The sequence below is a fragment of the Peromyscus leucopus genome, chromosome 13 (assembly GCF_004664715.2).
Source record: "Peromyscus leucopus breed LL Stock chromosome 13, UCI_PerLeu_2.1, whole genome shotgun sequence".
NCBI classification, from domain to species: domain Eukaryota; kingdom Metazoa; phylum Chordata; class Mammalia; order Rodentia; family Cricetidae; genus Peromyscus; species Peromyscus leucopus.
This window is the reverse complement of record NC_051074.1, coordinates 17,583,438-17,655,526: the sequence shown is the minus strand read 5'-3', so window position 1 is coordinate 17,655,526 and position 72,089 is coordinate 17,583,438.

The following is a 72,089-nucleotide window of genomic DNA, read 5'->3' as shown; positions in this document are numbered from 1 at the left end:
CAAAGACATGCAGTAAGTATAGGAAAACATTTCTCTATTTGCTTTACCTTGCTTTCATTCATTGTTGAACATGAAATCACAGGGTACATGCAAGTCAAAATTCCCCTATGCTCTAGAGAAAGCTACAAACCCTGAGACAGGATTCCATTCCTCTTCCGTTCTTCGCTACCCATCCCTTTCTTCTTCAGGTAGAAAGTCCTTCCTAAAAGTGGTCCAGGAGTAGTTTCACCTCTAGATTTGATAAAGGATAGAATACAAGTAACAGTTTTGTCGAGAGTATGTGGCTAACCTTCAGGAAAATTATCTTGGAGGAGCTGTTTTTGAAAAATCGCAAGTACAATTGTCTAAAATACCTACTCCATGGTCTAAACTACAGACATTTGAGCTTGATTAAAGTCTATGGTTGCAAATTTATTAAAATTACATTTCCATTTGGATGAATATTATGATACATTCCAAATAGAGGATCATGATAGAGTTAGAGGCTCTTGTTATTATTATTTGGTTCAGCTTTCTTTCAGAGGACAAGTTACACTCGGGTCAATTATGTGGAAAGTTGCAAAAATCAGTAAATTATTGTCTATTTCATATTTTTTACCTCATTCAAGTTTAAGTAGTAGGCTTTCAAAAATTAAATTACTAGAAAAACCATTTAAATATTAATGTGTTAGTAGTTTCTAATAGCTAAGTAGACCAAAATTACAGCTGTCTATTAAAATTCATGTTTTGACATGTCTCACTTTTATATGTATGTTTTATTTTCACAAGTATTAATGTTATAGGGAAGCATGAATATAATTTACAAAAATAGCAACTACTATAAAGACAAATCAACCATGAGCCAAATATCAAAATATAATACCTTTGTATACAAATATTTATAGGCATGATAATAATATAGATTACAGCCAGGGCATAAAACATTAAAATTATATAGTAGGTAAATGCACTTTTATATTGTTGTATTATATCTATTTTCATATTGTTAAATATTCTATCACATAGTCATTCTGTAAATTATTTAATTGGCACTCTTGTGTTGGTATAGATCTGTTTTCTAATTATTTATTATGAATGATGTTTCCTATCTAGAGGTGGAATTACTGAGTCAAATGCTGTGGTCACTGACGTTTCTTAATAATTAACCAGCAACCCAGGATGTGAGAGTCATTCAAATTTCAGAACTACACAGTCTCTGATTTGAAACACGGGAACTCTTGCCCCTCTTTTCTGGCTCCGTTTAAAAGACTTTCTATGAACAATGAAGTAATGAAGTTGACATTAAGAAACTTGTTTAAAAGGATGTTTATTTAACCTTGGTCAAAATGACAATATATTCCTTCGAAAGAAAAAAATTGTTTTATTTCATTGGGATAGCCACATTTTAGCTGCTGCATTTTGTTGCACTATTTTGCAACATTTATGTTATGCATTTTCTCAAGTATTATCTAACTTAGTAATGACAAATCACAAAATTTAACAAGTACCTAATTATACAGTCAGATTCTTCTTTTTGAGTTAAATATCCTGATATTCTACAAACTAAATCCAGAAGCATAAATCCATCTTAGATAGATTTTTATTAGGTTTTAGATTTCTTCATCTGTAAATTATGGCAGAAGTAGATCCAGGGGAGTTTTCCATCATTTTCCTTCAGTTAAAATATCCAAACGTTCAAGAATTTCATGTCACGGCCGGGCGGTGATGGCGCACGCCTTTCATCCCAGCACTTGGGAGGCAGAGCCAGGCGGATCTCTGTGAGTTTGAGGCCAGTCTGGTCTACAAAGTGAGTTCCAGGAAAGGCGCAAAGCTACACAGAGAAACCCTGTCTCGATAAACCAAAAAAAAAAAAAAAAAAAAAAAAAAAAAGAATTTCATGTCTCTAGGTACAAAACTGAGACACAGAATTTAGGATTCTGTGACTACAAACATCTTCAAGTCTTTACCAGTGTCACAATGCAAATATTTTCGTTCCCTATCCTTTATCAGGGAACACAGCCTTTTCCAGTAACTTTGTAGAAGTTGCACTCCTGATTGGCCAAGACCATGCAACTCTTATTATTTACCCCCAGTTCTAGAAGTAACTGCTTTGCTTTTTGAATCTGTTATTTAATATATGTTCATCGGGTAAATACCTAGTAGCAGATGTATTTTTGTTGCTACACTTGGCTATACTTCATTGCTTGGAATAATTGTGATTCTAGGTGTTGAAAACTGGTCTTTGTTGGGTTGTTGTGTTCTGTTTCCTGGTTTCTGGGGCCCTCTCTGGATCTTAGGAAAGTGTGGTGCCTGTGGTTTGCCTGGTAGGGAATGCTTGTACAGGTTGGTGGGTGGTGGAGAAGGATAGAGATTGGCGAGGAGAAAAGACTGAGAAGTCTTCAGCAAAAAGCTAAGTGGGTCCTGTTGACACCTTGTAACGGGGTCCACAGGCCGTTGGAGTTGTGGCCGGAAGAGGGGCTCCTGCAAAGAAGTTGTGGTATGCCAAAACATAATCTAGAGGGACAGGGACAGGGACAAAGGGCTGGTGGGGGTGGCTTGGGTCTGAAGCAGGAGTTGAAGTTTCCAGTGGATTTATTCACTGAAGTAGGGCACCCGAAAGCAGGCTGTTACAGGGCTGCGGGTGAGAACAGAGACATCAGAGGACTGGAAGGATAGTGTGATTCAACCCAAATGAGGCTCCGAAGGCTGTGGCCATTGGGAGGTCCCAGTGGAAAGTGTTTCCAAGGATCCAGGGCTGACGTGAAGTCACAGGAATGGGCTAGAATTACAGATGGGCGAGAGGGTCCACTGGAAAGGCAGAAGCGGACTGCATTCCAAGCTTTGACAGAGTCCCCCGGGAGTGGAGGAAGGCTGGATGAGAAGAGAAGCCACAGCGGGCAGGCTGCTACAGAGATGGGGAGATGACTGCGACAATTGTAATGAGGGACAGGAACGAGAGTGGACATTGCCGAGGTGAGTCCCTGTCCCATGTGGCCACTTAGTTCCCAGGTGGAGAATGTTGCTATGAGTAAGTGGCTGACATAAATGGACGGGGGGGGGGGGGAGGGAGTAAACCTGGGCCCACCTGAAGGTTCGGTTCTCCAGAGTTCCCCAGAAATGGAGGTAAAATGGGAGGTCAGGCCCCTGCAAACAGTCTGCTGTCGTGATGGAGGTGAGGCCATAGGCGTTATCATGGCAAACAGGAGGGGGAACTGAGATCTGTGTTACAGAAATTTGTTACTCAAGTTCTGTAACGGAGCCTGGTCACATCTTGGACCATGTGTTGGTTTTTTGCGGTGAGGAAAAGACACAAACACAGCAAACTCACTAAGAAGATTTTTTCAAAGAGATAGAGAGAGAGTGAGAAACAAAAGAAGATGTGCTCATGCCTGTGAAAAAACACGAAAAAAAAAGGGGGGCAGGGTACCGGCAGCCTTGTAAGGTCTAGCCTGTTCACGCGACTACTCCACGCATGTGCATAGATTACATGTTCACGCAGCACTGGAATAACACGACCACATAGCTCACTGGTTTACGCAGGACATATGACCAAGAAATGACTGTCCCACCAGAGCATGCAGGATCACTGGGGCATGACTATCACCATGCACCCCCCCCCCCGCCCACACACACTGTATTTGTTTTGACATTATTATGTTGCTGTACAGTTTTAGTCATTAAATTATTAAAAGGCATTTTCCTGCTAGAATTTTAATGCAAGATTTTTTTTGTCTGATAATTAACTATAACTTGAAAAGGACCCAATGGAATAAAAGCCCTTTGAGCAGGGTTCACCAGTTAAGAGCACATACTGCTCTTGAATTCTGGCACCCACTGTGCTGAAAGCCACCTGTATGTCCATTTCTAGAGGGATCCAATGCTTCTGCCCTCATCCACGAGCACCTCCACTTATGTGCACACACCAGCATAATAACACATAATAAAAAAATAAAATCTCAAAAAATACATTTTGCAAACATCTATTGGTGTTATCATTTTCAGCAACTGGGTACACAAAAGTGATGCAATGTCTACTTTCAGGTCAGTCTTTGTGAGGAAAAGATATTGTCTGAAAATAACTTAAACATCAAGAGTACGGAAAAAAGCGTTGGTAAACTAGTGTAGGTTCATGGAAGAGGTCATGTTTCCATTAATGTTTGGAATATTCCTGTAATAAGATACGTTTTGAATGGAGGAAGACATCTGGGTAATGTTACTGAGGTGGAGGACAGCAGATGTTCAGATAGGAAGACATTATGAGGGATCACATTAAAGCAGAAGGAAATAAGGCTGATAGATTAACAGGAGTACTGGCAGATTGGCAGTGTGGGGATCATGGGGAACTGCAGAAGTGACTTTCAGAGTTCGCTTACACTGTAGATGTTAAGGATTCTATAGGATTGGTGACTACTAGAAATAAAATGGAAAACAAGTGATTGTCTGGGATCAGAGGAGAGCCTCCTCTTATATAACTGAGCGCATTATGATGCTACTTGAAGATGAGTAAGAAAAGGCATAGGTAGGGAGAAGAAAACACTCTGTTCTATATTTAATAATATTTACTTTACTTATTTACAACAGAAATTGATTCTATTATTACAGAATTAGTTAACAAGTATGGAACGGAACAATGTGGCATTATTTATACACATTTAATGAGACATAATTTGGGCTTTTAAACATGTATATTCTGCTGTTTTTATCTCGCCTGAATTCTTACATTGCATAAAATGGTCAAGGAATCCCACTGAAGTATTAACTTTGGTGGGGGAGGGTGGACCCTGGGGCAACCTGAGTATCCAGAGCTGGGATCACTACAGAGTTGTATATATGTTAAAATTGCAAGCAACAGATAGGCAGTGCTTTTGTGTTATATGAGTCTAATATTGCATCCTGGCATGCTTTTTTCTTATCATAAAACCAGCCAGATGTGACTGAATTGTCTAATCCATGACTTTTGCTCATGTGGAGTCACTGTGCTCCAAAAATCTCATTATTGCAGAGTTTCCCTGCCATTTGATGTTAGGCATAGCATGGACATAATTTGTCTGGAAGCTTCAATGACTACTATAGCGGGTCCTGGCCTAACACTCATACCCTTTTTTACAACCCAATCAGTCACATACAACAATCCGCCTCTTTCTTCCCTGAGCTCCACTTCAGTTGTTTGGTGTCTGGTTCTCATAAAATTATTCTGACATTCACAAAGCAAATGTCCTCTGAGTTTTGACATCAGGGTGAGGTGACCCACCAGATGTGGTATTCTTGTGTGGGTTGAAGGAAACAGACAATGTTTACATTAACCTTTTCAAGCCCTTTCCCATGCAAGGTTAGTAACATGGTTGTTAAATAAAGGTGCTTAGTCATCCAGAATCCTAAAAGCACTTGACACCATGTCAAGTAATCTACTCTAGCCATGCGATCTGGCAGTCCAGGCCAAGGTGCTGAAGCAGGCCTGCAAGGAAAACCCAGTGCTGTGTGAATGCTGATTTCTGTAGGAACATTACTCCATTTCCTTTTCCTTTTGTTAATATGCTTTTACCAAACCTCATTATGAGAAGATTGACCACTAATAGGAAAGTGCTGAAAATTTCATCCTGATTTTATGAAGTTCTGGACTGCAAGTAGATTTCTCAATTATTTTATTTATTTCCTGGATTATGGTCTAGAAGACAGGCGATTGCAGATGGAGTCTACTGGCAATGTCCCTTCAAATTGGTGACACCTCACTTAGAAAACCCTGTATTTACTCTTTTAACTGCATTCTACTTTGCTATTTTATTTAAAGCCATTAAAATCTGGCAATTTTAGTAGCTTACTCCAATGTAAGAAATGTAAGAAATGATAAAGCTTTATTTGTACTTTTTTTGGTAAACTGAAAAGAAACCAAATATAAACAGCTGATTTTTTTATTTTTTTGGTTAAGCGCCTGCCTTCTTTTAAAATACCATATGGTTTTCTTAAAACTGGCCATTTTCCTCTTTTCTCTTCTAATTTATGAAAGAAGAACATTGCAGCTATTAGTAGATTTAAATGTTCCAATAGCTTCAAGGCAACATAAACATCATTTTACAAATGTGGGATCTGTCAGGATGCTCAAGTAATGGTTAAAAACCGCCTGACAATTTTCTTTTGTAAGCATTTGCTGACGGATAAAATGTAATAATTCCTATTAATAAGTGATTTAACATATCTCAACATGTGTCCAAGCCTGCAACTATTATGTCAATACAGAGCTAATCAGTTTCACACGCTGTGGGCAGGGACTAGCAGTGCATACAAATGCAAAAGATGAGAAACTGGGTCTTCTCTCTTCTATTGTGGTCTTTCTTCAGTGGTGACAGAGTTTGAGGCATCCTGAGGAGAATTCTCCTGCATTTGTATCTGTCTGAAATGTCTGTTCTCAAGTCCCTCATATCACTCCAGTATGCCTGAGTGATTTTTATTCCACTGTAATCTTTCCAGTGGATCTTGATACCTCTGCAGTGTTTTACTTTGATTAGAGTGTCTACTCTACTATTCTTGACAGAAGGAGGATGTGAGCAAACAATTGGATGGAATAGAGGCAGAGAAAAAAAGTGGGAAAAAAAGCTGTCTCCAAGTTTCCATGAATAAATGACTTATGACTTTGACAAGGATTAGGAAAATAGCTGTGCTCTATACACGTGTGTATATATATGTTTTGTATGTGTTTCAATAGCTAGACATATGTTTCATTCCAGAATGTAATGATGGCACTAAGAGTGGATGAAGAAACTTACAAGTGTAAGTTCTATATAACTCAACTCTAGAAACTGAAATCTTTGGGGGAGATTAATGACAGTGATCAAGGACAACTCTTCAGTCAATATTTATACTGTGCCCCTTGCTTTATAGATGGTTTTTCGCAAGCCCTGCAGATACTACCCTACCCCACTATAAAGTATGGCATCGTTTACAGTACAGATTATAAAAGTTTATCTATAGATGGTCTTTTGGTCTCCAACCTTTTTCCTCCCTCACCTAATTTTTGCAACAACCAAACAAAAGTCTGTTGACATAGGCAAGCACCAAGGGCATCAGGAGAAATATGTAGTATGAGATTTCTGATCCACAGCAACATGATAGCTGTACTCTCTGACTGTACTTCATACAGAACTTAAAGGAATATACAGCAAGCATCCTTAGAAAATCATCCCAAAGCTCTCTGTCGAACAGTCACTTGACTTGGTTGAGTAGGCATTCTAAGGCAGATTTTAATAATGAGGAAGAAGATTAAAAATAGGGGAAAATACTTGTTCCCATTCATTACGCATTCTATTGGACTGTAGAAGGACTTAACATTAGGGGTTTGAAAAGATCATTTGAGTATTGTCCTCTGGTTACTGAATAATATTTTTTTAATTCCTTAAGAATATAATCATTTTCTTTCTAGTACACGTATTTTTTTGCAAGATGTTGCCAGCATAAGTTAGATGTAACAGAAAGAAGAGAAGCATTATAATTCTGATCCCACTATATGGAAAATTTGTAATTTCAACTTAAGCTTATCTCATTCCAAAGTACAGTTCTTAAAAGGCAGGCCATAATGTTCAACTTACACACAAATGATAACTTATATCTATGTTGATAAAGGATACCAGGTGAGATCAGAATGGCCTCACATGTTATGATCAAGCATAGCCCTGAAAATCAGAAAAACCTCATGTATACAAAAAAAACACTTTAAAATCTTTTCAGTTTGGGATTTGTTCAACTATGAAAGGGAATGACCTAGACCTTTACCTGCAAGCACATGGACAAGGTCAGATCACAGTGTGGTCGTACCTCCTTTGTTTCTGTAGGCCAGATGTCTCTGTTTGTACAAAAGTAATATTTTCCTCAATTGAAATCAAAAATTTCATTTAAGGCATAATGGCCCAACCTATATCTCTCATTAATCTTTAGGTGAGTAATGGTCAGGGCAGAGGAAGCAGTTTACTAATTTTGTTGTCCTATAAAACACCTGGAAAATCTCAGTGTTTTTCATATTAAATGTACAGAAATATCTGTCACCCATAGGCAAATTGGCAGAAGGTAGGTATATGGATAAAATAACCAAGGCGATACGGAGGGACTGCATAGCAGTGTAGGGATTAGTGTCTCCTGTTTCCCGGCAGCAGGCACAGTTTCTTGTACAACATTCTCTTGGTTAAACGTGCAGCCTTCTTTTTCTTTTTCTTTCTTGTTCTACATTCTCCTGACTAAACGTACAGCTTTTTCTACTCAAGACAAACTTAAAATAAATACCTTTTGAACTTGGGGATTACATTTTCTTCAGTAGTGATTGTTGGACATGCTGATTTATAGTTCATCCTGGAAGTGTTCTCACGTTCCCCATGGATAGGTTTCACTACATGCTTCTACTTTTTCACCAAAATGTAACTCCTTTTTACATTGCAATTTCTTTTTTTTTTATTTTTATTTTTTATGAGTAAGAAATTTTCTGTTCATTTTACATACCAACCACAGGTCCCCTGCTCCTCCCTCTTCCTGTCCCCCAGACTTCCCCCCAACCTACCCCCCAATTCCCACCTCCAAGTCAAGGTCTCCCATGGGGAGTCAGCCGAGCCTGGTACAGTTGAGGCAGATCCAAGCACATCCCCCCTGCATCAAGGCTGCACAAGATGTCACACCTTAGGCACTGGGCTCCAAAAAGTCAGTTAAGCATCAGGGATCCCAATCCCCCTGTCTGGGGGACTCCCAAACAGTTCAAGGTAAACAACTGTCTTGCTTATCCAGAGGACCTAGTCCAGTCCCATGGGGGATCCACAGCTATTGGTCCATAGTTCATGGGTTTCAACTAGTGTGACAAGGGACATTGTGATCTCAATGTCCCTTGCTTATAGAATCCCTTTTTTTCTCATCAGTTGGACTATTGGAGCTCCCCCTGGCTGTGAATCTCTGCATCTGCTTCTATCAGTAACTGGATGAGGGCTTATGGTAACAGTTAGGGTATTTACTAATCTGATTACTAGAGTAGACCAGTTCAGGCACCCTCTCGACTATTGCTAGTAGTCTAAGGTGGGGTCATCCTTGTGGGTTCCTGGGAACTTCCCAGTGCCCTGTTTCTTCCTACTCCCATGATGTCTTCATTTATCATGGTATCTCTTTCCTTGCTCTACCACTCTGCCCCTGTTCCAGCTCAAACCTCCCATTTCCTTATGTTCTCATGCCCCATTCTTTGCCCTTCATTACCCCCCCCCACTCCCAGTTTGCTCATGCATTTCTCCTTTGCTGGGCTATCTATGTGTTCCTCTTAGGATCCTCCTTGTTAGCTAGCTTCTCTGGAGCTGTGGGTTGTAGTCTGGTTATCCTTTGCTTTACATCCAGCATCCACTTATGAGTGAGTACATACCATGTTTGTCTTACTGAGTTTGAGTTACCTCACTCAGGATGATATTTTCTAGTTCCATCCATTTGCCTGAAAATTTCATGGTATCATTGTTTGTTTGTTTGTTTTTTAACGGCTGTGTAGTACTCTATTTTGTATATGTGCCACATTTTCTTTATCCATTCTTTGGTTGAGGGGTATCTAGGTTGTTTCCAGGTTCTGGCTGTTATGAATATTGCTGCTATGAACATATTTGAGCATGCATCCTTGTGGTAAGATTGAGAATTCCTTGGGTATATGCCCAAGAGTGGTATAGCTGGGTCTTGTAACTGGATGTCAACATATAGAAGATTGCAAATAGATTCATAGATCTGTTACCATGCACAAAACTCAAGTCCAAGTGGATCAAAGACCTCAACATAAATCCAGTTACACTGAACTTGATAGAGGAGAAAGTAGAAAGTAGTCTTAAATGCATTGGCACAGGAGACCACTTCCTAAATATAACACCAGTAGCACAGATACTGAGAGCAACAATTAATAAATGGGACCTCCTGAAACTGAGGAGCTTTTGTAGGGCAAAGGACATGGTCAATAAGACAAAATGACATCCTACAGAATGAGAAAAGATCTTTACCAACTCCATATCTGACAGAGGTATGATCTCCAAAATACACAAAGAATTAAAAAACTAGACATCAAAATACCTGAACAATCCAATTAAAAAAAAAATGGGCTACAAAGCTAAACAGAGAATTCTCCACAGAAGAATCTCAAATGGCTGAAAGACATTTAAGGAATTGCTCAACATCATTAGTCATCAGGGAAATGCAAATCAAAACGACTCTGAAATATCATTTTACACCCGTCAGAATGGCTATGATAAAAAACACTGAAGACAGTTTATGTTGGAGAGGATGTGGAGCAAGGGGAACACTCCTCCACTGTTGGCGGGAATGCAAACTTATACAACCACTTTGGAAATCAGTATGGCAGTTTCTCAGAAAATTGGGAATCAAACTACATTGCAATTTCTAATCCCACTACTAACTTAACTAACTAGGAATTAAAAGCATAGTTTTAATATGAAAAAAAATTACCTCAAGAAAATGGGCTAAAGTTTCACAATTCTTCTTTAGTATAAATGGCAAACAGTCATTTGTAAGTTATGACACCTCTTAATATTTTGCACACTATCACAGGAGAATATGTCCTCAATAAATGTTACATTATATTCAAACTAGAGATGTGAACCCCAAGTGAATAAATTATAACAAATGGACAAGGTAGCTTAGATTTCAGTGGTAAATCTTCCTAAAATGGCATAGCACAGTTTGTGAGTATGGTCTGGAACACTTACTAATATAAATTTCGTTAAAATTTCCCCAAAGTTATTTGGAAAAAAATTAGTTACAATCTGATTCTCTAGATGTGCATGAATAAACACTTTAGCTTTAAAATGTGTATCTGTAAATGTGTCTACAGGTTAGAATATTTACATTAAATGGGCAATTTTCACTTATAAGACAATAAGAGGACATTTGAGGGAGTTTTATAATATATTTTTTAAAATGAAGATTGTTTTTAAGTTCACTTGAGAAGTAGGCATAATAACCTGCCTAAAGAGGGTGAAAGTATCAATTATTAATTTAAAGGTAAAGATGTGTGTTTATATCTATTACCCATCTCTCCATCTATCTACCTGTCTATCTATCTGTCTGTCTGTCTGTCTATCATCTGTCTATCTATCTACTACCTATTGACTATCTGTGTATCATATATCTATTTATGTATCAATCTATCTATATATTTATATATCTGTCATCTATCTATCATCTATCTTGTTATCCTTCCAAGTATCTATCTATCTATCTATCTATCTATCTATCTATCTATCTATCTATCATTTATTCATCCACCTATCATCTATCATTATGCTGCTCATCTGTAATTTATCTATCATCTTCATGCTTATTTTTATCCTTTTTTGTTTTCAGAAAGGTTTCTGCTGTGTGTCCATGCTAACCTTTGTCATTCTTCTGCCAAAGTGTCCCAAATTCTGTGTTGCAGGCATGGGCAACCATGTTTTAGAAAACTCAGGCTAAATATCCCTGTTCTGATAAAGAAAGAAATTGAGAGAAACTCCAAGGAGCTTCTTGTCTCTTAGTTTTAGTGTTTGGACAAATAGCAGTTCTGTGTTTTTCTTCACATGCATTTCTTTCTCACAGGTGTTGTTTGTTTTAGGCTACAGATGTACAAAATGAGCTCTACTTGGGGACTGATAGTGTGGTAGCAGCATGTAAGTGATGATTTTCTATTTGGCTTCTTTGTACAGATTCTGGGAGTAAGTGGTAAAACTAGAAGCTCTGTACTCTGTTCAAAACTATCTTTTGAAACTTGGCATTTGCAACTCCACACTCTCTTTTAGTGATGTAGCCTTCTTTCCCCAACTTCTTTATTATTCACATTTACCGAGTTTTTTAAATATTATTTTGTTTACAGATGCAAATTAGGGCTTTCCTGTTATATGTTACCATGTATATTATTTATTGAAGCACTTAAAACATATACAAATTTTTTAAATATGCTAAGGTAATAATATGAAAGACACTAACAACTGAGTATTTAAAATGATTAAATATATAAGCAAAAGTATTACTTCAAAACAGGACAGATTGAACAACAATGAAGGAGTATACTATAACTGAATACGAACTGTGACAGAGTTTCTTGTTCAAGAGCTCATTATAGCCTTATATTATATAGCATATAATACATGACTCAAATACTTGTTGTGTAACATTCTTAGTACTTCCCACATTTATTAACACAATTTATGCAGCACATAGAATTAGACATTTGATTGATACATTATTATTCACATACAGTGCTTCACTTTTGGAAATTTTTTTGTTTGTTTAAAAATTTCTGAAGTAATTTTATGCTATCAAGTTTCTTCAAAAACATTTTCTCAAGCTGGATAAACCTAGAATGAGTAAATCTGTCTTTCAATCCAGAATGAAGTTCCCTTTATGGCAGACACTACATTTTTATCTTTTATAAAACCTTAAAGAAATGAATTGTTTGATTTTCTTTTGCTACTCTGGGTATTTATTTGTCTTGTACAAATTACACAATGTTCTGAAGGGCGTTTATATTATAGTTGTAATATGCTGCTTAGCTGTATTGTCATCTGTACTTTTATCCTGGGATTTTACTATAATGTTTAAAAATACATCATATTCAAATTACTAATTGATTGACATTAAATCTGAGGCACAGTACCTTGCACTGAATGCAAACGGGATTATTTAGGCTCAACAATGCTGCTCTTGTTGAAGCAACAGTGCTTGATCAGCCCGTGAAAACATTAGTTATGCTAGACTCAAAGAATTGAGCCTGTTTTGGTGATTAGGGACTTTAATTAGTAGGATTTATTCAGCTCTAGTTTATAGATATCTTACTTTCAAGGAGCTACACTGTTGCTTAATATCAATTGTTTTAAAAATCTGCTTTGTACATCATTAATACCTGCAATATCAAGGAGAAGGAAAACTAAATTCTGTGGTATCATGTGTTTGTATCTTCTTTCTTACATTTATAGAGGTGTGTGTGTGTGTGTGTGTGTGTGTGTGTGTGTGTGTGTGTGTGTGTTTTAGCGAACTTCAGCCATCCTCAGACTTGTGATACTTCTGTCTCTGATGAAGAGGGTAGGTAATAAAAAAAGAATTAGTCCACTAATGAAGGACTCACTTTTCAGGCTTTTTCCCCATTCCCAATTGCTTCCCAAGCTTGACAACTTGTAAATGGTCCATATTCATTTATTTGGCAACTTCTAAATTTGTAGAAAGATCAACTTAGTTTGTCATTGTCAATTTTTTATTCCAGGCCTCTGTTCTTCTTGTCTTCAACACTCTAGTCTCCTGTGTAAAACTTCTTTAACAACCATTACACAGAATCCTTGTAGCAGTTCCTAGAAGAAATGCATGGTTGATGACATGAGTTGTCTTAACTGCTTTTTGAACTCAAATAAAATTTTGTCTAATGACATCTTTGTAGTATAAAATAAATATAAAACAAACAGAATACATGTCATTTACATAAAGAAAATCATATAAATCAAGAAGTACATGTTAAATGATATAAAGCATAACCACATTTATCAATAATATTCTAATATGAAATAAGAAATATTGGCGATGCAAAGCTATATGTGATACAGAGCCTCACTTTTATAAAAATAAAATAATTTCCAGTCCTCTAATATTAAATTAATGTTAATTCAACAAGTTTTAAGTACATTTAACATAATGTAGCTCCATTCTAAACAAAAAAGAATTGTCTGCCCTAGGTTCGGAGAAACAAACTAATTTTAAAGAGTTGGTAGTGTCTGTAGTGGTAATGTGCAGTAGACAATGTCCCAGCTGAGTGACCTTCGTCCTCCACATTAATCTCTCTGAGGTTTTCCTTTCATCTGCAAAATGATAGTGTGAAGTCAATGGCTTTGAAGTCACTTCCCACATTGGTGGTGTGCATTCCATTTGTGGATTTTTCCTTTATAGAGTCTGACTGAAGCTGTTCTCAGGAGACAGGTAATGCTACACAGATTGGAACTGGGAACATGCTCTCCTCACCTCCACATTGCTTTATGCAAGGCCCCGAGGAGAGCTAACTGACAGTTGAGATTATTTTTCTAATACTTCAGCCAATGTACTTTCATATCTGGAATATTGAGAGTTAACTGTAATTTATCAAAGACAAATTATTTTACTACCTACACTGAATCCAGGCTCACATATAAATTGCACTGAAACCCAGTTTGGTTAAAGTGTCCTCAGAGAAGCATCATAGAAAAGTTATTAAAAGTCAATATCCTGATCCAAAAGGGAAAGCAGGCTTTTGGGATGTTTTCTTTCAACCTACAAACACTCTTTGAAAACAAAAAATTTTCATTAAATAGCCAAAAACTCTCCTCAAAACTATAAATCTATACTCTTAAAAGACATTGAATCTAATATATAATATAATTTAATATAATACATTCCAATAAGCTTAAATATAGATTGTTAAGTATATTTACATTGGCTCTATAATCTTAGGCAAGCAACATAATGCACACAAATAATTGGGTCCTTGGGAATCAAAATGAGTATTTCCAAGTTGGAATTTTAAAGTTCATTTATATTTAATATTTTTGTGAATGCTCCAAAAATATAATAACACATTTTTATTCAAGGCTGGTACAAACTTGGATAATGTTGCCTATACATGGAAGCTCAAGAAAATAATTTTAATAAAAGACCTAGAGGCACTGGAAGTATAGCAAGGAGAGGGTACTGCCAAGACATAAGTGGTAAAAAAAAAAATGTAGAAAATGACCCAATGCAGCTATGCAGAGTGGTGAGATAGACCACAGAAAACAACAGAGGTCAAGGTGAATTTCTGAGTGATAGTATAGGTCAAATGCAACATGGACCAATAATAATAGTGTCCTTTATGCTTTTGAACCACAAAGAGGCATTGTGGCACAAGGAGATGAAGGATACAGCACCTACTCACTGGCCTTGGTTTTGTTACAGAGCAATGCTTGCTAACATACAGCTGTGTAGCATACTGATTATTGCCACAGCAGAGTGAGTTTCTGTTCGTGTGTATTCTTTCTAACTTAGTACACTGCCAAGGAATAGAAAAAGATATGATGGCTGCCCATAGGAACAATATTTAAATCATAGAAAGTAAAGGGAAATTCTATACTTTCTATGTGAATCTTATTCTCATTAAACACAACTCTGCCTGCACAAATCTCAGGCAAGGGGAAAAGCATTTTTAACACATGAAAATCAAAGCAAGAAAGTTGCTGTTTGATTTTTAGTTCATATAGCACATAGTAACAATTGAGTTTATATTTTAAGTAAATAGATTAAATTAATCAAAGAAGAAAATTTTAATCCATTTCACAGATGAGAAAGCATGAGGTACAATAAAATTAATCAACTTTTCTAACCTCTCTCAGGGTATGTGCTATGTGTCAAGAATTTAAATGTAAGTATGCTGAAGGTCAAAGACCATGATTTTCTTTTTGGTATTGAATTTGCTCATCGATTCTGTAACTGAGCCACTGGCCATTAATCCTGTAGAGCAATCTTATGTTTCTTTATTTGCTTGTAGGGGATTTCTTTGGTTTTAGTTTATAAAGCCTTCATTAAGATCTTTTCACTGTTCTAATTATACAGTAGAAATCATATCTAGAAGGATTTTCAAGTCCTTCTAAGCAAATGCTACATGTGTATATATGGAAATGATGAGCTGGCCTGAAGATACTGAGGACAATGGTCAACTGAGTGGCCAAAGTCAGGGTGCCTACTGCGAGCATGTCTTCATTATGAACAACACAAAGAGAGAACTTGAATTAGATGACTCTTGTGACATGTTTACTAGACCCAGACCCATAGAACAAGTCTGTGACAAAAACATAGAAAACAAGTACTCAAAATTTAGGAGTAGAGACTGGTAAGACTGAAGAGTAAGAAGATAAAGCTTATATGAAAATTGCAATATCAAACAATATCACAAACTACACATACATTACATATGGCTTGTTTGTAAATGGTAACCTCCATGGCTGGTGATCACTGAGTTCACTGAGAAGCAAGAGTGAAATTCTGCCTCCAAAATCTTACATATATTAATGCCTGTAAGAGGAAAAATGCACAAAGCACTAGACACTGGTGGTGCATGCCCTTAATCCAGCACTTGGGGGTCAGAGGCTTGAGGATCACTGAGTTTGAAGCCAGGCTGGTCTACAGAGTCAGTTCTGGGACAGCCAGGGCTACACACACACACACACACACACACACACACACACACACACACACACACAAAAAAAAAAACCCTTCAAAAATTAACAAACAAAAAGAAAGAAAGAAAGAAAAAAGAAAAATGCATAGAACTTGTAAATTGATTTTCTTTTTTTCTGACAAATGATCAAGTATTTATCTGTACTCATCAAGGTAGACATAATAATATTGATTTCAAAAGATATGTAGATAACTGAATGAGATTTCTCACTTACTTTGGCAAATAGCACACACAACAAATATCTTTTCAAGAGTCACAATGGCAGACATGCTCTGTATTGAGCAACGTTCTGTGACTTACTTAGTTTAGAGTTAGGGTTGTGAAGGAGTGGCAACAATATACATATGCCTACTTTCTGGGATTCAAACTGCATACAATGTATGCATTGCTGAGTAATTTAGGCTTTGATATTGACAGTTTGTAATGCTCATTGTCATTCCAGAACACCTTCAGGGTCTTCATTATCTTCACTGGTTCAAACAATATGAGAACACTCACAGTTACTCAAAATTTTGTCTGAGGTATAATATTGAATATAATTATAATTTATAAAATAGAGGCCACAAACTAAAAGTGAAAATTAGACTGAACAAAAGTGACTTCTTAATTTCTGTTTGGCACCACTTTGCCTTCAAGAAAAATGAGAGAAAATGTCAACCATTCACACATTTCAAGTATTTTTCAGGAGTCAATGAACAAATCCTGACCTTTTATACAGAAAAAAGTTAAAGGAAAAAATCATTGAAAAATAATATCTTGAGCTATGAACCAGTGGATTCATGTCTCCGTTTCTGATTCCTAATTTAGAGATATTTATATATTACTGATATATGGTTCGGGTGAGCCTGTTGAATGGCTCATACTATGTTTTCTGATAATTTTGGTTTTGAGCCCATTTAATTCAATGCAGTTAAAAAATCTGAAGATGGAGCCAAAGCGTAGTCAGGCTAGGTCCCAGAGGTGTGACAAGCATACCCATCAGTGGCAAATCCATTGAGAAGGAAGTCAGCTGGAAAATCGGAGTATGGTATCTTGTTAACAAGATTGACAGATAGAGGGGTAGCATTTCCCTTTTTTTTTCTCTTTTTCCCTTTGTCTATTGAATTCCAATATTCTTGCTTTGCTGTATGAGCTTGTGATGTGATTAAATCAACCTATACATAAACTATAAGTAAATGTGATGATATTATATCATAGCTTTTAGAGAGCTGCCGTGTTAAACATGTATAGGATGGAAACAAAAAAGTAGAGCAGATAATGCAGTCTCGAAGGCCTTACATGGAGACTGAAAATTTAGCATAGGAGACAAAAGTTACTGGCAAAGAGAAAGGCTAGAAACCTCCAGGTTGAGATGTGATAAAGTGGACTGAAGCCACTCGCATAAGCACACAGGCTTTCCAGAGATGACCAGTGATCATTATAAAAACTACATATAATAGCATGTGTGAGAAAGACTAGGCTATGCTAGTGACCCCAAAAGCTTGTGAAATGGGACATCCTTTTTACATCTTGATCACTGAGCTTTAACACCCCCAAACACACACACACACACCACACCACACCACACCACACCACACACACACTAGTCTCCTTCCTCTCAGGGAAATATATCTTGCCTGTGAGCTGTGTCTGCTTTCACTGTCTTTCAGACATCTATATTCTAGGTTACAAGAACTGGAACTCTTCTAGGGCACTCAACAAGCCACAATACTCACCAATATTAGGATGATTAGAAATGGGAAATTACATGAGGATATAGTGAGCCAAAATAAGAAAATGTTGAAACCGCCGGGCGGCGGTGGTGCACGCCTTTCATCCCAGCACTTGGGAGGCAGAGCCAAGTGGATCTCTGTGAGTTCAAGGCCAGCCTGGACTACCAAGGGAGTTCCAGGAAAGGCACAAAGCTATACAGAGAAACCCTGTCTCGAAAAACCAAAAAAAAAAAAAAAGAAAATGTTGAAACCATGTGTCAGCAGGGAGGAACAACATCAGACTTTGATCAAAGTTTGTAGTAAACAGCCCTAAGACTGAGGAGAGAATGAAGAGACTAAAGAACAAGCAATAATTCAATGCTGTTGAAGCAGATTACAAAAGAATCTGAAGGTAAACTAGTATGTCCATGTCCTGAGCAAAGCCAGGAGGGTTATTTCTGATGGGAACTTTGACCTCTTAAGACAGTTGGAGGCTGGTGAAAATAAAAAAAAAAAAAAAAAAAAAAAAAAAAAAAAAAAAAAAAAAAAAAAAAAAAAAAAAAACACCTAGATTAAGAATTTTTTCAAACTGGGCGGTGGTGGCGCACACCTTTCATCCCAGCACTCGGGAGGCAGAGCCAGGCGGATCTCTGTGAGTTCGAGGCCAGCCTGGACTACCAAGTGAGTTCCAGGAATAATCTTTTCAAATTGTGAACCCTCTGCAGCATACATTCATGGGTATAAATGAGATATTATGCCTATTACCATCCTTACAATTACTCTGGGGTCTCAGTCATGAAGTTTTATTTATGTCTTCTGCTATAACAATGTTAACTAAATGATTGTACAGATTTTAAGTCTGTAGTCTCAACATTGGAAGCAGTTTAGCAATAAATGCAAGTGTAGGTTTGTGTGTGTGTATTTATGTGTATGTGTGCTTTTGTTTTTGGTGTGTGTATATATTTATCAACATTTAACATTTGATCCTAGAGGTTCAGATTTCATAGGTATTGAATGTGGCCTAGTTATGTGAGTGTTTTTAAATATTATTGATTCATATTAGTGGATATCTTAGTTGTATTATTCCAATTGAAAGTTGATCACACAAACTAACAGAATGACTATACTCTGTAGAGTAAAACAGTTTGATATAAATTCAGCGATGTTTCAGATTAGTACTCTTAGAGTCTAAACTGTATTGAAATCAGGGTGTTGATAGGATTTGTTTCATAGGATGGCTAAAACTATGCAAAGAGAAGAATGATGTACAGCAGAACAGTTTTCTGATACAACATGCATCATGATTATTTACTGAATGATGGACTAGTAATCTAAATATTTTAAATTAAGGATCAATTTTGAATATATTTTTATTTGACGCATAATAATTGTACACATTTGTAGTGAGACATAAAGTTTAATATTGGTATAAATTGTGTAATGTACATGAAAGGTAAATATAAGAGTCTTCTCAAACATATGTTATCCATAACATAGTAAAAAGTGTTAAAAATGTTTTAAAGGCTTTCTATAATGCATAGTATACTACTGTTACCCTTAACAGTCATCTAACTGTGCGATAGCAACCAAAATGACTTATTCCTATGCATCTGTGTTTTAAACCCATCAATGAATATTTCCCTAACAGGCACGCTGTTGCTCTTTCTAGGTTATGGTAGATACTATCCTACTCTCAAGGCCTATCAGATCTTCTTTTTAAAGTTCCACATGAGTGAGATTACACAATTCTGGTCATTTTGTGTCTGGCTTATTTTAGTTAAGATGAAAATCTCTAATCCACCCATGTTGTTACAAATGTTAGAACTTTATCCTTTTGAGGGGCTTGAATAGTTTTGGTAAGGGAAATATACTGTAATTTATCCATTATTCAGGCTTTTATTTCGGTTTATTTCATTTTTGAGACAGGGTTTCTGGATTGGCGTGGAACTCACTGGCACAAGCTGACCTTGGATTTGCAACAATCCCCCTGTCCCCTAAATGCTTGGATTATGTGTGTGTGGACCACCATGCCAGTATCCATTTTTCAGCTGACAGCCCATTAATTTCATTTCTTGGCTATTGAGAGTAGTGCTGAAATAAACACAAGAGTGCAGGTGTCTCCTTGGCAGGCAGGTTCATTTTATTTGGAAATATTGTCAGTGGTAAGAGTGCTGAATCATATGATAACTCCATTTTTATTTTTTTTAATTTATGATGATGTTGATGGTGGTGATGTACTTTCAAATTCATGACTTCTACTTCTTTAAGTGTTTGATTATTTTTAAAAAGAAAGATAGGGATGTAGTTTCCTTTTTTGCACACAAATAAATAATTTTCTCAACACCTTTTATTGGAAAGCATATCCCTTCTTCACATATACATACACATCATATACATGAAAGACCCTAGCCCTTCAGGCTTACACACTCAAGCCTCAGGAAAGAGAAACTTCAAGCCCCAGGAAATGAGAAACTAAAAATTTAGTTCCAAGGACAAGCTGACTCAGCCATTGTTCAACCACCCCTACCACAATGTAACAATGTAAAGAGATCTCTGTTAAGAGATGTGCTCAACTGTGACTGGGATAGTTGCAGGTGTTCCAGGATGGACCACTGTGACCTTTGTGTAAACTCCACTTGAGGTTTCAGGAAGAATGTGCATGTGTATGTGACTGTACTCACTCTGTGATCAGACCATGATCTTGTGAAACAAAATTGTGTGGGAACTGTAACCTTATGGCTTTTGTGGGTTTTTCCTTTAAAAGCCCCCATGGGGCTACAGTAAGATGTGGCTCTTGCTCTTAGGAGCAGAGTTTGCCCGTCTGTACAGTCACTTCAAAAAACCTTGTGTTGTTGCATCAACTGGACTGGAGTCTGGGTTCTTGGGGCTCCCACTTGAGACCCTAGACTTTGGGGTCCAACATACATATACATCTAATCATACACACACACACACACACACACACACACACACACACACACATACACACACACATATGTAATGTTATATCTATATATATTCTTGAGACAGGGTCATACTATGTAGCTCTGCCTGTCCTATAACTTGCTTTGAACACCAGGCTGGCCTAGAACTCACAGAGATCTGCTTTCCTCTACCTCACAAGTACTGGGATTAAAGGTGTGCATCATTATGCCTGACCTTTGATCTCAGGTTATTTTTAAGACACTAGTTTCTAATTAGTAAATAGAAAATAGTGGAAAATGGAAACCATATAACAGCCAACCTTTTGAGCAAAAGCAAAATAGTGTATTATTCATCTATAACAAAATTAAAATACTAAAAGGTATTTTCAGCATGATATATTTTTATAACAAATTCTGTAAGAATTAGTAATTGCTCCAAGTGCTCTTGGGTCTATTGCACCTGTGAATCCACTGACACAACTGAATGAGAAACTAGAACTGGGTCTGCAGGGAGGGTTTGCATCTGATTATCCACATTGGGACCCCTTCTCTGTAACTTCTGGCCCTTCTTAATCTGACCCTTCCTGACAAACACATGCCACAATCAAGTTAAACTTGCTTTCCTTCTCAAATTTCCATTCATCCATTTGAGGGGAAGATCTGATAGGAAGGGTTGGTATAGTTTTGCAAATGTTTTATGCAAAATCAAGGGGTAGAGAATGAGTGGATACAATTTGATGTGTGGAGGACTAAGCAGATGCTGTAACAGGCTGCTCAGTCTTCCTTTAGAGACTGGGCCTCAATTTCAGTTTCCTGAGACTGAACAAGCTGTGTCTCAGGGAGCCACAAACAAAGGGCTAGTACCCCTGACCACAGGGACAAAGGAGATAGGACGCACCAAGCCTGGGCCACTGAGCCAGCCTCCACAGTCAGTGCTTACTAAACCAGCCAGCCTCCACAGCAGCTCAAAGACAAAGCCTGGGACTTGTCCGGGCTTGCTCTAAAATGGAAAAACTGTAGCCCTGACCAGCCCCTGACTAACCGTGACCAATTAGTATGCACTAATATGACTGCTGCTTGCTTAAGTCAATCACATCTAAAATGAACTAACTGCTCTAGGACCTCCCTTGACTGTGCTTAAAAGGAGCCTTTAGGCTCCTCTCAGAGTCTTCACCATTTTGCTTTTGTGTGTGATGGTGGGCCCCAGCATGCTGGAATAAAAATGCTCTTGCTGATTGCATTCTTGGATGATGTTTTTTTGGGGGACTTCTCCAGGACCTTAATATCGTGAAATTTGGAAATTGTGAAAAATCAAAATTTCTGCCTAATTTTGTTGTTTTGGCCATTTAGAAACTCAAATATTTTAAAATGTATATCGGGATTTCTACTACATACTATTTACAGATATTTCTTTTGCCTTAAGCACATTATATATAATATATGTATGTATACATATTTTATTTTATAAGAAAAATATGAAATTTATAATGTATATTTTGGCTGATGTTCTTTACCAAGAAATGTATCCTGTCTCATGGAGGGCACCAGGAACTTTATTTTAAGCTACTGGAGACCAATCGAGGCAAATCGATACCCAGGTGCTTACACCCAGTACAAGATCATTTTCACTCACCCTAAAACAAGTCTCAAGCAAAATCATCCTAAAACAAATAAGCAAACCCGACAAAAGCAAAAACAAAACAAACAAGCAAACAAAAATCTGACCAAAACAAAGATCAATAATTACATCATTAACAACAATAATGACAAAACTTTACTAGTGAAAACTGCCATTTCCAATCTACCAAATATGCCAACAAAAGATGGAGTATATGACTGTAGCAAGTCTCACAGGAGTATTATTCCTTAACTAATCCAATGTAGTCTATGATTTACTCCCTAATACCTCAAAATGTTAACCACTAACTAATATAAAGACTCTCAATACTTAATATTGAACCTTTTGTTTAAAACAACCATTTAGAGGATGCTTAAATTAAAAAAAAAAAGAAAGAGTGACAGAGATCTCTCTTCATTATACAGGGAACACTGAAGGCTTAGGCAGTGTGAACTTAAGGGAAAAAAACAACAAAAACAGAAACAACAGCAACTACAAAATAAAATATAAGATTAAAACGTATGTAATTCCTATTAAAATAACTGGTAACTTGTGCTGGCATTATGAGGAGAAGAAACCTCAACTGAGTAATTATCTCCATAAGATCAGGCTGTAGGCAATGCTGTAGGGCCAGAAGGGCTCAGCCTATTTTGGGTGGTGTCAATCCTGGATCAATAGTCTTGTGTGCTGTGAAAAAGCAGGCTGAGAAAACCATGAGGAGCAAACCAGTAAGCAGCATTCATCCATGGCCTCTGCATCAGCTCCTGCATCAAACTCTTCTTCATGGCTTGCTCATCAGCTTCCACATCAGCCTCCCAAATCCTGCTCTGTTTGAGTGCCTTCCCTAAATAATTTTGATGATGAATTGTTATATGGGAGTTTGATTGAAATAAGCCTTTTCCTTCCTGAGTTGCTTCCTTCTGACCACTCTGTTTCCTGACAGCAATAGAAACCTTAAATAAGAAATAACTTAAACACTCCATCAAAAGACAGATGATTAGCACACACTACAAAGAAAACCAATGTCTAAGCACAGAGGAATACCGTCCACTCCCAGGGGAATTAAATTAACTTTAGATTTTCACATAGAGTGAGAAACAATTTAAAGATATACAAAACAAAATTGGGAAAATATTGTAGTAATGCTGGAAACATTAGCAAGGAGTTCACAGACATCAAGAATTGAAAATGACTGTTGATATGTAGTTGCATATAGGAGAATGGCTCTGCCATTTGGAACAAAAACAAATAATAGTCTAAGTATTCACTATTGGGCTCGTAACTCACAGGTAGAATACAGGCATAGCATTCACAAGGCTGTTGGTTCAATGTTTGGCCAAGAAAAAAAAAAAGGAGTTGCATTTATGTAGAAAAAGAGGAGACAGAAAATGAAAATAGAAATAAATTTAAAGATGAAAAACAGAAGATAAATAAACTTGCCTGTAAATGTAAATAGAGTAATTGGAAAGGCTGTTAAGATCCACAAAATAAATATTTAATGAGAAAATCTCATTAGGAAAAATTCGTGTTGTTTAAATTCTAATTGGTCTTAATATTAAAAACCTTGAGCCAGACAGAGGGGTAAACACTGAAAGATCAGAGAGGCAGAGCAGCCAGCCACTAGTTCTGACCTCTGCAAACATCCTCAGCCAAAAAGAAATGGAGCTCCTTCCTCTCTCCACCCCATCTTATGACTTCCTCTCTCTACCCAGCCTTATCACTTCCTGTCTCTGTACAGGCTTACAGACCTCTATGGTTAACTAATGGCTAGTTCTTCTCACTGATTTTTAGGCAAGATGTATTTGTTAGAGCACAAATAAAATATCACCACATTTCCCCTTGTTTGTCTAAAATAAAAAGAAGAAGGTTTTAACTAATATAAGAAAACTTATTATATATATATAATAAGTACAATAACTATATACAATAAATACAGGCAATAAATACATCAACAGTGCCCAGTCCATTTGCATTTGACAAAATCAGAGAAAATACTCCATTATCTATTTTATCTTGGTGAATCCAAAATATTGTACCTAATTCAATTCCTATCATAATTTGCATTATCAAAATTATCTTTTAATGTCTCTCAACCCTAAACACTTTACGCCTCTATAGTGAGTTTCTTTTCTGAATCTGTTAACAAGGAAAACTATAATTATAACTATCTAGTTTTCACCTTCAACAGAGACACACAAAGGAAATAATATTAACTGAGTGAGCAGGAAGTCTAAGCAAGTGACTTTCAAAAAATGTGAGAAATGACAGAAACAGCTGGCTGCCTGGACAGTTACCCAAGGCTCTTCCGTAACGTTGGGGCATCCATCTTCCACCTACAGGCCTGAAATATCTGACAGACTTTTCTATGAAGCAGGATTTTCCAAAGGGCTGTCCTATTTAGTTTTGGCAAAGTTTAGCAGTCTTTCTTTTCTGACCTGACCTGCTTGTCTCATTTGGACAGCATACTGTCAGCAGTCGAGACAAGGGCATTTTCTTGCTAGTGGCTAACTTCTGCCACAAAGAAAGTAAACTCCATATGGAGTTTCTTTGATGATTATCATCATCTTTGAAGTAAATTGGTGCTATGGGAGGCAGGCATGTCTCATTGTCATAAAAAGGAGAAGAACCTATGTTATTCAAACATCTTAAATGCCATATTCTGTAGATCTCTGAAGTGTTTGAACATGACATGTCTATCTAAAATATATATATGTTTGCCCTTGAAAATATACCTAATATGACTAGAAGTTTGATTGTAATAGGTGACTAATCACTAACCAGTATTTGTTTATTATCCTAAATAGTTGGTAATAATAACTTTCAAGGAATAGAAATTTGCATTACATTGTTAAATGAGTTGCATAAGTACAATAGCTTGAACAAGAGTAGAAATGTAAATAAAGTATGTTCTAATAAAAATAACCTCAAATTTGTATTAACATACATAAATCCATATCAGTGTAAAATATTTAAGACTATTAGTTGCTCTTTTGTTTAAAAGTAGATTCAATAATCTACCTATTTATCCTATTTCTATATCCCCCTTTTTTCAGAGTATATTCAATAATCTACTCTTTTATCCTATCATATCTCTATCTGCTTTTCTCTTTTCTAAACAAGAACCTTGCATCCAATCTCATTTGTGTAGCTTTTTTCCTGACCACTACCAATAACAACTTGTAAGCACTCCCTTCAAACAATGACAAATATCCATAACCCAATGAAAGACAAAAACTATCCACCCCACCTCTTGGGAATGTGGGCATCATCTTGGGAAAGTGGCCATCATATTCTTAAAATTACTTCCTGCTGTCTAGTGATGATGGTATCTTTAGGGGATCCTGAGAATTTGGATTAATTGTCAAGTCCTGAGAGAGGTAGCTATATCTTTTGCTGTCCAGTCTCTGCATAATGGGAAAGTGCAGAGCTTGTCTTATGTCCTGGCTAGAGTAGTCTGTGAGGCTGCATCATATCAGCCAGCTATCTTGAAATGCTCCTGAGCAGTTTGTAATCCAAAGCTGATTTTTGGGTGGAATTTGTCAGCTTAATGGCTTTATCATTGTCCAAATGGAATCATCATTGTAGGGCCCAATGGTCCTTTTGGAGACTTCAAAGGTTGCTGTTAGGCATGTTTATGATTCATTGCAGAAAACTTAAACATTTAAAATGTCATATGTAACAGATCTCAAAGAGGTTAAAGGATCAATATTTGTTATGTACATCCAGAGTACAAAATCTTAATTCTTAGTTAACTGATAGAGACTCAAACCTGAAATAATATACAGGAAGCTAGATGAAACCTTTTTTCTAGAATTAGTTAGTACTCTAATGACAATTAATATCATGACACAAATTTCATATATTTATTAATTTTATAAATTTTGAGACAACATTAATACTCTAAGAAAAGCTATCAAAGATTCAAAATAAAACCAAATTAATATGAGATTAGTGACAATAAATTAGTCCCTTAATTTTGGGTTTTCCTCTGTCACATATTAGGTGGTTCTTCTGACTTGAGACAGAGATTTTGAATTTTACTTTAACAAACATTTTTGGGTTTAGAGAAGGAGAGAGCCACACTCTAACTCTAATCCATCTTTAATTTTTAAATATAGTGGACTATAAAAAGACCATTTGCGTTATATGTCTATAGAGAAAGCAGAAACAAACATTTGGGACGATTTATGAATTTTATCCTGTTGGGAATGTGATATACCAACAGGCCAATTTACTCTTTTTCTTGAAACATTTTTTTTCTGGATGATTCATCCATTTTTTTAGATGCCTCATTTGTCCAGTGGTTTTCAGATTCCTTATCTGGATACCTTCATTCTACTGAAACACAAAAACAAAACCCTGCCCCAACCCTAACTTTGGGGATCTTCTCTTTTTGGCAAGTTATGCCTGATCACATGAGCAGCATGTGTTAGTCATATCAGTTAATTTAGATTGAATGGTTACTTTGTTTGATGAACTATTACCTCTTGTTCAAATTAAACCTTTATCAGTTTTGATGCCATCCATATCTTTTCTTCTCCTGTGGAAACAAAAACAAAAGCCCTTCCCCAATGTAACACATATCCTGGTTTCCAGTCTGAGGTTAACACATCCTTAAAGTTACAGGCTGATTTATTTCCATAGTTATTTTATATTATTCAATGTCTCTCCACAGTTGTTTTTCCTTTCTCATTAGCATTTAGAAAGTGCAAAGTAAAGAAAGCATTATGCAATCTTTTTCTGTTTTTTTTTATTACCCCTTTCTGTTTATTTAGCATATCCTTTAGAGTTTGATTTAATCTTTCTATAACCACTTGCCCTGTAGGATTGTATGGTATGCCAGTAATATGCTTTATATTGTAATAAGCAAAAAAAAATGTTGCATTTTACTAGAGGCATATGTTGGAGCATTGCTAGTTTTAATTTGTACAGGTATACCCATGATGGCTGTAACTTCTAGCAAATGTGTAATTACTGAATCAGTCTTTTCAGAATTCAAAGCTGTTGCCCATTGAAATCCTGAATAGGTATCAATGGTGTGGTGTATATATTTTAATTTTCCAAATTCTACAAAATGGAGCAAATCCATCTGCCAGTCTTCATTCCTTTAAGTACCTTTTGGTACTTCTTGCAGGTAGTGGAGTTTGGTTGTATAAAGAACCAGTTAGAAATTTATTTCCTTATAATCTCCTTGACTAGTTACCAAGTTATAGAAATATCCTTTTTCAAACTCTTGCTATTGGAATGATGTTTTTATGAAGTTATAAGTCAGGCCCAAAGCACATTTCCTATCAATAGTTGATCAATTTCATCATTACCTTGTACTAGAGGGCATGGCAGATCCATATGGTATCAAATGTGTGTTATATATAAGGGATGATTCCTATTTTTGATTATTTCTTGTAAATAATAAATAATGAAGTTAATTCTGACTCATCAGGAATAAATTCAGCAATTTCAATGTGTAAAACAACTCTTTCTGCATACTGAGAGGCAGTAACTATGTTAAGAGGTTCTGTAAAATCCATTAATAACATCAGAATAGTATAGACTTTGACTCTTGGACAGAATTATATGGACTTTGTGCCATTTTACTTAAATTTCCTGATATATAACCTGCCTTTACTGATTTGTTTGCATCAGTATAAAATGTAGGGCCTCCAGATATTAGTGTTCCCCAAACAATGTGAGGAAGGATACAGTTAGTTCCCTTTATAAATTGAATTCTCTTGATTTTGGGATATTTGTTGTTAACTTCTTCCAAAAAATCGTTGTAAGCTCTTTGCCAAGAGCTGTTCACTTTCTGCCCATAAATTGTCAATTTCATCATTAGTAAAAGGTAGTACAATTTCAGTCTGGTGTATTCCTGCTAACTGATGAAGTCTCAATTTTCTTTTTAGAATCAACTCAGAGATCTTTTTCACATAAGTTTTTATTTTTTTACTCTGTTTATGTGGTAAAAAGATCCATTCTAACTAAGATAATACCTTCCATCTCCATTTATATTCCTGTAGGAGAATGTTTATAGGGTAAAATAACCAAAGTGCAATCAAGCTTTGGATCCAAATGAACCACATATACACACTGTATTTTATTTTCCACCAAAGCCAGTTCACTCTCAACTCCAGTTGATCATTCTCTTGGACTATTTAAGTCCTTATCACCATCTAAGGGTTTGAACAAATTATTTAGTTCATTATTTTGTTTATCCCAATAGTGAGTCATAGATAGGAAATGTCTCCTAGCAATCTTTGAAAGTCACTAAGAATCTGCAATTGATCTCTCCTAATTTGCACCTTTTGGGGTCTAAATTTTGTAGACCTATTTTATATCCTAAATAATTAGTAGAATCTCCTCTTTGTACTTTTCAGGAGAAATTTATAATCCCCAATGAGGAAAAATTTTCCTAACCTCTTCAAACATTCTTTCTAAAATATCTATATTTGATGTCATTCATGTAATAATTAACTATAGATTGTGTAAATTGCTTACATACTTTTATCAATGTCTGTCTTACAAAATATTGGCACAGGGTGGTGCTATTTAACATTCCCTGTGGGAGAACCTTCCATTGATATCTCTTAACAGACTGAGAATTATAAGTAGGCACCATGAAAGCAAAATTTTCAGTCTTTTTCTTGTAAAGGTATAATGAAGAAACAGTCTTTTAAATCAATAACTCTAAGAGGCCATCCTTTAGATAATAGAGAAGGCAAAGGAATTTCAGACTGTAGAGAACCCATTGGTTGAATTACCTTCTTAACAGCTCTTAGATCTGTTACCATTCTCCATTTTCCAGATTTCTTTTTAGTAAGAAATACAGGAGAATTTCAAGGACTAGTTGATTCTTCAATATGCTGAACATTTAACCACTCCTGTACAAACTATTCTAAGGCCTTCAGTTTCTCTGATGTTAAAAGCCATTGCTGAAGCCGGGCGGTGGTGGCGCACGCCTTTAATCCCAGCACTCGGGAGGCAGAGCCAGGCGGATCTCTGTGAGTTCGAGGCCAGCCTGGGCTACCAAGTGAGCTCCAGGAAAGGCACAAAGCTACGCAGAGAAACCCTGTCTCGAAAAACCAAAAAAAAAAAAAAAAAAAAAAAAAAGCCATTGCTGAAACCATACAGGCTTGTCTGTTAATCATTTTAAAGGTAGGGCTGTTGGTGCCTTTGAAAGATCAGCAGCTGTTGTACCTTGTTCTTGTACAACCTGAATGGTTGGTGACTATTCTTTATAATATTTTCCCCAGAAACTTACGCTAGTTTATGGTTTGTTTCTGTTATTGGAGGAATGTTAATCTGGGTATTCCATTGCTGTAACAAATCACATCCTTATAAATTTATTGCAACGTTAGCTACATATGGCTTTAATTTTCCTCTCTGTCCTTCTGGACCTATACATTTGACCCATCTCATGCTCTGTTTTACTGGAGACAAAGTTGCAATCCCTAAAAGCTGAACATTTACCTCCTTAAGAGGCCAAATTGGATGCTAAGATTTTGTTGCAATTATTCTTACATCTGCATCTATGTTGACAAGACCTTCAATGACAATGTCATTGATTCATATTTTTAATTCTGATCTTTGTACATTTATAGAAGTTTGCCAAACTATTTGCTTTATTGTTTCTCCTGAAATTTTTGTTCTCTCTTCTCTAGCTTTTCTATCATCCAGAGCAGTATGGTTTCTTACAATAGGAATTAGGTTCTTTAATTGCTCTGGGAAGGAGTTTCTTTCATGATGAAAGGAAAGGACTAAACTGAATTTGGCATGGGGGCCTATGAGAGGCTCCTCAAGATGTTTCCCAAAAGCAAAGGGTTACCTTGAATGTCTCTTGTTGATCTACATTCATTAGTCCAATGCCTACCCTTGCCACACATTATGGGTAATCCATTAGGGAGAGGAGTTCTATTTGGATTATGCTTAGGAAAAAATATTGTTTCTATGAGTACCTTGTTTACAAACACCTTTTAGGTGACCTTGTTTACTGCAGTTGAAACACTTTCCTATCCAAGCATCATTATGGTCATGAGATTCAATATTGATTGTATCTCAGATCCATTTCTCCAAAGCTGCTGATCTTGCCTTTAGCTGCCTAATTATCATTTTGCCAGAGATTCAATTATTATTTGTCTAGCTTCTGAATTTGGTATCATTCTATTTACTGCTGAAGTCAATATTTGTAAGAAATCAGTGAAAGATTCTTTTGGTCCCTGTATAACTTTAGTACATGACTCAACTTTCTTTCCCACTTCTTCAATTCTGTTCCAAGCATTCAAAGATGCTGCATGGCATAACACCAGAGTGTTATCATATAGAGGTTGCCTTTGTACATTAGCATAATCACCCTTTCCAAGAAGCTGGTCTTGGGAGATTTCCATACCTCTAGCCCTATTTTGTTGTTCAATGGTCTTAGACTCATCTTTCTACTAGGTTCCCCATTGTAATTGAGGACCAGGTTCCAAAACTGCTGTAACAAACTTTCTCCAGTCTTCAGGGACAATTCTATTACAAGTTGACCATAAGTTTAACATCTGCTTCACAAAAGGTGTGTGCATGCCATATGAGACTATCACTTCCTTTAGTCTCCTTAAATCTAACAATTTCATAGGAGTCTACTCAGCTCTTGCATAGCTTTGGGAATATCAATCATTTGGTATTTGTTCCTGTAAAGTTACTGGATAAATTAAAGTTGGCTGTCTGAAAACTTTAGGCTGCTCCTTTCTAACCTTAAAGTGCAGTGCTGAGATTGGTTCCCCTTTAAATTCCTCTTCTGAGTCTGAATATTGCTATAATATATTTTTATAACCTTTTCTAACACTTTTATCTTAGAACTCATATTAACCAACTTTTTAAATGATAAAACAAAAATGATCAAATAGTATTTACAATTGACATTCCATAAATCCCATCTAAATTAATTATCCTTTCATTTAATGTTCCATTTTCAAACATTTTAGCATATTATCAGAGACCTAACACCTTCTATTGTAATAATGTTTCCCATTTTTTTTTAATGTGGGGAAAAAAAACTCTCTTTTAATTAATTCCTCCCTTTAAGAATTCCCAATTTTCTCATCAATTAGTTCTTACCTCTACAAAATCCTCAGCCAAAGAGAGAGAGTGCTTCTCTTTCCTCCCCATCTTATCACTTCCTCTCTCCACCCAGCCATATCACTTCCTGCCTGTCTGTCCAGACCCCCAGACCTCTATGGTTCACTAGTACCTAGCCCCTCCTGATTGTCAGTCAAGATTTGTTTGTTAGGGCACAAATAAAATATCTCCACAATATTGTGTATTAATCTAGATTCTCTCACCTTTCCTAAGAACAGGCACCCAGAAAACAAACTGAATTGTTTAGTAACTTAAGTGTGCAATTAAAGAGCGTACACTTTGGGTTAAGTAACTGAATATATATGATCTAATTCTTCATCGCACCTCATTATTACTTGAAAACTTTCTAAAAAGTATGACTTTGTGGGCTGCATGTGTGCTCACTCTGTGTGTATGTATCTGTGTATATGCTTGTGTGCATATGTGTGCGCTTGTGTGTGTGTGTGTGTGTGTGTGTGTGTGTGTGTGTGTAACATAATGTGAATGTTGGGTGTCTTCCTCAGTTGCTTTGTACCTTCTGTTTTTTTTTTATTTTATTTTTGAGATTATCATGTAATTATTTTTTTCCTTCCCTTTCCCCCCTTCAAACATTCCAATTAGAGAGCTGTTAATTACCGTCATGTCATGCACTTTAAGCTTTGAAGCTATGTCGCTCACTGAATCTGGTGCTGGTCAATTTGATTCCATTTCCTTGCTAATAACTTTCTTAACCAACCCAGAGACCCAGAGGTCTTTGGTCCCCAGTGCTGGGATTACAGGTGTGCAACAGTGCCTTGCTTTTAAGGTCCTGAGTTTGGAAGTCGAGTCCTCATACTGCACAGGAAACTCTTTACCCATTAAGCCATCTCCTAAACCTTGAAGATTGTTTCTCCCTTCAAAATTGGCCACAATTTGTGATTGCATCCTGATGAAAATTTAAACCACATGATTGGGAATTCTTTACTGACCAGCACATGGCATATGCTTATTAAAATCAGAACACTGAGATTAGCTCAAGGAGGGGATTAGGTTGAAACAGACCTAATAACCTTTATTTTAACCACATTTCAACACAGTATTTTACATCACATAAGTGAGGAAAGTAAGGCCTATTTAACTTGACTTCTTGCTGTTTTGTTGTTGATGAGACCTGGCTTTGCTATGGAGCCCAGGGTGGCCTAAAGCTGTCATTCCTTCTGCCTCTGACTGCTGAATGCTTGGATTACAGTTATGCACTAGCACTCCTGGAGTTACCTGTGAACTTTTAAAATAAGTTTTTCTTTACTATATGCATCTGCCACTAAAACGCCCTTTAAGCATATTCCAGAAATAGGTATGTTCAGATAAACCTGAGCTCCGGCATGCTTTAGTTCTTGGTTATAATGGCGACACAAGGCAACAGTCCTGGGATGGGTAATGCAAATGTACACAAGAAAGTCATCACAATTGTAAACTTGGAGTACTTAGGAAAAGACCACAGTGCTTCCACTCAGGGTTTAGCTTGAAAGCCATAAAACATTATGTTTTGTTTTCTAGCAAATTATCCACTAGAAAAGTAGATTAGCTTTCAAGCAAGGAGTGGAAACCTGATTCATTTTTAACCTCAGCATCTTGATTTGGCAGCATCTTGAATGGAAATAAAGGATTAGAATAAAATTAATGGGTCGAGGTCATAAAAATTAACAAAAAAAAAGCAGCTTTAATTTGATAATGGGAGGGAAAAAAAGGCTGGCTAGTTAGCATGAATCATACTATTGTTATCTGAATGTGAAAAGCTCATAGTAGTGATTGGAACATCATTAGTGGCTCTCTTGGCCTTTTGTTTGTTTTTCATCTCTTGGATTCTCGCTGCTCATTAAGATGCAGTTTGTATTCATTGCTTGTATTTTGGTTTATAGATATATAATTGTTCAAAAAGAGACATGTGCTGAAAGTGAGCATAATTCATGTCTTTCACTAACTAGTCAAGGCAAAATCTTTCGCTTTTTTTTTAAATTTTGTGATTAAATTATACAAAGATATTCCTTTTACTCTAATTGCCTCAGTGTAGCCTATGTTTTTTTTCACTTATGGAATATAGGAGTATGATAACATAAGCAATTTTAATGTTTTTAATCATTTCTATTTGGCAGCAATTTATAATAATAATTTGAATAAACTTTAAATCATTTTATTTGTATTGATAATCAAAATTATTTTCACAGTAATAATGTGAATGGAGAATTTATTGTTTTCCAAGTTGTGTGAAAAGTCTTAGGAAATGAATTCAGAAATCATTTGTATTGTGCTTAAATATGATCTTTATGCTAATGATTGGTAAGTTGGTAACTGTAATTTATTATAACTTGGCTAACCCTCCATGAAGATTAATATGTGTGGACATATATTGAAATAGCTTAACTCATAGCTTTAAATTTTTAGTGAATTTTCACTCATAGGAGCTTTTGTATGAGTTGTTTGTTCATGCTTCACTAATAGTTTTATAATTGCTTAAGTCTGAGCATACTTATTCAATTTACCAAACAGTATTTGCAGGTCACAATAACAACTGAAGTTCTAACTTGATTTTGTGGATCTTGATGCGCCCTAATTTGTCCACTTTTATCCTGGAAGCCTCCAATAGGACGGTGAATGGCAGTTCAACTGTTTTTATTTTCCAGATAATTCTGCACCTTGCAGGCATTTCTGTTTCCCTCTGTGTTTCTGGGAAGGAGAGTTTTGGACAGTACATCAAGAGATGTGATCATTTGCTATGTTGTCTAGAGATGGTCTTAGGTGCTGTTTCACTGTATTCCCTTTCCTGGACCTGGTAGGTATTCTCTTGGTCCCTTAGTACACTGGTGTTTTGGTAGTGTTGTTGTTTTCAGTGGATTTGAATTATTCTTCTGAGATTGAATTATTCTTCTGTGATATTTTTAGCTCTAGGGCATCTACTGTTCAGTTCTGTCACTTTTGATGAATCTTTTGTTCCTCTTGGAAGAACTATCTTTACGAGGCCTGAGTAGATCGATGCTAGCTCTCTAAAGAGAAATGCACATTTGACTCAAGACAAACATGCTTTTATCTTTTCATTGAATAATTTTGAAATTGTGAGAAGGCTGAAGTGAAGCTGCTTGGTTCTGAAAGTAGCCTTCACACATCATCTTGTTGTTCTCTACCTGCTAGAAGTGATTTGAAGCAGCCAAAATCTACTCTTGCTTTAATAGGCAGGAACCTACCCCAGAACGTTTAATCCAATAGAAAGAAACGTCCTGCTTAGCCTGCCCAGTGTTTCCTTTGAACACTTAAAATGGGAGTTAGAAACTGACCTCCTGTGTGCGGCCATTTGTTCTAAGACAATGCTACAAACGGTATACATTTTAATTTTTAAAAATTAAATTATGTTAAATTAATTAGTTATTTAATTTTGAGATGGATAGCCAAGACTGTCTCGGAACTTCTATGTAAATTAGACTGGACTCAACTTCATGGAGGTCTGCTTCTGCCTCCAAGTGCCAAATTTTAAGGTGTACATGACCACACCATGCTTATTTTTTATTTTTGTGTATGGGTACTTTGCCTGCATGTGTGAGTCTCTGTCTCATGTCTACAGTGCCTGTGGAGGCCAAAATAGAGTGTTGGATCCCATGGATGGGAGTTACACATGGTCTTGAGCCACTGGGCATCAACCTTGGGTCCTCTGGAAGAACAATACTTTTAACTGGTGAGACATTTCTCCAGCCTCTTTCAGTTTCTTTTTTCTTTTTCTTGATGAAGGATGAGATCTACTCTTATCTGTGGATTTAAGGACAAGTATTTAGAATGGAGTGAGAAATTACACTGGTTTAGAAAAGTAGTAAAAGTAGATTCTCCCCTAGGGTCCATGACTTCACTGGTCATACATAGGTAGTCGGCTGTGTTTTGGTACCAATCATGAGTTCCCTCTTATTGAGCAGGTCTTAAATCCAATTATATGGCTGTTAGCTACACCGAGACATAAGTGCCATTATTGCACCCTTGGGGATATCTCACTGTGCTAGTCATTGTTGGATCATAGGACTTAGAGCTGTGTAGGCCTATTGATGAGTTTGTTTCCCTTGGCAGCTTGCATAGGACCTTCAGATGCTATGAGAGGTAGTCCTCAGGGAGGAGGCTTCCAGGTAACTTCCAGCTTGATTCCTCCAAATGTTTTGTCTGCAATATGTGTTGTCTTCAGCAATAGATTCTTACCTTCAAGTTCTGAAAGAAAGCCAAAGTAAAAAACAATAGCCCTATAATTTGGAGCTGTTTCTTTGACTTTACTGATTAATAATTTGAAAGATATTCCCCATGCCTAACACTGGGATTTTTCTTAGATAGTCTGTGACATTTGGAGGTGAGAAAATGTAACTTTTTACATATGTTTTGTATGTGTTTTTAAAACACATACTTAAAGTCATGTTTCCCTGTGGCTTTATAAAATATCCTTGGTATTATTTTTGCCCTTCTTCCTCCTTCTTCTGTATTACCCTTCCTCTCCCACAACAGTAATGGTGTCTTCATTTTCTCCTTAATAGCACGTAGGTCCTATTCTGTGCTTCTTTGGAGATGCCTTTTACTGCCCTGCAGTTACTTTAGGGTATATACTCACATCTATAGATTTGAAGCTATGATCTACAAATATAAAAGATAATGAGGCATTTGTTTTCCTGAGTCTGGGTTACCTCACTTAATATAACATTTTCTAATTCTACCTATTTACCTGTAAATTCATGATTTCAATTTTCTCTGCTGCTGAATATAATTCCCTAATGTTCATATAGCACATGTTTTTATCCATTCATCAGTTGATGAATTTATTTAGGTTGTTTCTTTTCCATATCTGTTATGAATTGAGCAGCTTTAAGCATGGCTGAGCAGCCCTCTGTTGAGTAGGATGTTGAGTCTCTTGTACATATGTCAATATGTGGTATAGCCAGATTTTACGGAAGATCTACTCTTAACCTTTTGGAATTATCCATACTGACTTCCAGTGTGGCTGCATCAGTTTGCGATCACAATGTGAATGAAGGTTCCCTTTCCCCATATACATGCCAGTATTTGTGGTCAGCTAATTTATCAAACTTGGGAATTCTAACTGAAGTAAACCGAAATAACAAAGCAGTTTTATTTTGCATCTCTGTAACTGATAAGGATGGTTTTGTTGTTATTGTTGTATTTTTTTTCATTTATTTTTGTTGTTGTTGTTCTTTTCTTTTGAGACATTGTTTATTTGTGTACCACTGGCAGTCCTGGAACTCACTCTGTAGACCATACTGGCCTTGAACAGATCACAGAGATCTGCCTGCCTCTGCCCTCTGAGTGCTAGGATTAAAGGCATATATCACCATTATTTGGTAAAAACTTTTAATGATACTTACTATCTACCTTTGAACATAAGTAAAGTATAGAACTAAAGGTTGGAAAATTATTTTCTTTAATAAATAATGTGAAAACAAAATAAAAAATATTGAAATCCTATTTCTTAGCCATTTTTACTTGTTCTTCTGAAAACTTTCCCTTTGGAATTGTAGCCTATTTTTTATAGGTCTTTTGTTTTCTTGACTGTGTTTTATTTGTTTGTTTGTTTGTTCTTTGTATATTCTGGGTATTAATTCTGTGCTAGCTGTATATCTGGCAAAGATTATTTTCACTCTATGGTCTTAATATCCATTTAATTGTTTGTTTCTTTGACTACAAGAAAGTTTTTTTTTACTTTTGTGATGTCTCAATTATTAACTATTGATACTGAGCAAATAGAGCTTATTTAGGAAGTCATTTCTTACATCTATATCTTATAGGGCACTGCTTATATTTTCTTTTAGTAGCTTCAGAATTTCAGAGTTCTCATCACAATTTAAACATTAGTACAAGGCATTTTGATCACCCTTATCCCCTGCTACTCCCTCCAATTCCACTTAAAATGAGGAAGTGGGAAATTATTCCAGGACTCTGGCAGAAGCTTTGTACTGATTTTGGGATGAGGGTAAAAATATGGAACTAGAGGTTGTAGGAATTTTTTCTTTAAAAACTAATGTGATAAATAATCAATGTTTAAAAATTAGTTTGTATATGTGAGTTCACATCGAGTTGTTCAGATAATCAATGACAATATTTAATAATATTTTGTTTGAAATTTTCATAGATTTATACAGTGTATTTTGATCATATACATCCTCTACTAATTTAATTTCTCCACCATCCTCTAGTATCCCTATCAATTAAAATTTACTGTGACTCAAGAAGATATTACACAAGTTGCAAGTTTCTGGTGTTTTGTGTAGTAAAACATGTGTATTGGCCTATTCATGATTTTTTTTAAAAAAGAGAGAGAAACTAGGTTCACATATTGATTTGTCATTTTTTTAAAAGTCATTCAAATGGGAATAATTTGTTAAAAAATATATATTTTTTTCTACCTTCACCAATGAAGCATATGAAATTAATCACAGATTTATAAATACAAATATCTTTCAAACAAAATCTAGTAGGTGAGAAAAAAAATGTGAAATATATAACATGCATATTGTTTGTGCATATAACTTTAAAATAAACTGTGGAATAATATATATTATATATTGAATAGCATAATAATATCTATTATATATTGAATTATGAAAATACATGATTTTTAATTATATAGAAATTATCAAATTAGCTACATTTCCAAAGATATTCAAGGTTACAATAAATTGAAAAGAAAATAAAACCAAACTGCATTATTTTGAATTCTGTCATCTCAATATCCAGGGAGACTTAATACCTCATTAAAAAGTTATTGATTTTGGTCAGCTGAGTACTGAGTTATATTTTATACAAGTTTTTAGTTAAATGCAGAGTTAGACTAAGCAGGCTCCTTTACGCACATGGTATCAAACAACTTGGTAAATTACTGGGTGATTTCCAGTAACCTAAACTTTTAAAATGATAGTTTTAAGGCTATTCATTTTGGTTAAAGTCAAATTGAGTAGTAGGTTTCTAAATTACTTTGGAATTCTATTGAAAAAAGTTAATGATGCAGAAATCAGAATGGCTTGATACTTGATCAGAATGACTGACATTTTAGGCATTCATCTGGTTTTATTTCTTTAGTTATTTGGAATCATTATTTAGTTTTCCTGTGAAAGCTGACTCACAAGTGACATTTACAATCATACTGACATTTGATTACTCTCATTATAGGTGGCCCCAGAAGATTAAAAATTTTTATATTGCAATTGTAAATATTAGTAAAAAATTTATGTTTAAAAATCATAAAATATAAGGCAGGGCATATGGTTTATATAAAGCACTTGTTGAGCAACTTGAGGACATGTTTCCTTCCCTAGTATCCATGAGAAATCTAGGTTTGTGTGGTAGCCCACTGTGATCCTGGTGATCTGGAGATGGAGACGGGGCATCTCTGGCTAAGGTGGCTCTACTAGCTGAATCATAAGCTCAGATTTAACAGGAGCTCTCGCCTCAGTCAATAACATGAATAGTGTTAAAGGAAGACATATGGCATCAGTCTCCACACCCACATGCAAACATCACACACCACGGCTCACACATGAGCCCACACACATGCATACACATATGTACTGACTTCACTGATGCACATATACATGTGAAAATAAACAAATAGAAAACCCTAAACAAGCCAATCCACCAACCAACAAAATCTCCAAGCAAACACAATAAATAAAAGGTATCTTAGTGTGACTTTGGAGGTACACTCAGAAATGAAATAAATTGGAAATAAAAGTGTTGAAAAGGTTGATTTTAATGGAATCTGGAGTAACTTGCTTGAGGCCATGTTTACATTGAGGAGGGTAGATAACCACGATGGGATATTTTAATATCATTTATGGAAAGTATTTAGAAATCTGCTAGAGTTTCAAAAACATAATGGCCAGGTTATGGACCGGGTACAAAGAAGAGTGAAGACGCCTTTGGTGCTGTTGGTAGACTTATCTACTGATAGCAGACTCAGTACAACAGGGCATGAAGCAGGGTTTTCCTGCACAGAAGGAAATTTCCTGGAGGAGCAAAAGAACTTTTAGTAACTGGAGAGATAAATTTGAATGTGGATGCAGCCATAATGTCAACAAGGAAGTATTTGGGGGGCATGTAATCAGACACAGTCAGGTTTCCCTCAAATAATGCACCAATTACAAAGCTTCTGGAGGTGAAAGAGAGGTAAATTAAGAACTATTTTAAGTAAAGAGAGGTTTGTGCTATCTCAGTTTTCTACCATCTAATGTGGAGTTTGGGTCTCAGCAGATGGACTCCTTTTGAGTTTGACATCTTCAGGCCTCCTCTCCAGAAATGTGAATCAGAGGCTCCATGTCTTCTGAAAAAATGAGTATCCATTCTCTGTTCAGCTCCATTTGTGACTGGATTCTACACATTATCCACTGTCCATCAAAAGAAGGGCAGAACATTATTAGCATTGCTAGGTGTCTATAACACCACTGATTTACAAAAGTCTTAATATCCAGTGTTTAATGTTAAAAGTTATTAGAAATGACATCACCCAAAGATAATAAAAGCAACAAGTTTATAAAATGTCTAAGTTAATAAAAATAATTTGAAGTAAATATGAGTAATAACTAAAAAAAAGTGTCAACACAGGGGCATAGGTAAAAGTTACTGAATTTGAACAAGGACATCAATTAATGAGGTTTTAAAGGAAAATCCACATGAAACAATGAAAAAAAAACCTACAACCATATTTGACAGAGAGTTATATAACAAACTGTACACTAGCAAAAAATATATTTATGAAATAAATCATACATATTGATAGCAAATATTCAGCTGGAAGAGTGTACACACACACACACACACACACACACACACACCGGTACACAAACGTGTGTGTGTGTGTGTGTGTGTGTGTGTGTTTGAAAATACTAGAAATAGCGATATATATATATATAAAACATATATATATATGAGAAAATGTTTCATATACATAAAAATTGAAGTTATAGAGGGAAAGAAGTGAATGCCTAAGACAGACCAGCAATTATACAAATTAATTATTGAAAAATTTCAAAAGTTGACAATAGGTAATAAACCTGAGTAAGATAAATACACATCACATTACACTTAGGTACATCATAATAAAGCAGTCAAATCCACATAAGAGAAAACATTATAAGTATCCAAATGGGATGAACATAGTCAATTCAAAGAAAAAGCAGTAATACTGATAAGCACATTGATGGAATTTAACAAATGAAAATGTTCAGGACCTGGAAAGACAGTTTAGTTGCTTTCCCACCTTTAATGTGGATCACTCACACTACAGCTAATAATTGTCTGTCATTCCATTTCCAGGGGATCAGGCACACTCTTCTGACCTTGATGGGCACTGCACACATGGTACATAGACATGTTATGTAGGCAATTCACTCATACATATAAAGTGAAAGCAATAAATCTTTAAAAAATGTGGTTGAATTAAATATATTACCATGCAGAGAAAATCATATAGAATTTATCACCAGTAAACCTATACTATAAATGAAGGGAAAGTTTTTATTTAAAAGAAAAATGGTCTCAGGATACCTAAGTGTAGAAAAAAATATAAAGTGAAACTATATGTTGGCCAAAAACTATGATAATAATAGCATCAAAAAATGCCCTACACATATATTTGTTTAAAAGCTCCAAAAACTATAGCAAAGAATGGAATGGCATAGATGGAGTAAGGATCTATTTCCAAGTATTTTAAAGGAATTGCTAAGAGTTCATATTGGGTTGTAACAGATAATATAATTCATATTAACATGAAAACAATGAGAAATAATTTATAACTAACAAATTAATACTGGAAAATTAAATGGTAAACCAATAAAAACAATAATCAAAACTTAAATCAGGGTGGTCAAAGAACACAGGAATCAGAATTTTATGGGGCTCTAAATGAAAAATTTCTACAGCATATTCATGATGTAAAATTGTTGTAGAATATTATTTTAAGATCTGTTACCTTTCTTTATACTGTGGAACATTTGTTTAATGATGTAAAGATGTGTTGCATTCTTTTATGTTGCATTTGTTTAACTCTATGAAACTGTGTCACTTTGCCTATCTAAAACACTTGATGGTCTAATAAAATGCTGAATGGCCAATAGCGAGGCAGGAGAAAGGCTAAGCAGGGCTGGCAGGCAGAGAGAATAAATAGAAGGAGAAATCTGAGTGGAAAAGAAGAAAGAGCGAGAGAACAAGGAGAGGAGGATGCCACTGGTCTGTCACCCAGTCAGCCAGCCAGCCATGGAGTAAGTAAGATATACAGAAATAAGAAAAGGAAAAAGCCCAGAAGCAAAAGTTAATCCTGTGAGACACATAAGCTAGACTCAGGAAGACAAATAACACGTGAGTTTCTCTCACATATGGAATCTAGATTTAATTACATATAGATGATATAAAAGTAAATGGGTATACATTTGGGGTAAGGAAGGGTAATTTAAAGTTAAGAAAGGCTGGCAAGAAATAAGCCAAGCTAAGCCTGGGCATTTATAATTAAGAATAAGCTTCCTGTGTGATTTCTTTGGGAGCTGGGTGACAGGCCCCGCAAAAGAGCAAAAACAACCAACAACTCAAAATGATGGTCTTCAGTGATAGGGTATATTATGAACATCTCTGACTCACTCATATTTTACTCTTAACAGTAATATCATAATAAAACTACGGAGCAAATGAAATCAAAAAGATGGATTGAAATGTCCCTATAAAAACTTAAAGTAAAAAGAAATTTTCATGACTTTATAAGTCTTAAAGAAAAAAAAAATTATTTTATAATTTAATTTAATTTTACATATCAGCTACGGATTCCCTTGTTCTTCCCCCTCTGTCCCCCAACCCCCTGACATTACCCCAGCCCACCCCCTCATTCCCATCTCCTCTAGGGCAAAGACTCCCCTGAGGATTGACTTCAACCTGGTAGATTTAGTTCAGGCAGGTCCAGTCCCCTCCTTCCAGGCTGAGCCAAGTGTCCCTGCATAAGCCCCAGCTTTCAAACAGCCAACTCATGCACTGAGTACAGGACCCGGTCCCACTGCCTGGATGCTAGAAAATTTGGGGCCAAAAGTATGGCTAGAAATTGAGACTGGCATTTTGCTAACATAAGAGAATATATCAAGGACAAAATAAGGCCAGAGAATGGTGGCACTCACATCTTTAATCCTAACCTTCTGGAGGCAGAGACCCATCCAGATCTCTGTGAGTTCAAAGCCACACTGGAAACAGCCAGGCATGGTGACTCAAGCCTTTAATCCCAGGAAGTAATGGTGGAAAGGTATATAAAGCGTGAAAACCAGGAATTAGAAGCTGGTTAAGCTTTTAGGCTTTTACCAGAAGTTCAGCTGAGATTCATTCTGGATAAGGACTCAGAGGCTTCCAGTCTGAGGAAAGAGGATCAGCTGAGGACTTGGCAAGGTGAGGTGGCTGTGGCGTGTTCTGCTTCTCTAATCTTCCAACATTCACCTCGATACCTGGCTTCAGGTTTGTTTTTATTAATAAGACCTTATAAGATTCATGGTATAATACACCCCAAACACAGTATCACTATTAGGAGGCATGGCCTTCTTGGAGTAGGTGTGGTCTTGCTAGAGGAAGTATGTCACTGTAGAGATGGGCTTTGAGGTCTCATATATACTCAAGCTGTGCCCAGTGAGACAACTACTTCCTTTTGCCTGTGTGTTGAGACATGAGAACTCTCAGCTCCTTCTCTAGAACCATGTCTGTTACATGCTGCCTTACTTCCCAGCATGGCCATAATGGACTAAACCTCTGAACTGTAAGTTTTTAATGCTTTTTTTGAAAATAATGGTTCCATGGTAATGGTGTCTCTTCACAGCAATAGAAACCCTAAGACAGAGGTCTTTCTAAGTCAATATATAGTACATATTGCTAACAATCTCTCTCTCTCTCTCTCTCTCTCTCTCTCTCTCTCTCTCTCTCTCTCTCTCTCACACACACACACACACACACACACACCATTTGCAAGATTTCTGGAGTTGATAATGGACATTTGTTATCACATTTGATTCTTTTGTTCTCATTGACTAACCTGATTTAAGCTTTGATTATTGTTTTTATATAACCACCATTCACATTATTTCAGGAATAGATAATAGTTAAAGACATAAGAACACAGAGAATATGAGCTGCACAATGAAGAAACTTGATAGAATTGTCATACCATGTATACTACACTCAATAGTGGAAAAAGTCACATTATTTTATTTGGAGCAACTATGAAAGGACAGGGCATAGTTTTTATAAAACAAAATGTTATCGGCTAAAGAAGAAAATGTCCCATGCTAATCTGCTATGATTCTAACACAATTCCTATGAACTTAGAAATATTATTTATGCAAGGAAAATAAACAAAATGTCACTGCACTGTTCTATTCCATTAGTGAATGTTACAGCTCATGCAAGGAAAGAACTGCAACCCTTATAATGAACATCTCCTGGACAGCTGTTCGCCATGTAGATCAATGTCATTATTTTCATTTTAAAAATATTATTTTCACACATATGCAAAAGGACAAAAGATGTTTTCTCTTCACTTTGACAAAGATTTTTTTCCCAGGTATTTATATTGTTGCTCTCTCCCATAAGTTGTGCATATGTAATTTATATTAACTCAAACAGAAATTTTCCTTGATGTTGACACTAGGATTAATGTTCTTAGCAGGCAGTTAGCCCAAGTTACGATTAATAATGTCAGGGTCACAGGGGCTACAGTTCATTGGCTAGTGAGTTGTAACATGTTTTGCCTACAATTAGCCTCTAAGCTTGCTCAGCTGGGTATTTTACGAGATGCATATGACTAAAATAGGAAATAAAATGTGCAATGTGGATGGATCTGCAGAACAATTAGAAAAAGTGCTTAAAGAGCATGCCCTTTGAATCAATAACATCATCTTTGTTTAATAAGCTCATCCCTTTGATTTATCAGGAAAGACTCAGATTCATCCCTCATTAAGAGGGGACTGTGCTGGACGCCTTGTTTACTTAGAAAAACTAAATTGGACAAAAAAAAATGTTGCTGAGTTGCATTTGTATGTGGCCCTAATAATTTGGAGTGAACAAAGTATGTTTGCAGTCTTGAAAGAAGTAGGAATTTTCTCATATGAAGTGAAAGCACATACAAAACAAAGCCAACACAATTCTAAGAAAAAAATACATAATTACTTGTTTTTAATATAATTACCCAAGAAGCATATTATTAATGTGTGAATGAGAAGAAATAGAACTAAGCATCTATATTATTACCATGGAACTTTCCAGGAAATTTCCAATCAATGATTGGAGATGGGCAACTTTGAATAGACTGGCAAAAAGGAAGAGTGGGGTGTGTTAGTCTGAATGAAGGTGCGTCTGATGTCGAAGGCTAATAATTAGCTATAATTTGCAGTTTGTGGATGACTCCAAGAATTAATTTCACAGATTTGTCTCTGGAAATGCATAGATTTAGTGAAGTACTCATTTTGAGTTCTCTGGATTCTAGTTTATCTGTATATCTGGCTAATGCACAGGACTGTGTGTAAGGCTTGACATTTTAGTTTTTAATTAATTACTCTGCTAAATATCTTGCCTGGATGTAATATAGAAGTGAAAGTACGTGCTTCTTTGACTAAAATGTCATTATTTTCACAAACTATACCAAAGGCCAGCTTAATGGGTTACAGTTCCATAAATAATTAGACTAAATTTTAAAATGTCAAAATAAATGAACAGGCATGCCCTTTAATATGTTTTCTTTATTTAAAACACTACTAATTTCCATACAGACCAATTTGCTAAATTGGAAATATTTAACTGTTCTCATTAGCATTCGTGGAAACCATCTTGTTTCATTTATCCATGTGCTATTTCCAATTGTTAAAGTTGCTTTTTTTTAAAGGCAAACAGCTTGGCAGATCTTCCCTTCTGCTGAAGAGAAATGTGTATTTTCTGATAATTTCTCACTGTAATAACTATTGTTGGCATACAGTATCATATAAACAGTTTTATCCAATGCTTGCTTAATGAACCAGCTTTCTCACTGACCTGGACATTTCTCTTTTTATCACCAGCGGTGTGCATGTGTCCAACCACTTCCTGCATAGGGGTTGTGACAATGCATGCTTCTCTAACATCTAGTCTTCAGAAAACTAGTGTTTCTTTTTTCTTTTCTTTTCTTTTTTCAGTCTTGCTAGGACCAACTTCTCTGCCTTTATTCTTTTCCATTTGTCTTTCAAGTCACCTTACCTGATGTATAGCCCTCTAGCGTCTGGCCAATGATTCTGCCAAAGTCAACAATGCCTTCTGTCCATTAAGCCTTGCTTCCCAGCGACATAGGACTGTGCACTTAGGGTTCATGTAAATTTGTAGCCATGCTGCCTTTGGCTGATAGTGGCAGAGAGCTCTCAGTGTAGCCTGGGACAGCAAGCTCCCCGCCAACTTGATCCTTTCATCTAGATCCATGGGCTATCTAGGATATGATTTGCTCATAGGGATGGCAAAGTTTCATCAGGCTACTAAGTGCAAATATGTGAAGTTGCTTAATGATCGCAAGAAACATTCTTGAAAGAAAGGTGAAAAATTGGTCCAAACAGCCTAAATACTAAAATACAGTTGATTACAAAACTTTTCTCAGCTCTACAATTTTTTTGAACATGTTGATTGCTGAATCTCAATTCAAAGATTTTCCTCTGGTTGTTTTTTTTTTTTTTAGGTCCTGGTTCCCACAGTTCAGCCTTTTATGAAGTTGAGTATGAACACCCTTAGTACATACACTTTTCCCCTTTTCCTGACTGATACCATCTATTGTTACATGGAAATCCTGGAGGGAGGTTCAGGCGATTTAAGAAACAAACTTCATACATATGGGATGACTGAAATGTACCCAGTTTACAAGGCCAATTTCCAAAGTTATAGAAGCAGCCACAACTAACAGACTCTCTCACCTGTCCAGCTGTCTGCAAGTCTGTTGGAGTCACTGACATTGGGGTGGGCTTTCAGCGACCTAGCTTTCTTCAGTTGTCCATGCTCCTGTACATTTACCTGCCACCCACGTTGCTGTGAGTAATGCTAATACAGTCCTTCAATCGTCAAGTCTGACAGTGGTGGTGTTATTACTATAGTCTGTCATAAGATCTAGGACTGGGATGAGCAACATTCATTACCATCTCCCCAGGAATAGTGTCACATAATACCCACTTATATAACTTCTATTGTTACATTTGTTTGGGAAATCTCTAGATTTTTAAATAGCTCACTTGATTCAGACTCAGCTTCTGAGTCAATGTTAAACTTCCCAACGAAATGGACACAGAGAACTCCAAACAGTGTACCCACAATTACATTATTGGTCCTCTAGTTATCAAGACTGCTATTTCTATTTCAGTTAAATATCATAATGACATCATTTTGTACCTAGATATTCAAGCTTGAATTATGAAAAACAAACAGAAACTTCCCTCTCTAAGCCCTCCACATTTAATCAGCTGGTAAATCCTGTTGAGTCCACCAAATCCCTCTCCTAATATTTCCACAGCTCTTGCTCTAATTTATTTGACAATTTTTATTATAGCAATTGTCATCAAGATAGTTTGCTAAGCCATGTTAAATGCCCAGAAAGAACTTACTCTCACATAGGATGTAAATATTAAGATATTGATAAAGTACTAAATAGTGTCCAGAGGATGGAGTGATCACTCTGAAAGGAATAAATTAATAGACAGTATAATATTCTAACTAGAACTTGAGTTATATGAGTAGGATTTACATATGTAAAGAAAAGGAGAGAGAGGGAATAGAATATTCGACAAAGCAGCAATGAATGAGTAGAAAAATGAGAGTGCTTAAAAATTAAATGCCAGAAAGTTGTGAGCGTAGATAATACATGGTCCTCTCATGGCTTGAGCCCAGTTCTTGAAGTGAGACAGGCGGACATTTCTGGCTCCATCTTTCTAAGTGGGTGGGCATAGTTTATATTGTGTCAGTGCTAAGAGACCATTCTGGGGACTCTGCCTTCCAACCTATATTAACAGTCTAAGGAGTGGCTAGTCATGAGGCCTGGGGCTCTATGGTGGGAGAAGAGGGGAGACAGTAACCTCATTTTGAATATTTTTATGGATTTCTAATGCCAGCAATAGGCAGTGAATTTTCTTTTGTGTGGTTCTGTTTGGTTGGTTGGTATTGTAGCCAGCAGCTAGTTCCTGTTTTTCCAAAACCAGTTTATTCTCACTCACACAGGCTGAGTCCCTTTGTATCTGTCATACCACAAAGAGCAGTGGAGGTTGCAGCATCCACTCTTACCCCAGCCAAACATAATCACAGTTGAAGGCATGCATAGGCATCTTTAAACTAATATAAAATGGGAGGGTGGGGAACACCAGGTAGGATACCCCACGCTGGTTTAAAAACCCCAACCCCCTTACGGCTGCTGTTCTCCCCAGGCCTGGAGGCTCCTCGAAAGAGTGCTGATGATTATGATAATGTGTGTGAAGTGCAGAATTACATATTTAAATTGTGATTTTGATCATGTTAGACTTCTATTCATTTTGTTTTATCAGTCATCTCTTCTAAATTTTAACATCACTGGTGGTTTGAAGGGTTATTTAGCATATCCCTAATGACTTGTCTATTCTGCTAAGGGTAGTAAGTTCTAGTATTCTTCTTACTGAGTTTCTGTCAAATTTTGGTCAAATTTTCTGGAAATAGACACTAAGGTGAGGAATTTTGTTATTGGTACTATCTCTCATGATGTATGTTTATAACAAATATGGCTTGGGAAAGAGACAATAATCCTAGATATGCTTTCAGTGTGTTAGCCGTCTTCATGAGAGGAAATCCAGACTGAGAGATGGACATTCTCAAGGCAGTGGTGGTGCTGGCCTTCCTGCTTAGAGTCTACAACCAGTTAAACCTGTTTAGTTTTTTTTTTTTTTATCAGTTTTCGTTTTGAAATTATAATATAAACACATCATTCCTTTCTTCTCTATCCTCTCCCCAAACCTTCCCTTATACCTCTTTTTCTCTCTTTCAAACTCATGGCTTCCTCCACATCCCAATAATTGTTGTTGTTACATACTTATATGTATATATATATATATATATATATATATATATATATATCACTGATTGTCTGGTTAAAAATATAATGCGATATAGTTAAAAGACTGACAGGGTGTATATCATACCGAAAATGATGGAAGCATCCTTCCGAGATAAGGGATTTTATCCAGTTAAAAGAAAGGATATAGATGAATCCAAGGTTAGAATTTACACTAGTTTCCACATTCAGCTGTCAGGTAGCATTTCACAAACATACTTAACAGATTTATTGAGAAGAAACACAAATCCAGGAGATGGAAATATTTTCAATTCACAATGCTGTGTCAGCTTCAAGGGTGAAGTATTACAAAACTATTCTGAGGAAATTGTCCCTGCCTTGAAACTGCATAACATGCAAAAATGAAATAAAATCTTCACATTATAAGCGAGATAGGGTGGTACATAAACACATCATATTCCTAAACACCCAAGATACATTACTCTTCACATATTAGATCATTGTCAAAAGAATATTTTTTTCTTCTCACTGATAATGATGGATTAAGTTGTGTCCATATAATAAATTAGCTTCTAAAATATTCTGCCTCTCCACAAGACATAGGGAAATAGACAACCACACAAAATGACTAAAGTATAGCTTTTGAGACTGACATTTAATTTTTTCTGCCTTTGACAAACTATAAAATTTACATGCTACTGTACATAAAACTAAATGTCAAATAAAATTTAAAAATGGAATTTAAAATATTTGAACATTGTTATATTTCACTATTGTCTTATTTAGGGTCTCTAGTGCATTAGACAGCAAATTTTTAAAGGAAAACATTTAATTGGTGTGGCCTAGAGTTCAGAGGTTTAGTCCATTGTCATTGTGGTGAGACCTGGCAGAGTGCAGCAGACATGGTGCTGGAGAAGGAGCTGAGAGTCTTATATCTTGATCAAAAGGCAACAGGAAGTGAACTGAGGGTCATACTGAGCATAGCTTGAGCAAAGGAGACCACAAAGTCCACCCCCACCATGACATACTTCTTCCAACAAGGCCACACCTTCTAATGGTGCTACACCCTATGAGCTTATGGGAGCCAGTTACATTCAAACTACCACAAATACTGTGCAATAAAACTGAGACATGATTACTGTCTCATACATGTTTCAATATTATAAAGCTTTTCTCAGTGTGTCTTCAGTATGTAGAGCACAGGAAATCTAGAGTGGGAGATCCAACTGACATAAACCTATCCCAACTTATAATGTAATTTAGATACCAACTAAGACCTTATGAAGCATAGCTGTAATTTTATGTGCTGTGGTGATGATAATGAGCACAGCTTCTGCCCTGACAAGGGTAATGTGCAACAGTTTTCTACATGTTCATTTCCAAGCTTCACCACTTTGATGAATTAATTTGTCCTTAATACTTCAATGCTATTATCTTTAAGAGTTTTAAAGCATTAATGCCTGTTATATACTAATAAGGCATTTGTAATCATATCTGTATATGAACCAGGTAATATTTGTAATTCTACTGCAATTTGATTATTGTAGAAAGCTCCCTGAAGAGGCCTCTGGAGTTTTATCAATGCATATATCAAAGACAATTAGATACAATTTATTATATAAAACTAAAGGTTTTATGTTTAATTAGAGGAAGATAACTAGTTTCAGTATGGTGGAAAAATTTACTTATTTTTAAGAATTTAATTATTACTAGGAGAAAATCAAAAATTGCTACTAAAACCTTTAATATTTAATTTCCCCCCAAACTTTTAGAAAATACACCATTAATACACAATTAATAAAGCAGGTGAGATAAAAATGGAGGAAGGAATATAGAATAAAGTGTCAATATTTTTAAGCAATATGTTTAGGTGCCCAGGACAATGATCAAATGCTGGACTGCATCCAGTTGGTTCTCGCAGGGTTTGTCTGAGGTCTAAGACTGACAACGTTGACAAATTAGCATGTGATGAAGTCTGTTTAATATAAAAAAAATCATATGCATCATCTAGGTCCTCAATTACAAAATATATTCCGGAAAAATAATTACAAATGAAATTATTGCTCCATCATAGCAACAAAGGCTATACACAGTCTAGAAGTAATCCTTGTCAGAAGGTACCAAGTAATTAATTCTTTAAGCAATAAAAATGCATTCATGAATGTAATGTAAAGACAAAACTAAGTAGAAAACTTGTCTACCTTGTTCATACAAGGGAAATTTCAATATTACCAGAAGGGTGATAATTATTGAGGGACATAAATCAAATTAAACTCTGATCAAAACTCTAGTGGATGTGTAGTAGAACTTGATGATCTGATGCTAAATCTGTGTATAAAGAAAATATAAGACAACAATTAGCTGGGCGGTGGTGGCGCACGCCTTTAATCCCAGCACTCGGGAGGCAGAGGCAGGTGGATCTCTGTGAGTTCGAGGCCAGCCTGGGCTACCAAGTGAGTTCCAGGAAAAGGCGCAAAGCTACACAGAGAAACCCTGTCTAGAAAGACAAAAAAAAAAAAAAAATACCTCCAAAAGAATCAACAAGTGAGAAACATTCTACATCCAGTAAAAATAGTATAAAGATATAGGATTGATTAGCTTGATCTGTTTGGGAGGCATCCAGACAGTGGGAATGGGTCCTCTCCCCTCAGTGCATGAACTGGCAGTTTGGAACCTGGGGCTTATACAGGGACACTTGGCTCAGCCTGGGAGGAGGGGACTGGACCTGCCTGGACTGAATCTACCAGGTTGAACTCAATCCTCAGGGGAGTCTTTGCCCTGGGGGGAAAGTGGATGGGGTGGGGTGCGGTGGGGTGGGAGGGGGGAGAACAAGGGAATCCGTGGCTGATATGTAAAATTAAATTTAATAAATAAATTTAAAAAATGAAAAAAAAGATATAGGGTTCAAAGACACACAGCATTGGCTCAGCATGAATATTGGACAATGGAACAGAAACTATGGTCTATATCCAAAATTCTGTACACAGATTTATGATATGATATTTCAGATCAGGAAAGAAAAGTGTTATATATAGAAGAGATGATATTCACATTACTTGTATTAAAAATAAATCAATTTCTGTTACATACAATTTATAAAATAATTTGAAATAAATGATAAAACTAATACATAAGTATAAAGTACAAACTATTCAGGAAAATACCTGAAATATATATGGGTAAAATTATTAATAAAAGAAGGTTCAGTTCAAATAAGACCCCCAAAAAGGAAACTAATGAGTGAATATATAAAAATTAGCAGGTATTTATTAGAAAACATTCAAGATGCTGTTCAAGTACCTATGGCCAATTTAAAGAACATAGCAACACCAAAATATCTAAGGGAAAATTATTACTTTGATAGTAAATGGCTAAGTAGTATAATGGGGTGATTCAAAGAAGAGGAAATAGAAATACATAATGAATTTTGCAAGGATGTTCAATATTACCAATAATTTTTTACTTATAAACTATACAAATGAAATGTTTATATTTTCACTAATTAAAGTAACAGAATTGCCAGAATGTTCCCACCCCCCTTAGTGGTAGAACACACTTCTTTGTACATTGCTAGGCACACATTATACCATTGAGCTGTATCTGCAGTTCCAAAGCAAAGTTTAATAATATGAAGATCTGGCAATGATATGCTAAAGTGAATGAATACCTCACCACCAAAAACACCTAAGTTTCTGTGATGTAGAAACTCTACCTTTGTCTCTTTTACAGAAAGACCAATATTCACAAGAAGTTTGCTTTTATTTTCATAGGATATTTCACTGCAAAAACTTATTGATTAAGTAAGGGTTTTATCTATTATGATCACAATGAACAAATCTAGAATTCTTATGAAGATCTTTACATATTAGCATGGACAGATTCCCAATGCTCATGCTTTTAGTAGACTAGATGATAATGAGTATAACATAGACAACATGCAGATGCTTATGAAAAATGCAACCTGCAAAATATATATGTAACAATACAAACCTATAGAATATTTTCTATAGAGAAATATGTGTGTTTGTGTTCAATCAACAGATGTATATTGGTGGGAAAGTTTGGATTCTAAAATATTTGTATTATTTCAGGGATTATATAAATAAATAAATAAATATATATATATATATTAGTTTTGTCAAATTACATTTGATTTAAATAAATACAAAAATAACAATACAGCTGAGTGGTAGTTCCTATAATTCAGTTAGTGGTAGTATTTAATCAAATAATAAGTATATGGTAATGGTTTTTAAAATATAGTTTTAATTGAAATAAAAATACATCCTTTTTCCTCCTTCATTTTCTCTCTAGTCCCTCCAATCACTCCCATTAACCCTTCAATTTTCAAGTTATTAGGCTCTTTTTCTTTGATTGTGTGTGTGTGTCTGTGTGGGTGTGCACACATGCACAAAATATTAAAAAAAATACAACCTGCTGACTCTGTTTTTGTTTGTTGTCTGTATATGGTTTCTGGAGTGACCACTCTGCCTTGGACAATCAATAAATGGGCATTTACTTGGGAGAGGCTAATTCCCCTTCTCCCAGAAATCAATAGTTTCCTGTAGTTATTCAACTATGGGTGGGACTGTCTTGCACATTAGCATCTCCGTTGATATTATCATTGTTCTGGTCTTCTTCATATAGCCTTTTCTAGAAGAGTGTTTCTTAGTGGACTTCTTGGTATTGTGATCTTGTATTCCTTTTCCTTCCTCTTCTGTGAAGTTCTTTGAGAATCTTAGAAATTCAAGTGATGTGATGAAGACGTATCCAGAAAGGCTGGTCTCTCCTGACCCATTGATGCCTACATTGTATACACCTGAGGTTTTCTCTGGTAGTCTCCATCTGCTGCAAAAAGAGGCTTCTTTGATGGGGTATAGCAGCTATATTTATCTGTGATTATAAGGATAAGAATTAGAACAACTTAGTACACAATTATAGTGATCTAGCAAAGTGGCAGCAATAGATTATTTTCTAAATTCCATGACCTTACTAGTCCTGAGAAGGTAGTTAGTCTTCCCATACCAGGCATTATTCCTTTCTGTAGCCTTTCTATACATCAACAGCAAACACATCAAGAAAGAATTAATGGACACACTTCTATTTACAGTAGCAGCAAAAAACAATAGAATATCTTGGAATAAACCTGACAAGGAGATGAAGAACACCTACAATGAAAACTTCAAATCTCTGAAGAAAGATCAAGAAATGCATTAGAAAATGGAAAGACATTCCATTCAATGTTCATAGACTAGAAGAATTAATACTGTGAAAAGGACCATCCTGCCAAAATCAATCCATAGATTCAATGCAATGGCAATCAAAATGCCTACAAGATTCTTCATAGAAATAGAAAAGTAAAATAAAATTCACATGGAACCAGAAAAGACCCAAGATTGCCAAAGTAATCCTGAGCAAAAAGAACAGTACTTACTTAGGGGGATTGCAATTCTAGAATTCAATATAACTATAGAGGTATGGTAATAAAAACAGTATGGTATTGCACAAAAGCATACATTTAGACCAAAGAATAAGATAGAAGAAGAAAACCCACACATGAGACTTCATGGAGGTAGCTTCTCTGTTGTTTCTAGGAGACACAATTTCACAGAAAACTTACTGGTCTTATGGCTCTTATAGTTTCCCAGTCCCTCTTCTACAATCAGCATTGTGATCATGCAGTATCCAACCTCAACTGACCTTCTGGTATCTTTTTGAGCTATCATGTTTTATTTCTTATTTTAGACAGGCATCCAATATCTGGGGTTCTATAAGAAGCCATAGGTGCTGTTTCTGACTCCTATGACCACAGGGCCAGCTCTCTCTCCTACCTGCCCCAGGTATTGATGGGTGAGTGGTGGGCAGGGAGGACATCTTTGCCTCACCCATGCTGCCACAAGACAGATAAGAAATGGGGTCATCTCTCTCATGCTTACTACTTCTGGGATGGCTCACTCACACCTGCATGGACAGGGAAGTCTATATTGTGCTGACTGGTGAGGTACAGGGCCTGCTCTCCTGAGTGTTGCACCTAGTGGGGGTCAGGAATGGCTCTCCTACTTGCTCTTATGACCAAAGGGTCAGTCCCCCATCTACCTCAGACGTTGATGGGTGGGTGGGAGGTGGGAGGATCATTTTTCATCCATGCTGTCACAAGACAAATGAGGGACTGAGAACATTACTCCCATGCTCACAACTTTGACAAAAACAAACAAACAAACAAACAAAATGACCTTTTAACCTATCATAAAGTCTTTAATTATAATATTTTAATCACTAATGTGGATAAACTCTCCTGTATTTAGTTGATTACCTCCAAGCTACTATTAATAATTATATCATTTGATTTTCCAGTTACCCATTATTCAAGATCATTAAATAGCAATGCATCATATGATAATGACTTCATTTTTAATAAGATAAAATATAAAACTTCTCAGATTATGAAGCACAAATATAAATATGTATGCCTTCTACTAAATCTTCTATAAAAATTCATAATTTACCACATAGAAATGTCATTATTTCATAATCACAGACTGCAATTTCAAACTTAAGATACAACTAATTTTATCAGTGGCTCACAATTATTTTAATTGAATCAATTAAATGCATTTGTAGAAATGACTATGAGGTATTATACATGTATTATAGAAAATGAATTTTAAGGTAATGTGCAAAATAACTATAGTAGAAATATTAAGTTGGAATATTTTAATGCCTTTTTAAGTATAGCAATATACTATAAATCCAAAGTGGCTAATACCATCATCATTATTCCTGATTCAAATATAAAGTTAGCTATAGCCAATAAAATCATACTTAAAGATTAAGAGGGTATTTGTTCTTATTGTTTTTAAAGGGTTCAAGTAATAGAGGAGAAATTATAGAAACAGAATGCTGATTTGATTTTAAGAGCAAGACACTTAGGCTTGTTCTGTGATGCTGAAATAATTGCCTGAATTAGGACATCCAATATAGACATAATTTGAGTTTCAAGTGGTGCTTCTTTTTTTTTTTTAATTCTTATGATTCTCATAGCCAAATCTTTCTCTTTACTACAAGTAAATTTTGTATCTAAAACAAACACTCAGAAATACCTTTATCAATGCAGAGTTTGGTACTGTATGTTATTTCCTATGTGGCCTCTCCTATATGAAACGATAACATGAAAATATGAACATAAAAAGGTGATTTTATGTGGCAGAATGGATTTACCTGATGTGACTAAATAAAAGCTATCCCCTGACAACTTTATCTATCTCGCAGTTTCTAGGTAGGTCAATGTAACTGTGGGGTTCTCAATAGTCAGAGCCAGTTAGGTCAAATTCAAACACAGGAGGTGAGGGAAGGGCAGAAGGCAAAGTGTGACTTGATAGAGAGAAGGAAGCCTGCACCTAGTGTCTAGAGAGACAAGGGAGATGAGTTCTCCAAAGAGTGCCACACAGCCAACTCCTGGACTCCAGCTCCAACATGCCTTTCAGAATTCAACCTCTGCAACTGGAGTGTGTCTGCTTGTATCATTCTGTGACATAGCGTTCTAGTGATGTGTTAGATTTGCACTGATTGTAAAGTGACACAGGCTTTCACATTTATTTTAAATCTCAAATTGAAGGACTCAGGATAAGAGGGCAGAAATTGATACAAACTAACACGGCCTTAATTCCTTTTCCTAACTGATTGTTGAACCCTGATTTTTAGCCTAAGTATTTAGGTAGGTTACCTATATTTTAATAATATGATAATCTGATTGTTGATTAGGGAATGATGAATTTATATTCCTTAAATTGCATTACAAATGTATTATTTTCCATAATAAGATTAACATAATATTGTTAATATTTTAGACACTAGAAAAAAGTTACATACATGCTCTTTAACCTATTAGAAATCAGTATAGTGGGTCAGATGCTCAGTTATTATTTTAAGGGCTGGTAACCATACTGTACATGTAATTTTGCATCTGACCTTTACTATAAAACTACCATTAAAGTTGATTCAGAAAATTCATAATATCATTTTAAATCCATTCATAATATATGTATTCATAAATACAGTTTCTTCATTGTTTTTCTCATTCATCCTCCACTCCCAAAGTTGACTATTTCTAATAATGTCAAAATGTATTTTAGTCTATCACTCTTTTTTTTAGCTTCTATGTGAAAACATGAGTTGATATTTTCCTGAGATATTTTGGTATAATATCAAATATATGAGCCAAAGAAAAATGATGACAATTGTTTTAATAAATAGCACAGTATATTATATATTGGTAGTTATTATTTTTTCTTTTGTTCTCTGAACATGGCTGATTTGTATATGCTTAACATAAAACACAGTGTGTGAGACAGTGTTCAATAGACAGTTCAAAAAAATGATGTATTCTCTGCTTTTCAGAATGATTCAGGCCATATTGGTGACAGCACAATTTTTTGTAATTAAGGAGTTAATTTATATCTTACTAAAAATATTTAGCATATGTGATTTATACTACTGTACTTTCTTCCTGGTGTATGTGTCTGAAATTGCTTAAAAACAGTCCAGCTCTCTTCAAGTGTTTATTATATAACCAAAGATTCATATAAGCACAAAGTAATTTCTGTGCAATTAATGACATTTACACTATCTATTTAAATTAACTATTTAGCAGTTAGTTGTTATAGTCATAATTTAGAAAAGGAAATTTAGGATCAAAAGTGCCAACTAAGTTACTCAAAACCATAGAGTTACTAATAGCAAAGTTAAGTACACATGTAATATCGCTGATGCTGAAAACAAGTGTCTAGATCCTGTCACTCCTGTCTAGATTTTCAAAAGCTTTACTTTACCTATCTATGTACATTTGAGTTTCTTCAGGTTGTTCCCTTTTTGTGTTCTAAACTTGGTGCACAATGTGTGCCTATAGAAATGGACAGCCACCATTTTCCAAACTCAAAATTGTGAGTTTGATTCAATTTGCTGCATGTCTTGTTTTCCTAATCAATAGACAGAAAAACAAAAAACAAAAAACAGAGTTTGAGAGTTTCGAAAGTGTAGCTACTTACTCACGAACATCAGAGGCACTTTCAGATTAGAACAGCCTCTATCGACCTGTGCCATATCAGACAGCCAGTCTAGGCAGATCATGTGGAAGAGACAGGATTTTTGAACATGTGCCTGTATCCTTTCATCCCCTCTGCCTGCCCATTCCAACTTTTCCCATGCACAACTTCCTCCCAAATTCATTATTTTTTATTATTGTTAATATAATATAAGAACACAGATTCTCACCAACCATACTCTAATGGCATGCACACACACACACACACACACACACACACACACACACAAACACACACACACACACCATACCACACACCACACATGAACAAATAAATGCAGTTCTTAATAAAAAAGAGTTTTGAAAAAAAGTTTATGTCCACATTAGCCATCACCCTTAACCTAAAAGCTGTCTCCAAACCCACCTCACCCCCACAAAAGAATAAGAAACAGGATAGATAGAAAGCCACTGAAGAGAACTCCTAAAGCTGTAATAGGCATCCTGAAGTGTAGCTCTTCACAATTGATAGCTTCTGGTGGGGGTTGGGGGAGGACTTAGTTTTCTTTAAGGGACTGGCCACTGAGAATTTGACCATGCTCCAGTGAGAATACAGGCAACAGAAATTGAACTTGGTATTTTCTTCCTTTCTTTTTCTTTTGTTTTCGGGGGGGGGGGGGTGGCGTGTCACAAGGGTGGGGGAATGGACTTGAGAAGACTTGGAAGTTAATATGATCAGGTACATTATTTGAAACTCCAAAATAATCAGTAAAAATATTATGTTGGAAAATAGTTTTCTCCAGCAGAATCTCATTAAGTGTACAAACTACTCTTAGAGGCAGACCTGTGTGTAGCAGTAGATGGCCAACACAAAACAAACTCAATAGCATTTATGGAGGCTTTTTGTCTCATAATGTTTACTCAGGGCAATTTTTTTTAACTTTATAGGTCCTCTGTGTATATATTATAGTTTCTGTTTTGTGTTTTTATGGAATTTCTGTGAGTGAATGTATGTGTATTTACATCTATATAGTTTCTTGAAATTTTTATTTGGCTCCATTTCTTCTGTTTGTATTTGTTTTGTCATATTTGGTTTGTTTGTTTCATTTGTATCTCATTTTATATTTTTTATTATTAATACTTTTCTCAGATGTCTTTTTTATCCTAATGAGTGAGAAAAAGAAAGAGTATGGATTCAAGTGGGTAGGGATGTGAAAAGGATATGGGAGGAATTGGTAGAGGGGAAATCATAACCAGAATACATTGTATTAAAAAAGACCTAATTTTAAAAAAAGAAAAGAAAAGAAAAATGTTTATAGGGTTTCCCAAATAATTGAAAATCTCAGATCTCAATTACAGGGAAAACAGAAATATTTGCAATAAGATGTACAAGAAATGAGTGCCTATCTATGAATCCTTGTAGAATACTTAGACCAAACTAGTATGCAAATCATAGTGATATGGTCAACAACTTACTGTAAGCAGACATTTTATTAACAGGCTTCACTTCTGGCAATGTGCCGTATGTTTGAGATAGGGTAATGTGGAGAAGCAGTAGAAACAAGTGTTGTGGAGTTGCTTGATTATCTATATTCTTTTTCTTTTTTAACATTCCTTTCTTACATTCTTACTTTTTCTTGAGGGCTCTGAATTGCAAGGAATTAAGTGGCTTGGATGTTTCACAGAACTGCATTGTACTTGAGAAAACATATCAGCTGCATGGCTATCATATAGTCTGATCAAACTCAATGTAGATACACAGATTAATATGCGCTCATAGCTTGCCTCTAAGAATCCTGCAAGAATCCATCTACTGCTCCAATACCTATGTGGTCTACTACATTGTAACTGGTTTGGTCTAATTGCTACTAAACATGGCATATATGATGAAATACAATCCCCTTCCCTTTCTCTGCCTTCCCTTCATAGTTCTTCTTTTCCTTTCCCCTTTCCTTTACCACATTCCAGACTGATAAATGTAGTTTGGAAAGACTGTGGCTTCCATCTTAGCCATCTTGGATATTTCTTCTCACTGTGATTGCTTGCACAAGATCTTTCAGTTTAGAGAATGGCACCTCTCATGCCTGAAGGACATTGAGGCAGAATATTGAAAACTTTTCTGTCAAGGAGTGGGTTTTTCTGGACACTTGCTGTTGAGGCACTCAGGACTGTAAGATATGAACTCTGCTTCAAGTAAGCTTTTTAGGAAACTGGCTCTGAAGAAAGCATACCAGAAACCTTGAATGACACCCAACCTGGGAATTACCCAATGATAATTTCCAGAGACCTTGATCTGTAGTCATCACAGAATGATAAAATTTCACTACTTTAAATCATTATACTTTGTTTGCAATTTGTCATCTAAATATAGGTGGTGACCACAGCTGTCCTTGCTGCTGTAGATATCAAGGAAGAAATAGGAATCTACATTGGAGTTTTTCAAGACAGTAACTGTAGGATTCCTTTTCAGATCAGGGAAGCACTTTTCAACCAATAGTGGTGATATTTCTCCTTGTGTCTTCCGGTCTTTTTGATTTCTAAGTGTCTGAGAATCAACTTTCTCCAAGCACTTGACATGTATTTGCTTACTTTGTGCTTTCCCTTAGTTTCCTTATTTCATATTGATGACACTGTACAGATTCACCCATCTGTGAATCAAAGATTCATTTCTAATTGTTTCCCCTAGAAGCACTGTTTTTCCCACGTATGCTATCAAAGAACACAGCAGATGTACACTTTTGATCTTAGGCTTTTTGGTCAGGGTCAAGTTCTTGTTTTGTCAGTAGGATTTCAAGCGTTCAAGTAAAACATATCTCAGAAGCATAATGTTTTCTTACCTTAGCATTTTAAAGGTTGAATTTACTACATTGAGCTTTGGATGTGAAAGAACAGTTTAGTTTCCTTTATTTTATTCTGTTCAATATAATGTAGACAAAGACTCAACACTGATGTCAGAAGGACATAATATCACGAGCAATTATCAGGTAATCATTAGATAGCCATGGTTTCATATTCTTGTTTTTCTTTCTTTGTGATACAAAAAATATCCAAATCTATTAATCTGAACTACAATACTAAACACTAAGTAGATGTATACTACTTAAGTATACATCTAAAATCATCTTATTTAATTCATATGCATTTTAAGAATGCAAACTAATTAGAAAAAAATCTTAACATTTTAGTTGAGTCTCATAAAAGTACAAAAGTATCAACACGTGGTGTGAAATCTGTTGGATTAGTCATATTATTATCTTGTCTGGAATCTACATCGAGGCTGCGAGGCAATTAGCATTTAGCTCCTAGGCAAAACAAAATTTAGCACTCATTCATTTTCAAGTAGGTACAGCAGGGTAAGAAAACGTTCCATTTCATGTGGTATTCAAATGGCTTGAATAGCTAAGATTTGAGCATAAGAGGACTGGGCATCCTTTAAGTGGAATTTACAGATAATGATATGCAAATGCTTAAGCTGGCCAACAAGCTCTGACTTATACCAATTAATTTTGAGAACGATACTTTCCCCTTTAAACAAAACATTATGAATGCACAGCTGTAGAGTACGTAAAAAGTGTAATGATATACCCTTCAATGAGATACTTAAATGTGCACATAGCATTGCTTCATAAATAGCCTGTACATAAACTATGAGAATTTGAATTAATACCAGTAGTTCCAGAGATCAAAAGAAAATCAACCATACTGTTGGATTTGGTTTAAAGACCCCCAAGTAATTAAGGTCAATTTGTCCTACACTCAGGATCCTCCAACCTCCAGGAGAGACAAAGGCAGTGATCACCCAACAGAAAGCCATTTAGATAATAGCAGTACTCATACTGGAAGCAGTGATGAATGATATTGCTATTATTTGAAGAACACAGTATTCTGCAAGCAGATACAGAGTAAGCTGTGCATTTTTGAAACAACCACAGCTGATGAATATTCATTTCCTCAAAGAGCTTATATTATGTGAAAATGAATTCAAAGCATGCTTGTAAATACCTTGAGAGTCTGCAACAACAACCAAAGCAAGACCGTGATAAAATCTGTCACACTGTCATTGTTTCTCTGTTTGTATTGTTACTGAACCACCTCAGGTTTGCTGCTGTTTTATTTAAAAATATGTTTTGTATAATATATTTTGGTCATGTTTTTCTTATCCCCCAACTCCTCCAGATCCTTCTCAACTCTCTGCCCACTAACTTCCTTCTTTCCCTCCATCCCTCCATCCTCTCTCTCCTCTCCTGTCTTCTCACTTTCTCCCCTCTCTTCCTCTCTATACCCAGTCTCCAAAACACAAAACTAAACCAAACAACCAATAAAGAAAAGTATATAAAAATAATAGAAAGTGAAACACCCTCTCACCCCCCAAAAATATGGAGTCTGTTTTGTGTTGATCAACTACTCCTGGGCATCTGGCCTGCCCTGGAATGTGGTTGATATACCCAGTGACACTCCTTTGGAAAAAAACTGATTTTTCCCTTTACTAGTAGGTATCAGTCACAAATAATTTCATAGTGAGGGGTGGAGCTTTTTGTCTGCATCCCCTTCTCAGTGTTGGGATTTTGTCTATTTTGAACCTGTGCAGTTCTTGATGGCCATACTGCGAAAATGAGACCTCTCTAGAAGGTATTTTGTGATCTTGCATTGGAGCTCGGTTGGCTGCGGATATTTTTCCATTCAGTTTTTGCTTGTTTGTTGACGCTACATTAGATGAAACCATGCTGGAGGGAGAATGACAGAGTTCTCACTTCAACAAGTTTGTCCTAGTTGGGTTACCATCCTGTCTTTGAGTTTGGGAACTTTTTGTTTCTCTGCCATTCATGGTCACTGTTCTGCTAAATCGATTTCCATATACCTTGACAAGAAAGTGAAAAAAATATTATGAACATGCCGTTGTTGTTCATTGTTTCTGCTCTTTTACTCTTTTGGGGGGGGCACCAACCTGCTCCCAAATAAATCACACACACACACAATTATGAATGTCTGGCCTTTGCTTGGCTTAGTTTCTAGCCAGCTTCTCTTAACTTTAATTATCCTGTTCTCTTACTTCTGTAAATCTTATTCTTACTCTGTGGCTTGCTGTATAGCTGAGGGGCTGGACCCTGGAGTCCTCCTTCTCTGGCTACTTCCTCTTTTTATCCTTCCACTCCTCTATCCCTTGCTTCCTCCCAGATTTCTCCCTCTATATATTTTCTCTGCCTGCCACCCCCACCTATCTTTTCTGCTGCCTTCCTATTGGTTGTTCAGCTCTTTATTAGAGCATCAGGTGTTATAGACAGACACAGTAACACAGCTTCACAGAGCTGAACAAATGAAATATAAACAAAAGTAACACACCTTAAATTGATATTCCCAAATATGCCATGTTTTGGGAGATTTGAAAAGGCAATTAAAATAATCTGGCTCTAATTATGGTGGAAGTATATGATGATCTGATTATGCAAAGCTTCTATGCTTAGCATAAAGCCAATCAAAAGGGACACCATCAAAAAGGAAAAGCCACTGATGGTACAGGAAGTAAAATGGGAAACATGAGAGATGTGTGAAGCAAAATGCAGATATGGACCATTACTATTATTTGTCCTACATTTATGGAACTAATGAGACACATGAACTCAAGGTACCATTTTGCTGTGACTCATTCACAGTTGCAGCAGGAAACAGTTACATTTATTTTTATTTTATCAGGGGTACACTTCATTATCACTTGTGAAAGATCCTTTTTCTAGCTTGACAGCTGCATGAAGAGAGCCTAGACACTATTCTTAAGTTTTGTACACTGGATAAGTTGTCTTTCTTTGCTAACCACCATTCAAAAATGCCATTCTGAAATATATTCAATTATTTCTAAGTGAGGAGTTCTGTAAAGGAAAATATTTTGTTGATGTTAGTAGACCGTCTTAATTTTTATTCCATATGTTTCACTGTTCATATCTTTTTTCTTTATGTGTATGTATATTTATGCATGCACATGTGGGAGTAGGTGCCCATGGAGGCAAGGATAGAATATCAGACTATCTGGATCTGGGGATACAAGTATTTGTGAGCCACTCAACATGGGTACTGAGAACCCAATTCAGATCTTCTGCAAGAGCAACGGGCACTGTTAACTGGTAAGCCATCTCTTCAGGGCCAAACTTCCTTAATAACTTTTAAATTACTGTCTTTATCTTCTCATGTATCATATAAGCTATAGTGATCTAGAGTTATTTTCCTGCATTAGAACCTTCAAGCATACTGCATGCTTTAATCAAGCAATAATTTTCTTATAAAGTTAATAACTTACCACCCTTCCTTTTACCTCATTTTCCAGACCTTCCGTGAACACCTTATAGACACAAACAAGAGAGGCATTGTTGAGGGAAAAGAGAAATGTTGAAAGGCTTTTGACAATACTAGGCTAAAATAAGCATCTAATGTTGGCTTAACAGATTGAAGTTAAATGCAAGCAAAGGAGAAAAGGAGAATGAATTATAGTGTGGAAAATATAGTCATGAGACTATATCTCTGTCTTTGTGTTGAGGGAGCAGAAGTGGTAGAGAGGTTCAGGGCTACTCTGAGAGGCAAAATTTTAAATTAAGTCTTGATTAAGGGCATGATTAGTTTAGTGTTACTTTCAATTTTTACTCCCTGCCCCCAACTAGAGACTTCAGTTTTCATAATGATTAAAGAATAATGCTGGAATCCCATCTGAATGGCTTTTGAGGTTTAACTTACTGAATCTATTCATAGACCCAAGCTTGTAAGGACAAACTGAACAGATCTGCACAACTGGTTGTGGAATAATACACTGATATTTCATCTCCCACATCAATACCAATTACTGCCTCTCAGAAAGCATCACATATTATTGTTTTAATAGGGCAGGAATTTTCAATCCAGTCATGTAGTTCTGGATGAATGTGTTTGTATGTCTGTCATTAAAATTTGGTGGCTCATGCTGCTTCAGACAGACACATTTTTGAATGTTTAAATTTTCTACAGATGTTATTTATCCATCAGGATATGAAATCTCCTGTTTTCTCCGATATAGAGCTTGATTTATTAACATAAATAAAAAACAAAGAATAGCAACAACAATCTTGCTTAATGTGTATACACAGAAACATTGTCGTGGGCATCTGGCAATCAGTAGGAGATGCTGACAATTGCTGAATGAGTGAAAGAGGAGAAGGTAGAAGAAGCCTGAAGTCCTTGTCTGGTGAAAAAGCTTACTATTAAAGAGTTCCTCCCTTTCTAATATTGCTTTTTTTTATTTTTAAGGAGTTGTGGTTAGTGTGTACATTCATATAAAAGATGTTTTTACTGACTTTTGAGTCACTAGTACTTATTGTTTAAACATTCTCGATTCAGAAGTGGAGTATTTCAATTAAAACAGTTTTGATTGAACAAAATCACAAGTAAGAATGTAAGTTTTAAACCTTAGTAACTATGTTTCCCAACTCCTCACAGCCTAGAATCAAGATCATGATCATCAAAGAAATTCAACTAATACACACTAGCCCCTTGCTATCAACAAAAGCTTATAGGTGTTTGATTATTACTTCTAAAGTTCTTTTTTTGTGGTTCATTGAAATTTTAATCTGAATTTATAAATTGTAGAGGTTGCCCATAAATTAGCTTTGGTGTGCATTTGGTCAGTGGAGATATGTGTTGTCTAAATACTGAGAATAAGAACCTGAATGCTCAGCCCTGACTGAGACATCTGTATTAATACCACCCAAACAAAGGCTCAAAAACGTAAATGAAGAAAGAACTCAAGAGAAGAAGGATGGGGAGGAGAGCAGAGCAATACTGTCTTCTGGACAAGACATAACTACAGCATTCACGGTCTCAGCAGATGCGATTATCTGGCTCGACCAGCAACTCTCAACCTTCCTAATACTGCGACCGTTTAATACACTTCCTCAGGTTGTGGTGATTCCCAACCATAAAATTATTTTCATTGCTACTTCATAACTGTAATTTTGCTACTGTTGTTAATATCTGTGTTTTCTGATGGTCCTAGGCGACCCCTGTGAAAGGTTTGTTCAACAGCCAGATGTGTTGTGGTCCACTGAATCAGACCAATAGTAGATCAGCCTAGCCAATATTCTGCCCTAGTTAGGAGAGATGATCTCATTCAATACTGAAGTGATGTTTGTAGTGGCTAGTTGCAGGGGGTGGGGAGTGGGAGGGTGGGGAGGTGGAGGGTGGGGGGGTGGTGGGGAGGTGGGGGGGTGGGAGGTGGGGGGGTGGGGTAAAGCCATTCTTTGTTGGGGATATGTCAACTATTATACATCTCCAGTCAGTGGACAACCATATAACCACGAAGATATGGGCCACATTAACTGAACTTAATGGTTTATACAAAACAAAACAAAGATTAAACTCAAGACAAGAAAAAACACATGAATGTGTGGAGTTATGATGTAATTATCCTATGAAACTGTCAAAAATAAAGAAAAATTAAACTATTGGGAAGTTTTTATTATGGCTACAGATATCTTCTTTAGATATTTTTCAGCTAGCTCATATTAATTCTTTATTTTCCTAATTAAGCAAAAGACACATGATATCAGGGACAAGAGATAATTTATTATCTTAGATGGCCTTATAAAGATGCTAAAAAGAAAACACACTATTAATTTGTTTTGAATAGAAAAGTTATAACTCTATGTTCTTTATACCATGTTGTGCTAAATTACATGTTTGAATAGGGAAGAATTAAAAATTAAAACTACGCCATAAAATCTATAACAAATATTTGATCACAGTCACATTATGTTATATAGACATGGGATACTTTGTATATTCAAGAAAACTTAAATCTAATAAGCTAGTAACAAACAAGCAGAACATGGAAGTGTAAACACACTCAAAACTTAGAAGCCACTAAGATGTGGAGTGTAGGCAGAAGTGTGTGCTTTGTTAAGATAGGGCTAGTGTGGAAACTACTTTTTGTTCAGATTTTCTTTGAACCCAAAACATGTTTGACATATATGTTACAAATTAAAAATAAAATTTTAAGGAGAATTTATACATTCTGTATATCTAAGCAAATTCGTATTTTAAGTCACTTATATTTTACTTTTTTTTCCTGAAAGTGAAACTTTCAGTTTGAGCTTGGAATATTTTGTCAAGGTATGTAAGTCTTTGCTGTATGAAGGATTTCAGGTGGCTTTCTTTATTTGCATACAACCAGGAGCACATCTTCCGGGTACTGCTGAGGAACACCAGGAGTCTGCTCTTGGTAAGGGAAATGAAAGGATATTATGAAACTCACAGAATTTTTGAGTTTGGGAAAACTGGATTTGGAAGCTAGAGAGCCAGAAGCAGAGCCTCAGATCTCTCTGTGGACTTGAGTCTATGAAAACACTGTTGAAAATGCCTGTAGCTACAGAAACTATAACTCACATCCCCAGTATCACAAACTCTGGATGCACGGTACCTCTTCATGAACTTGAGCCCCAGATGCCTCTGGAAATTAGATGCACTACAGCCTCGCTCACAAGGGCCCTTCTTGTCCTGATGGGTTTTCCTCAGATTCTGGTTCTTCTCTTCATCTTTAATTTTCATTTGAATTCCTGCAGAATGGAGCCCTGGAGGCCTCTGGTAGGTAAACACTATGACTGTACTTTGTCCTAGATCTAAGAAACTCTCTGAAAATAAACTAACTTGTACTTTCCATTTCTCCCTGAAAAGCAGTTCATAGCTTCATTCAAAAATACAAGTTTCCTAATCAGCTATATATGCGTTTCATCAGCTAAGTAAATAATAGTTACATGAATTTTGCACCATGAAATCACACTGCTCTATATCTGTTGAGCTCTAAGTGGGACTACTCTGTAAGATGCTATTGATACAGTGGTTTCATCCTCATTTTGACTTAAAGGGAAACTGACTGATTACCAAGGGCTGCCTTGTCACTCATGTGTACAATAAACCCAGGGATTTGAGAGACCAACCTCAGAAGAAACAGAATCAAGTAATTTACAAGTGAGAATGGATACAAGATCTTCTACATGTGTTTGTTTAATTAGGTAGTTCATATCCTCCTGAAAATTGGCTGAATATTTAGAAATTGATGCCAGAGAATGTATACACATATATAAGCAAATCATGAAAGGGTAGAAATCCTGGATCAGGAGACACTGAACTCATCCACCAAAGAGATGTGGAAAGCAGCAACAGCAAAATGATTTGCTGATCCTCTCTCTGTTCTAAACATGAATGGTGGAAGACAGCAGGAAAGTACCGAGGAGGAAAGAGAGTTTCAGGGAGTGAGTTATACATTTGGCTTGCTACACTGTCACCATGTAGCTTTAAATTAAAACCCACAGTGTGTCTACTGTAAAATGTTTAATGACCATGGTGTTAATAATGGTGTGCTGATCAGTGAAGGAAACACATTTCTGAGGCAAGACATTGTACAGAGCAGACCTGTCAGAAATGTGGCAATGGGCCAGGACTTTGGTCCCCAGTCCCTTGGAGTTCTGAAAGTGAAGGGGAAGCATATGTAAAGTGCCGAAGCTTCCAGACTCATGGCCCTGGATATATTCAATATTCTTAGTCAAAATGATATCTTTTTGGCCTTTAAAGAATTTCAAAGTTATTTCCTAATAGTAAATTAAGCTCTGCTGAAAATTTGCTTCAATTTTTCTTCCATGTAGCAATAACCCTTGTCACTGCTGAAGGAGGTGAATTTATATAGCTTCAGCCATGACTGGATTTTTATTATATTGGATTATCAAGACAAGAAATGGAATAATCTTGTTTCAAGGTCATTTACAATAGGATGAGATGCCATCAATTTAGTGAGTTTAGTTGCCAGCCTCATTATAAGTTGAAAGGGACAAGCTGACCTCTCAGCTACTTCTCAAGATAAATTCATAAGCTTTTATGAACTAGCAATCCCCCAAACTCATTACCGAGGACTGATGTCTTTTAGTCTTTTTCATTACTTATTAGAATACGGGAAATATAAACTATCATCCAAATATTATTTTCTTCCTTCTACTGGGATAAGAATTAGCAAGTGATATAGAGATGGAAAAAAAACTAAAAATCACAGCCTGTCCACAAACAAGATAGAATGGCCATTTGATGGTATCTGTATAATTTTACTCTTTGGCGTGACTTATTTTTAGCACCAAGGAGTTTGAATTCATGGTATATGATACATATGCACCTTCCAGAGATATGTAGATAATTATTATTATTTTTGATTCACTTAATTTCAGTGAGGTGTTAGAACATCACCAATAAATTAGGCAATTGTATGAATGGTTGGCATTTTTGAACCGCATGGAATTTAATTGACATAGAAACAGGAGATTTTAATTTACATATTTACAAATGACTATGATAATTAGTCTCAACAGATTTTATTGTTTATAATAAAATTTAGTGAATTTTACATATAGGTCTATATATTTGAATTACCCTCTTATGAATATGTAACAACCCCTATGTGATTTACACTGTTACACCACAAATGATACCTTTATATTTACTAGTCATAATCAATTTCTGTAACCTGTGCTCCAATAAAAGAAATATATTAATAAATGTATTCACTTATTGGTTTTAGAATCCCGGGAAAATTATGTGGAGTCCACACACCCTACTTTTTTGAATAACATCAGGAGAAAGGGATACAAAGGGTCATATTTCATAAGTTTAGTGAGCAGAATAGTGCTCAAGGTCTTGTCTCCATGTTACGTTCCTCCGTCATAGCTGTAGATAGCCAAAGTACTTCCTCTTTAGATGGGTAGTCCTGAAAGTGTCTCTTGAATGATTTGGAAGAGGATTTTACAGAACAATATATTTACTCAATGTAGATAAACACCAAGTCTCTCATTTTTTTCTTTTCTATTACATTCTTTAAATCATGGTTGAATCACATTAGTATTTTTTTTTCTGGAATCTTGCCTTTCTTATCCATTGACATTTACAGGAGTTAGCTTAGACAAGATTATAAAGTGATTAGAAGGTGTTCATCACACTGATTAACTTAATAGCTGACATTTTGAAAAGCTGAAACACTAAATAATGTTTTTATTAAAAATGAGAAAAATTGTACTCTGAAAGTATTTACTTTGAAAAATTTTGCTGTTACTGGTCCTTTGGGATAAGTCCAGAGTCTGTGTGGAAGGCCAGTTTTTCTGAGTCATGTCTAAAATTGAGCAAGGAGAAGGAAAGCGGGAGAAAACAAATACCAATTAGTCAGATTGTTATTTGGATAAATTAGACTAATTAATTTTACTTTATTTTTGCTTGATATGAACATACGAAAAACTTAAAGTGGAGGCTGAAGGCATGTATTACTGGTTAAAGAAGCTCTCTGCTCTTACTGCGGACTTGAGTTCAGTTCTTAGCACCAATGTCTGGCATTTCCAACCACCTCAGATACCCTCTTCAGACCTCTGGGAGTACCAGCACACACATATCAGGCATTCACACAGACACACAAGCATAAATAATCAAAATAAAATCTTTATTAAAAAATCTTTACGTGATTTTGTGATTTAGTATAAAATCCAAACAGAAAGCATTAATGACACAAAGACTTAGGAAATATTCACTTTCAATTTTTATATTAGCTATGCATGTACAACTTCATTTTCCCTGTGTGCTATTCAAATACAAGCTAGTTATACAATTTAGGATACTTATTGATCATAAAGCATTGCCAAGGCCAAGGGAAAATATGAGGTGATTTTTTTCTGTTAATACAAATAATTCTTCCCCTACATTGTTATTTATAGTTATATAAAATGTCACTGAGGCAATGTGAATATATCTTTTGTTATCCTCATCAAGAAATCACAAAAAGGTAAAAATCATGTATTTCTGCATACTCTGCTTGTACAGGCTTTTCTCTATCATTATGATCTTTAAAATCTCATATTTAGTTGTTTATTGAGAAAAACAAAAGTAATAAAGGGAACTATCGAGTTACAGATGAAACCGTCTTTAGATGTTCTATAAAACAGTGAGTGAGACAATTTTTGAAAAAAATCAAGAATGTTATACAAGGATTGATGATTCAGACTCTGGTGCAAAGTGCTGGGCTTCTAAACATTGGACCAGTTTTCAAAATGTGAAATAACTTAGCAAAGTTTTAGACCTTCTAAATCTGCCTTTTCAGTTACAAAATGGAAGTGAACATAGACCCTACCTACGCTGTCTTATGTATAAGAATTAAGTGCATGTGTGCACATGTATGAGAATGCATGTGTAGCATGCTTATTGGTTCTATCAAGTAATAGGTCTCGATATTTATTATTTTCTAATATAACATTGCTCCTAATCTTTAAAAAGGGACTACCCATGAAAACAGGCATTATTGTGGTGCATTGGATTTGTTTCTGCTTTAATGATAATTTACTTTCCACTTAGAAGGGAGAAATGTTTGATTAGTGTATTTATAGTGCTGGTGACTAAAATTATTAGGGAACATGTAACCACTGAGCTACATTACTAGCCCAGAGAGAAGAGATTTGAATGAAATATTTGAATTTAGTATTTGGTTATGTTTTGAAGAATCTTTAAGTTTTATAGGGACTATTATTAGTTTTGACAAGAAATAATTGACTCATATTAGAGGGTGGATTTCCTCATGAGTGAATGGAATCTTTTGATTTCTATAAGGATTAATATAGAGAGTTGAGGACCTTAAATGTGGTCAAGACTCCACTACTATTCTGAAATTATAAGCCTGACTCCTGGTAAAAATTAAACTTTCAGTCAATTTCTTCAAGTTGTGCTCCATGGAATAAAGCTCCATTCACTGTGAAGGGGAATTGGATTAGGCACGCAATATTATAAATGGTGGTACATTTGCATTTCTACCATATATTGATCACCTATGCACAAGAAATATGCTTACTTCTTCATGTATAACCCCTAAAGCAATGTTTTGTCTGATTATTTAAAAAAGAAAAATAAAAACAATTCCATAGTGGCAAGTGACACACTAGTCCCGGCTAAAAGTACTTAATATATCAAGACCTACTTTGGGATTAGTTTGTATGGTTGTTGGTGTAGATCCAAAACCATGAAAATTATTTTGTGATATAGAAGTCTGAGAGGAGACTATGCTTCCTCAGAGCTTAAGAAGTGATTTTTATTTATCATGTGGAAGAAGCATTGCAAGATCTAGCATCTATAATTACTTTAAAAAATACTTTCATAGTGCTTATAGACACCAGGGAATCTACATCACATAATTCCATTAACTAATCTCTCTAGTCTGAGGAGGAACTTAGACAGTGAATGTAGCTTCATACTCAAGATGTAGGAGACTAGCCAGGCAGTGGTGGTGCATGCCTTTCTTTAATCCCAGCACTCGGGAGGCAGAGCCAGGTGGATCTCTGTGAGTTCGAGGCCAGCCTGGTCTCCAAAGCAAGTTCCAGGGAAGGCGCAAAGCTACACAGAGAAACCCTGTCTTGAAAAACAAAAACTAAAACAAAACAAAACAACAACAACAACAAA